The sequence below is a fragment of the Gobius niger genome, assembly GCF_951799975.1.
Source record: "Gobius niger genome assembly, chromosome: 4".
NCBI classification, from domain to species: domain Eukaryota; kingdom Metazoa; phylum Chordata; class Actinopteri; order Gobiiformes; family Gobiidae; genus Gobius; species Gobius niger.
Window position 1 is genome coordinate 12513801 of NC_136855.1, and position 51335 is coordinate 12565135.

At 42.0% G+C, this 51335-nt stretch overlaps 4 protein-coding genes and 2 long non-coding RNA genes across 6 annotated transcripts; 2 read left to right on the plus strand and 4 right to left on the minus strand.

Annotated features, from left to right (window-relative positions):
* Positions 1 to 931: 931 nt before the first annotated feature.
* On the plus strand, positions 932 to 11531 carry vegfd (vascular endothelial growth factor D; the record flags this gene model as incomplete). The annotated part of the gene is made up of 8 exons (XM_079555530.1): positions 932 to 1226; positions 5495 to 5705; positions 6556 to 6676; positions 6841 to 6910; positions 7898 to 8025; positions 8183 to 8289; positions 10026 to 10194; positions 11513 to 11531. Exons 1-8 carry the CDS (start codon positions 1116 to 1118, stop codon positions 11529 to 11531), a joined length of 936 nt encoding a protein of 311 aa, XP_079411656.1. The 5' UTR covers positions 932 to 1115.
* A 5173-nt stretch (positions 11532 to 16704) lies between these two features.
* Positions 16705 to 51059, minus strand: LOC306962027 (gastrin-releasing peptide receptor-like). Its single transcript, XM_079555047.1, has 4 exons — positions 50675 to 51059; positions 40348 to 40699; positions 24478 to 24591; positions 16705 to 16988 (listed from the first exon to the last, which is right to left on the minus strand). The coding sequence occupies exons 1-4, from the start codon at positions 50980 to 50982 to the stop codon at positions 16710 to 16712; spliced, it is 1053 nt and encodes a 350-aa protein (XP_079411173.1). The 5' UTR covers positions 50983 to 51059; the 3' UTR covers positions 16705 to 16709.
* On the plus strand, positions 25676 to 27848 carry LOC306962346 (putative ATP-dependent DNA helicase RecS; the record flags this gene model as incomplete). The annotated part of the gene is made up of 3 exons (XM_079555465.1): positions 25676 to 26252; positions 26417 to 26496; positions 26629 to 27848. Exons 1-3 carry the CDS (start codon positions 25786 to 25788, stop codon positions 27846 to 27848), a joined length of 1767 nt encoding a protein of 588 aa, XP_079411591.1. The 5' UTR covers positions 25676 to 25785.
* On the minus strand, positions 28107 to 30172 carry LOC306962347 (uncharacterized protein; the record flags this gene model as incomplete). The annotated part of the gene is made up of 6 exons (XM_079555466.1): positions 30089 to 30172; positions 29946 to 30022; positions 29758 to 29843; positions 29540 to 29664; positions 28502 to 29035; positions 28107 to 28426 (listed from the first exon to the last, which is right to left on the minus strand). Exons 3-6 carry the CDS (start codon positions 29769 to 29771, stop codon positions 28107 to 28109), a joined length of 993 nt encoding a protein of 330 aa, XP_079411592.1. The 5' UTR covers positions 29772 to 29843; positions 29946 to 30022; positions 30089 to 30172.
* Positions 30190 to 31256, minus strand: LOC306962037. Its single transcript, XR_013792807.1, has 4 exons — positions 31053 to 31256; positions 30498 to 30943; positions 30349 to 30425; positions 30190 to 30266 (listed from the first exon to the last, which is right to left on the minus strand). It is a non-coding gene; the product is annotated as an uncharacterized lncRNA (long non-coding RNA).
* On the minus strand, positions 31265 to 32704 carry LOC306962038. The gene is made up of 3 exons (XR_013792808.1): positions 32372 to 32704; positions 32091 to 32191; positions 31265 to 31689 (listed from the first exon to the last, which is right to left on the minus strand). It is a non-coding gene; the product is annotated as an uncharacterized lncRNA (long non-coding RNA).
* Positions 51060 to 51335: the final 276 nt, after the last annotated feature.

A 51335-nucleotide genomic window follows, 5' to 3' on the forward strand; every position in this document is an offset into this window, starting at 1 on the left:
TTCTTCGGAGTGTATCTGACCAACTGCGATGACGATTCCAAAACTCAAACGCAAAAATGCATCACAAAATAAGCCCTCCATGTGCAATATGTGAGGACAAAAAGTAGCCCCAGATCTTCAGCCCTGTGCACTGGAACGAGCTGTGCCAAATGCTCTCCATATACGCACGCTCTGCGTCATTACGCATCTATCCTCAACCACAGCAGCAGCGTTTACAACTCACCACTCTCATATCATATTATATGGGTTGGCTGGGTTGTCGCCATTTACTCACAACAACAGCGATACCAAGGTGTTCCTGAGAGGAGAGAGGAGAGAAGCTACTCATAAAGGAGAGTGTTTCATAAAACATGCAATATCTCAGTTTATTTGATCAAAACTAGCCTGTGTTTAGCTTAGAGTTCTAAGGAACTGAGGCCCGTAGAATGAAACTCAATTAAACCTCAACCATTAAACCTCAACCATTAAACCTCAACCATTTTTTAAAAAGTGATCGAGCTCTTCACCTGCGAAGAGCTTAGAGTCTCGTCTTTCAAACGAGCCACAGCATGTGTCCATAGCTATAACATAGAATACGCTGTGGTGCTACAAATATCATGAAAAATGGTCTGGATTGTTGGCACTGTACACCTAAATCCCCAAAACAGCGCAGCACTCAATGTGTTAAAACACACCGTATTCAAATAAATTTAGATTTCTCTTCTTTTTTTTCTTTTTTTTACAGTAAGTGCAATGACATGTGCTTTTTTTCTCAATATGAGTGTAAAAATACATGATGATGATGCACTTTCTTGAGCCAAATTGTCAGCGTGTCCCTGTAGCCTAATTGAACCCATCCGGACACATGTTGTAAAAGTCATTCCTTAAAGACCTCCTCCTCCTCCATGTGGCCCCTGGGCTGCCGGGACGTCCCACGCAGGTCGCCGTCTGACACTGCACCGCACAGCTGGACCGTCAAAAGTCTGGACATCAGAGCGGGGCATAGAGCGAGCGCATGTGTGTGTGGTCCCGACGAAACTGTCAGCTGCTCTTGGGCGACTCCAGGGGTTGGACGGTTTTGCGACTCGAGGAGAAACAGGGAAAAGAAGACTGGAAAAAGCACATAGTTGCACAAAATGATGGGTTTAAAGAAGTCTCTGTGGAGGATTTCCTGTCTGTTGTGTTTGGTGGTGGAGCTGAGCTGGATTAACAGTGGATACAGCATGCACCGGGACGCAGGAAGCAGGGTAAGGGATGACCGTTAAATGACAATATTTCAATGTAAATGATCTCACTCACTGGAGCGGATGGTGTTAGATTTGAACTGTCCCATATTAATTGTAGTGTAATGTCAGGAAATAACTGATTAGACTATCAAAATGTGCATGGGAGATTGAAACTGTTTTTCCCATTGTTTATCTATGGATTTAACAAGATATTCCATCACACTTTCTGCAATAAACAACAAAACAAACCCCCTAAACCTCTTTCCATAAGTCGGATGTTTAGGAATATAGGCCATGTCTGCGCATAGAAGGCTTATTTCTGTATGAAAGCCACACTTCTTCATTTACAGTATGTCAGTGATCTACAGCTAACGTTCAAAAAGGGAAATCTCAAAATATGTTTATTTTCCCACCATTCACCTTCAGCATCTGAGGGCCAACCAGTGCTTGTTTGTTTTGGCAGATAATGAGCAGATGTGAATATACTGAACTTTTGCAGAACAGATTTAAAATTCTGAAAAAATACCAACTCCAGTTCTTCACTTATCCAACAACTTCACCTATTACTTTCTCAAATATGGGCTCCATGCCATTTACCATTGCATCCCTTTCTGACGCATAGCACTTACACAATCTTTGCAGCACACTTGATAATATCTATGTCAGATGATACTAACATGTCATTACAAAACTGTTCAACAACTCAATCTGCTCGTTCACTATGTTAGAGAATTTACAATCCTGAATGTATTGTTCTTTCTTTTATTTTGCTGCAAAAGGCTGGAGTTAACTGCTTTTCCGTCTTTTCCCGTTTTCCCGTCATACATATTAGTTACTGAAACATAATATTTGAATGAATGATAAAATAAAGTGTTTTTTTAGTCTTTATTTATAGTTGCTGCCGTTGGTATTATTATTATTATTGATATGATTTTTCAACTTATCATAGCCCAACTTTCCGCTTTCCAGTCTATCGGCGACTTGTGCTTCTACTTATCCTTGAGGAGCGCCATGGATCGTTAGTTGTCTGGATGCGGTTTCGTTATTTTACTGCTTCTCCTCCTGTTTCCCACCCTTCCCTTTGTGCTTCTTTCTTGTTGCATAACATTGCACTTTAACAAGTTTTCCCATGACCGATTGTGGCTTGGTGGTTTGGACGTCCCTCATGTTCATTTCAGTGTCATTGTTCAATTTTTATTTTCTCAAAATTCCCTTTTTCCCCTTAACCATTCGCTCCACATGGGGACACACGGGGTTCATTTCTAGAGACTTTAGACGTGCCTGAACCGGACACTTGTTCATACATCGCAGCAGTGGTTTCATAAGAGCTATTAATCTTTTTTGTCTGTCTTTGGTGGAAATTGTACCCCGAAGAGTTTTTGAGGACTGTACTTTTTATTCTTTTCAGAGATGCAGCTACACTCATATCCCGGGCACAGACTTCAGGCGCATCTTCCAAGTCAATTGAGTCGAACATCAAACTGAGGACTTGGGACTTGACTTGGACCTTGACTGAAACCTCTGTAGCTTTTGAGGTTTTGAGTTCATATTGAAATGCTAGGAAGGTCCATAGAGCGGATGGACACTGCTGGGAAAACTCTTGGCCCAAAGTTGTGACTTGAGTTATGGGTCAGTTGTTCCCAATTTGTCTTGACTCATACGTTTATCATCCAGACACCTCCATTACCTCAACCATTTTTTACAAAGTGATCAAGTAAACTCATTATTCAGTATTGTGTTCGAAATTTAGCTAAAATACTCCAAAAGCATTAGGACTTGGACTTGCACATTCAGGACTTGGATTTGGACTTGCATTGGATTTTGACACCGTCCCAAAGTGACTCAAACTACTCAAAAAACCCAGATTTGACTCTAGGACATTGGAGTAAAAGAAAAATCATATCAACTTCATTGTGCCCGTTGCTAAATGGTTAGTGGGGTCAGCTCTTTTCCCTATAGGACCCACGCCTCAGATGCCAAAGGTGTCTGTGTTCCCTCCGGTTAAGGTTAGGGGTTAAGATTAGTTTAAAAATGACAACAACAGTGTCATTTGGAGAAAGAGTATTGTACTTTTAAACCTTTTTTCTTTGCTTAGCTCTGTTTCTCATCAGTGGATTTTTCGAAAGTAGCAAATGGGGAACTCCCTGTTCCTTCCCCTGCTGTTTCTGCGGAAGAGTTGAAAGTTGTCAGTGATCCGCCCTGCTTCTGCTCCGCCCCTGTGCTGTCGACATTACAGAGAGATCGCACTATTAACACGAAACAAAAATACATCAAACAAATGTGGTGGGGACATGTTTATGCCACTTTTCTTCCATGTACTGTTTGAGTAAAAAGCGTCAGAATTAGCTCGAACAATTATTTCTTTGTTGCAGTCTAAGTACCTAGTTTACCTTAATAAATCCTTTCCGTAGTCTCTCTGGAGGTAATACAAGTGTTAGTGGGATGATTGGGGCGTCTTTCATCTCCCCCGGTGTCTCTGGTCCGAAAACCACAATTGCAACTTCACTGCCTACGTGTATCTTTCCACATACGGGCGCGTATCAGCCGATTGGCTGTTTCACCCGCTTTGTCGAGCTTTTCCATATCAAAGGCCAGTGCCAAACCGGTCTGACCAGGTGTAGGTTTTGGGACCAACCTCTGGCTGTGGCTAAAGGGCGCTAACCCGTGACAGATGTGACGTGAATAGACTCTGGCCCCTGATTGGCAACGAGAGAGTGGACAGTCCTCACTATTGACACACAGGTCATACGGATTTAATATTTTACAACATCACCACTGTTCTAAAAGGGGATTTTGCCGATATTACCATTTAGCTTTGTTAGCGCAGCTTTAGCTTGTGCTAGCATAATATTTGCATGTAGCTTACCTTCATAGTTCGTATTTAGTGGTTTCTTTTCTATTTTAATACATGGCACCTCTGAATGATTCCATAACTCCCACCAGAAGGCAGCATTTGTCCACATTTGTACTTATCGCGGCTTACAAAACTTAGAATGACGATCTGTACAGCGTGCTCCTCTGCGGGGGCGACTCCCACAACAAATGTGTGTGTGTGTGCGGTGGAAACAGAAGGTTTGCGGGGTAGAGTCAATACGTGCACGTAGATCGTGGCGTGCGCGGTCGGGTCACGCTATGTGGAACGACGGCTAAATGGAATCACGAAGAAGAAGCTAACACTCTAACGGGCAAAGCTAACTGCGGGCTAGCGCCACTTAAGCAGTATTCACAAAAACGCAACATGCTACAACACCTGCAGTGGCGCTTATGGCCTCTAGGAGCATGAGTTACTTAGTGCTACTTTAAAAGGCTATTTGCATTAGTAGAAAATTTATGCAAAACACAGAAAATGTTTTTTGTTGCACCACCTTTAGCTTTGATTCGCGGCAACTCATTTGGCATGGCGACAATAAGTTGCATTAATGACATCTTTCTATTGATGATGGGAGAGTGTGATCACTGCTCAAGGCCTTCTCCAGCACATCCCAAAGATTCTCAATGGAGTTAAGATCTGGACTCTGTGACGGCCGATCCATGTGTGTTAATGTCTCACGCTCCCTGTTCCACTCTTTCACACTAATCCCCACAATAACATGTTTAAATATTGCACTGACTCAGGGTGCCCCCATAGATAGGAAAACTTAATTTCAAGGGCCTTTTTCTAAAAATGCATTTTTCTCTCATTGTGGCGACAATATCTCCACGTCAGTAAGCACCTAAAGACTTCAGATTTTCCAGCCTTGGACTGAACAATATTTTAAAGATTTTTTCAGAGGTATTCATCTAATTCTTAACCTGACTTATTGAGTCTTGAATGTCAAAAATTAAGGTGAAAATTAAATTTGTACAGATTTCTTCACTGAAAAACAAACCGAAACAAAATATCCAAAATCCCGTCTGAAAAAGTCTTGGCAACTCATTTATAAATAAAATAAAACCATACATTTGAATGTTGCTCAATTCTTTATTCAGACACCACTTTTGAAGACTCCATGTAGTGTATTGGCCAAGAGCACAATAGCAGAAAAAACTGTAGGAAATAGTAGATATAAAAACCTCTCCCTCGCCTTCTGAAAGTCTCCACTGCATGAAAAGAAGAAGCATGATTTATAGTGGTATAGTCCGTACAGGAGAGAGATGCAGATAGTTTGCTGCTTATCTGTCCACCTGCCTCAAGCCACCTTTGCTTTTCATTTTGATCTCGTGGTTTCCCCATCACTGAGGCGTCTCTCTGAGTATGGTTGTACTTATGTAGGTTATGGCATGCAGTACTTTCACAATCTTGTTTGCAGGTGCTGAAGCAGTGGGAGCGGAGGGTGCGCGCTGCCTCCAGCCTGGACGAGCTGCTGCATTTGGCCGATTTCCCCGACTGGAAACTGTGGAAGTGTCGATTAAAACTGCAGCAAAAAGAGTCTCAAAACGAGACGCCCTCGTCCCAAAGCACAGGGTCCCACCGCTCGACGCGATACGCCGCCGAGTCCTACAGCCTGGAGATACTCAAAGGTCCAAAAACTCACAGATTTGGCAAAAGAAATTCAAACTAAAATCTCAAAGTATTACAAGTCAAAGAACAAATCATTTTAAGTGATATCAATGCAGTTTCATACAATTGAAGATTGCACTCAGATTGACCTCAGGAGGTGCACGAGGTCTTTACATCTGCACACTGCCACCTACTGTTCAAGTGTGTTCACAGCATGGCTTTTAGGAGTAAAACAAAACAAAAAAAGTTTTTATTTTGCTTTGGCACTTTCATGGAAACAGTATATTTGTATTATTTAGAGGTCGACCGATATTTGGGTGTTTTACAATGTCGGCTGATATAATGCAGATAAAAGGCTGAAATCTCCAGAACCAAAAATGAGACTTCCCGCCATTTCCCACGCCTCGGGGGAACTGAGAAACACTGCAATGAAGATCGGTTGCAGGTTTGAACACCACAGAGGCTCTGAATGTACGTTTTATGTTCCAGACTTTTGTATTTAATTTCAGAACCATAAGAGTCACCGTTTTTTGTTGTTTTTTTTATCTGCAGATTTTTGTCTTCAAAATGAGCTCCCTCTGAAGCATCTACTGAACATGAATGTCCTGAATAAATCAGCTCTCTGCCCTGCCTGTTTAATGTGTCAACACTGACACATTATACAGTTTAGAAGCAAAGACATTTGGAAAAATATCAACCAAAAAGCCTTAGAAAAACCCATATCGGTCGTCAAAAGTATAGTGGAGTAAAAGTGGGATCTCAACAAAAACACGACTCACGTTAAATACACATAGGGTCAATTTACTTAATTCTTGGCCGTCTCTGCATTCTACATTTCTCTCTTTGACTTGTGTGTTTGTTCCTCTCCAGCGGTGGACGAGGAGTGGCAGAGGACTCAGTGCATGCCCAGGGAGACGTGTGTGGACGTGGCCAAAGAGCTCGGCACAGACCCCTCTGTGTTTTTCAAACCTCCGTGCGTCTCCATACACAGGTCTGTGTTTGAGTTATCATCCTTCAATATCCGGGGGTCAGAAGGGTCAGGAGCAGCGGGAAACCGATGTGAACTGCTTGACCTAACGGACATGCACTCTGTGTCTCATGTTGTTTTTACTGCGGATAACTGTGTATTGTTTGTTTCATGTTATTATTGTGCAGGTGCAGTGGCTGCTGTAACCAGGAGGGAGTCACCTGCAGAAACATCACCACTGTCTACGTCAATAAAACCGTGAGTACCTCGGGGTTTTGGGACAGCAGGCGATTCAAGGCGAAATCTGTGCGAATGAAAATCACTTCGGGAATAGCGAGTTTCCCAACTTTCAGGGCATTGTCCCATTTCACTATTCACCTTATTCCATCTAAACACCGCCAAACATGAGCAGACAGTTACCCCCACTCATCGAGGCTTCTTCCCTGTTATGATTGCCTCGTTTTTGTCAAAGAAAAATGTTGCAAAAAGCAATGAAAATGTGAGAGAAAAATCAATGAAAATGTGGCAAATAAATCTTAAAAAATGTGGCAAATAATCAATGAAAATGTGGCAAATAATCAATGAAAATATGGCAAATAATCAATGAAAATGTGGGGGAAAAATCAATGAAACTTTGGCAAAAAATCAATGAAAATGTGACCAAAAAATCTGTGAAAACATGAGAGAAAAATCAATGAAAATGTGGAAAAAAACAATGAAAATGTGATGAAAAACTGATTTTTAAAAAATATATAGCAAAAAATGTGACATAAATGCAACAAAAAAGTAAAGAAACTGTGACAGGTGATGAAAACGTGATGAAAATATGATGAAAAAGTGACACAAATTTGACCAAAAAAAAATGAACACAAAGATGATAACACATGATAACACAAACAAGGAAGACGCTTAGATGAGTTTTGCAAGCCTTAGCTTTCAAATGAGTCCAGTCGAGATTTGGGTCAAAGTGGAGAAAATGTGCTCAGTTAAGTTGGGGATTGGGGGTTAATGGTGAGTGATATAGTTTTGTCATTCTAAGTTTAGTTTAAATCCGTGCCTTTACAGAACAGTACAGTGAGGATCAGTGAGGCGCTTCGTCAACCCACACAGCTATAGCAACAAGAAGGAATCTACGCTCTGCACTTCAGAGTGATGAACACACTGTCGGGAATCTGGAGACTATTTTTAAAGCCTTCGCACCTTTCGCACCTTGCTTTCCTCTTCATGTGCCTTTTGCATCTCCAGGTGCTCAGTGTGATCCCATTCAAGTTTGTCCCGGAGCCAGTGCTGATCAAAGTAGCGAATCACACAGAGTGCAGGTGTCAGGAGCCTGCCATCATCCGCCGCAACGCGCAGCCCGACGGGGGCACCAGGTGAGCCATTACACCTGCTATATTTATCTTTATACCTACACTTCCCCGACACACACACACACAATATAGACTTGGATCAGGCAACAGGTACAAACACAAATCTCACAATCAGCCCAGGCAGTACATATTGTTTCAAATTTGTTCTCTCCTCTGGCAGCTGTTACCCCGTCGAGCCGCAGGACTCGAAGCGGCTGTGCGCCAGCGGCCTGATCTGGGACTGTTCGGCCGATAGGTGCATCCCCTACCCCTCCTCATCCGCTCCAGGTTCATTCACACGCACTCACGGTTCACTATGGCACTCGAGTCATGAGTCACAGTAATGACAATGTAACAGTGAGGGGATGACGGTATCGGAGCTGATATCGGGTATCGATTCCATGCTGAATCGATTTTGACGCTCCGAACCAGAAGAATTCAGTGAACTTTATGTAAGTTGTTTGCATTAACCTCTTAACCCCCACCTGAACCGAGCACATTTTTTACCCAAATCTAAATGGTCAAAATAGCAACAAAAACGAGATGAAGGTGAGGATGAAAAGTCAACAAAAGACTGACAAAAACGTGACAAAAAGACAACCTATGAATTGACAGTTGATGTTGATGTTGAAGTGATAAAAAAAAAAAGCAATGAGAAAGTGACAAATATGTGTGACGAAAAAGCAACAAAAAAGCCACAATAGAGCAACGACAGAGTAACAGAAAAGTAGCAAAAATGCAACAAAAAGCAGTCAAAATAAATGTCAAAAGAGTGACTACAACACAGCGACAATGCAAGGAGAAAGATCAGGTTAAATGATTAGATTTTAAATTAGGCATTACACTTAAATCTGAACTGGTGAATATTGGTGAAGGCAGGGGTCAAGAGGTTAATAGGCTACAGCTTATTATGCAAGGAAGGTTTGTTTTTTTCATTCTTCATTTTTTTTTGCAAGAAAGGATTAAGACTATGCTGATCTCACAATGGAGAAAAGAGGAGCCTTCACTTTTAAGGAAGTCTCTTGGTATCGGTTACGATTGCCATCTGCAGTCACTGCTGCCCACAACATAACTGTTGATATTTCACACAAAAAAGCACACACAAAAAACAAGACAAGTATCTTACTGTTTTAGCACCCAAACTGCCTTTTCTACAAATGCATTTAGTTGATAAAAGCTGATACTATTAAAATAACTAAAAAGGTATTGTAAACCCTAAGGAGTGTGTGAGGGCGTTTCATAAAAATGGTTTGTTTTAAAGGACGTCCAATGTCAGAAAAAAAGTGTCTGAATCTCAAACACAAGGAATTAGAAGCAACATTCAGAGAGACACAAGGTCGAGTTACATGTTATTATTATGTATAGTATAAAAATAGACATTTTACACTTTAGCCCACGACTATAGATGTGTGTTACTGTACATGCAAGCTCAGCATGAATCTTAAAGCGATAGTCTGGAAGTCTAAATGTTTTACACATTTTATAAAATCTGCCAAATGGGCCACCTGGTCTTGCATGTTTATGTAAACTAAGCAATTACATATATATTCTTTTTTTTGTGTGTAAAGTCCCTCCTTCCCGGATCTCAGCAACTAATCAGAGTCTAGTATCCTCCAGCGTTGACCAGTGAGACAATCTTTTCCTGTGAACCAATCTGTCAGGTCCAATCAGGAGGGAGGGGGAGGAGCTTGATCATTTACTTTTGAAAATTCTGTTACTGCTCTCCTCGTTTTGCAAACTAAGAAGGGCTCTCTGGTTAAAGAGGGGAGGAATTTGATTGTTTACTTTAGAATTTCAATGCATCTCTCCTCGCTTTGCAAACTTACAGACTATCACTTTAATTGTAATTGTATCTTCGTCCATTTTTGAACATTTATAAAGATGTTTAGGGATATTTCAGGTCATTTTCCAGGATACAGTAAGGGGCTAACCTCTATAGCTCTAAAGAGTTGTTTGTAAAATTAAAAAAATGCTTCCTGAAGTTCCCTGCAGTTAATCATGACGCTCCTGCTCTCTTCCCCCAGAGTTTGCAGTGGGCTCGTGGCTGCCGGACTGTGAGATCGATGTGGACCGTTGCGAGTGCGTCCCGGAGCGACCGGAGCCCACAGCTCAACCCAGAGTGGAGCCGCGCTGCCCCCTCAACGCCTCGTCCTGCGCTCAGAGGATCCAGCGCTTTGACCCACTGTCCTGCAGGTGAGACACGCGCTCTGGAGAACTGGACGTTATGTGTTCTCAATGTTCATGTTACTCCAGGTTGATAATTATGTTTTTTCTGCTTTTTAATCATTATGAAGATTTAAAAAAATAAATAATATGTGGTTGAATCTCAAACACAAAGAACAAGATGCATCATTCAGAAAGGTTGCAGAAAGACACAAGGTTGATGTTTGTATGAGTCCGGCAGGTAAACAGGAAAACCTTGTGTCGACATCAAATCAAACAATATCTTTGACGTGAACCCATAAAAGACCAAGGACTGACATGAAAAACATCATTCACCGTATAATTATCCTTCCTGAGCAGGTGCGTTTTCACCGCTTTTTTGTAGCTTTTTTATCATTTTTTCGTCGCTTTTTATTGTGGTATTGTTACTTTTCCGGTACATTTTTCTTAATCGTTTTTGTTGCTTTTTCGTCCTGTTTTAGTTGTGTTTTTGGCGCTCTTCCTTATGTTGATGCTTTTCTCAAAAAGCCTTTAGATTTGGGTAAAGCCAAACTGGAGAAAATGTGCTGGGTTAAAGTAGGGGTTAAGCGGTCAATGTATTTTAGCAGTCATCATGTTAATATACTGCCCCCTAGTGGCTGAAACATAAAAACATTGCAGTCCCATTGACAGAGATCAGGAGGAGCGGACATGTTGTTTGTGCCAGTTAAATGATGGTGAAAATGAGCTGCATATTTAGTTTGATGTAGCTGTGCATTTGTTTGCGATGTCAGATGAGGACAAGCTGAAGTATTTGTTCAAGAATAAGCCATTTTACTTTGCTCTGTTTTTGTGAAGTGCAGGCTTTGACCTAAGAGGACACTCTTTTATATTTAGACGTTTGCCTACTGTTCATTTCTGTGTCTAATAAGCCCATGCCGGGACTAAATAAAGTAAACTGACCCATTAAATTATGTCATGAAAGTGCTACCATTGTACCGTTGTTACCAATGTTCTTAGCTTCTTCTCAAAATGTAGGGCACAGTTATATGGCCCATGCTGCTGCACTTTCATATAATCTACCATTCATTGATGAAAAAAGTGTTTTGATTGAATTTGTTTTTAGTTAAAAACAAGATGAAAGAGGGTTAACAGCGGACACAAATAGAGCTGGACATTCTTATATCAAAATGTTCTTATATCACATTTTGGGCACATTTCTGCCGTTTTACAAAAGGACAGTTAAATTATCATTGTCAAAAAAGACAACAAAAAATGTGTTTTTGTCAATATTTCAAGGTTTTATCTTCTATGTCTGTAATAGTCTCTCTCTCTCTCTCTCTCTCTCTCTCTCTCTCTCTCTGTGCAGATGCAAATGGCCGAAGTAAAGCGACACTGCTCGTGCATCGACCGGACTGTAATTTATTCACTGGACTATTTATAAAAAAACAAAACAAATGGAGATAATATTAATCACGTGACCATGTTTAGTGATTTTTAACATGCTTTCCCTGTTTCTAAATCAAACTGTAAAACTGAGTACGCCGTTTTTGCACTAAATATGTAGGTTTTAATAAAAGGATATTTTTTATAATTTCAAATCTTCTTGTGTGCATTGTGTGGGATCAAGGGAGTTTGTTTTCCTTCGTCACCTGTCGATTCTGCTGACGAGTCCAGATCTTAACCCCATCGAGAATCTTTACACAAGGTCTTGGTGGAACATTAATGAACAACAATGCCACAGTGAATCGTGTGGGCTGAAATCAGAGTGAAAGCAATGAAGTACTACAGCTAATAACCCCCAGTATGTTCAATAAAGCCCTTCAAACAGACAGACTTTGGGTCCTCAGGATCCTTTCAATCTAAAGGTCACAGAAGGAGATGACGCGTGAAGCTTATGCTATATTGATTTGCATGCGCTACTGTCAATATGTGATAGAAGTCGCTCAAATGAAACCGGAAAGACACATTTTCTGTTGTAAAAAATGCATGGATAGGCACAAATATTATGTTGCACAGGTGTCATTTGAAGTGCGAGTTGTTTTCTACCATTTTTGTAGCATAGAAGTAGCTCAGAGTGTACTTTGTACTATTTGAAAGTCCGTTTGCTTCTGTATGCTCTCCGTCTCGCCGTGATAGTTTTTGTACTTTGGTTCTGTCCTGCTATTTATGGTCATTAGGACCCATTTGTGTCTTTTACTGACATCTGTATCTTTTCTGAACTGAGTAATAGATCTCTTGAATGGACACTAGTTGATAAAAAATGTATGTGCAAGTAATGAGCAGGTCAAAAACAAACTGTGGGCTACTGCTGTTGAATTGCTTCAGAAAGTAGTGGGAGTGAATCACACAGGGGGAAAAACGTGATATTAGCGTATTTGACCTTTTGTGACCCAGTGGCTGTGTGGGTGGTTACTTTCCGTCACAGTGGCCTCTATGACCTGTCCGGTTTGAACTGAATCTGAACAAGCATCTGACTCAATGCTTTGCTGCACCATATCAGTGAGAGGTTAGCTGATCGATGGTGGTTATCACCAGTCATTCAGCACATAACGTGAAATACTCACCCTCTCAGAGGAGTGCAAAACCAAGATTTAAAAAAGAACTGTCAAAGGAGGTCAGGACTTCTCTCTCAGAAGTCACCAGCTGGTTATACTTCTTTGTAACTATGCAATGGCAATAAATCTTTGAGGCTATCTCTGCTGTTTTCTTTGGCTATATCCAAATATCTGTCCTCGCGTGATACGAAAGAGCCCAGTCTTAACACTCCAGGATCAATTGTTTTTTTTAGGATTTCTGGCAAAAGAAATTCAACCCAGAACTCATGGCCATATGTGAGAGTAGAACATATTGATCGACTTTGCCTTTCAGCTCCTTCTTCACCACAGCTGTAAGATGCTATGACTGCATCACTGGAGATACTGCACTGATCTATCAATCTCATGCTGCATCAATCCCTCAAGACCCTGAGATGCTCTTCTCCTCCCCTTCTTAAGGCAGGGACTCGCCACTGACCTGGAGGGCAAGTCTAGGTCCTCTCAAAAAAGTCTGCCTATTCTTTACATATTTCATTAGAAAGAACTGACTCGGAAATATAAGTAAACTGATTTGCGCAAGCTTAGCTGAAATAACCTTTAACCTTTCAACTCACACTTTGTGTTGAAAAAGCAAAGGGACATGATGATGTAGAGCCACAGTTCCCACAAAATCCATAGTTTATTCCAAACTGAATTAGGCTTTTCTGGAGTTTCCCAGAATAAAAAATAAATAAAACCATACATGTTAACAGGCTTGTATGTGGTGATCACAGTAAACTATATTTGACGCTTGAGTCATCTCTTGAACACATTATAACATTCAACAACAACAAACACTTTTATACTGCAATATTATTGTACAAAACACAAGACCACCAGAGGACGTCAGAATGCAGAGAGACTGGACAAAAAGCCATTTAAAACATATTCATATTTTTGTACAAAATGGAAACTGCATTTTTAATGGAGGATAAAAAAACAATAGCTCATTTAACAGCTTTGTGAAATTCACCAGAGGGGACCATTAGCTCAGTAGTATCTCAAACTTGTTTTTATTGTGAAATATTTCCAAGTAACCCCGCCTTCTAAGTGCCTGTGTACTACCAATGGTCCCCACACCCCTGGTTTGGGAATCATTGCACTTACTGACCAAATGAGCTCTGCTTTTTTTCTTTTTCCATTTTGTTTCCTTTTATCCTGAAAGAGCTTTTTCTTGCTTTTTTCCATAAGATATAACATACTGTACAGCACTCAATGACCAAAAACTGAGATGTACACAAAACATAGAGGACATCAAAGCTCTTGAATGTACAAAGGTGACGGTGATGTAACCGACCTGTAACATTAAGACTGCTTCGATCTTTTCACTGTTGGAGTCCTTTTCTTTGCTCTTGCACATCAATATGAGCACCACGCCACAATGTGTCAACAAATAAACAAACAAACTCACTTCATTTCAACCTTTCATCGCCCCTGCATCATTTCGATTGTTTGGCTCTGACTCGGTTTGTTGCAATATATACCGATCCATTTGAATGGGTTTAATTGATATGAATAAGATCTTTACTGTTTAGTGCCTGTCAGTACCAACTCCTGAGAACAGCCTGTTTTCAACCGAACAGAACAGGCTTGAAGAGGGTCGAGTGGTGCACCCGGGCATCCCATTAATACACTTAAACTGTAAATCAGGCTGTAATCAGGCTATAAGGACTGCTGATCTGGGTCAGTGTCATTTACGGGACAATTTGGGACAAAAGCCTGGACTGTCCAGACCCGTTTTTGTCCAAGTAGTAAAGCTAAAGCAACACAAGCGTATACATAAAACTCTCAGCAGATACACTTCAAAAATCCCTGCTAAAACCGCCAACGCCTTGTCCACATGCAGCAGGGTATAAATAAAACCACCCTACGTCTAGAGAAAAACAAGTTCAAAAACAAGAGAAAGACTCCATACAGACCTAACCACATAAATGCATTATCAAGTACATGAGTTGTTCAAATCTCACTGCACTTTCAGTTTTTGCAGCTGTATGAACTGGGATCCTAAGTGCACCATTATAGCGTTACATGCCTGCATAACAACTTTTTCCTTCTATAGCCACATTCACTGAAGTCCTCGTAAAGACAGGACTTCTGCATTTAGATCCACTGCACCACTTATCACTCGCTTTATATCACTTTATGCACCATATGTAAATCCAACCTGTTGTTCTATGTCAATTGTTGTCGTCTACCATATCTTACCTCTTATTTTTATCTTATTTATTTTAATATTCTTATGCATGCCCCTAAATCCTTATAGTTTAAAGTTTATACCTTATTATTATCTAAACTCTGTGTTATATGTTTTTTTATGTTTAGTGTTGCATGTCTCACTAAGAAAAAATCCTAGTTTGTGAACCTGTTTACACGCAATGGCAATAAAAAACGATTCTGATTCTGATTCTGAAGAAAGCCCTGACTTTACCAGGACTTTAGCCTGCTGGGGGAGCATGTGTGAATGTGGCTCATGCGAGGACGTAGCTAGCTAAAAACTCCGACAACAACAGGAGCACCATGACATTTGGAAATTGTCTCGGCCATTCCTTCACGAGGACGACTTCCATCTCAAAGTTCTCCCAGCAGCTGGTAGTGTGTCCTGGTATGACCAAAACCTCTGTTGGCATCTTCAACGAGGAACACGCCATGAACATGGGATGGTTATTTGGCAAAAAAAGATGACCTTAAAGTGCTGCTTCACCTGCGATCTTCAACTTAACGCAGTACTTGAGCTTGAACAATCGCAACACAGGTTATGATGGCATCCATGCTGTTTCTGAATGTAAACACAGGTCGCACGTGTAAAGTCAAGTGACGGAAATCTGCGGAGAGGTGTGGATGGGTCAAATTGTAGGAAAATATGTTTTGAGAGATAACCTGCTACGTGTGGACAAGGCCTAATGCTGATGGCTGATCATGGAGGTTGAGGTTGGGATTGAATATTGTGCGTATTTGGGTCACACTTGTCCATCTGAAACGAGGCACAGGCTCAGTTGGGAAAAGGTCTAAAAAAAAACTTTAAAAAAACGAACAGACCAAGCCGCAGCCCGAGTTCATTATTTACATGCGCTATTAACAATTACAAGTTCAAAGGAGCATAATGCAAATCTATTTTGAGCCATGTTTGTGCGATGTGTTTCTATGTTAACTTTTGGACAGAGCAGTTGAAAACGGAGCAGCGAGGGCAAAGGATGCAAGAAACTTACGCTCACTCTTTACTATTTTCATTCATTACAAGGTTCACGTGGCTAAAGTCAGCAATTAAGCTGTGCCTTCGTACTCCATAGTAAATTCCCTGAAAACATCGGATATAAAAGATCGTGCCAAGTATGGCTAAATATAATAAAATCAATGTAGTGAACACATACGCCCCTGTAGGCAACACAAACAATATTTAAGTGCTGCTTATGAAAATAAATGAACTGCCTAAATGTAATTGGCAAAAATGTAGACTTCAGTATTAACAACTTTAGACATAGTTTAATGCTATGTGCGCTATGTGTGATTTTTTTTATTTTTTATGATGACATGTCTGTACTAGTGGATGAAACTCACTTTTCGCTTGCAGCAGTCCGATTTGTGCAGTACTTCATGATAATGGCACGAAGATGCTCCAAATTAGTTGACTCTTTAAATTTGTTAGATGGTCTGTATTGCCGGTGGATGTCTTCAAATGTTGTTGGAGTTGTTAACAAGGTTTTGTGTGGGCTGTGTTGATTGTGGAGCATTGTGGAGGCGAGCCTTTTGTCTCCAGCGTAGTGCGCATGTGTGGGATCACCGACAGAAAACAATAACATTCAACGTGCGTATAGGGGCCCTCAATCGTTATGGGAAAATAATGTGCATGTTTGTTGTGAACCGTTAGCCCATGTATTTGTACATTACTTAATAATATGTCTTGGTTTATGGAATGTGCGACTAATCTAAAATCATTTGACCACACAATCCCAAACTCTATGACCACTCTATGCTGCTGTTCCCCAGTGTAGCTCAGACACAGTCCTCCTGACGGACCCGCCTGCCGTTGATGCTCCCACTGGCCACGGAGTGATGGGTGCTGCGGAGCGAGGTGACCCCGGTGTTGTAGTGGGGCGGGCTTTGGGGCGACCTCCACGCGATGAGGCGGCAGCAACCACAGAGCTGCTGGTTGAACTGCTTCCGGAAACTGTCGCTGAGGAAGTACAGGGCGAGCGGGTTCAGGCAGGAGTTGGTGAAGGCCAGGATCCGCGCCCCCACGCTGCACACGAAATGCACCAGCGACGTGTCCACCTGAGGAGAAAGGGCGGGGAGAGAAGAGGATCTAATCATTTTCGTGTAGATCTTTCTGAGAAAGATCTACAGATCTTTCTCAGAAAGATCTGTCCGATCTGTCTAAAATGGTTGACAGTTTAAAATCCTCAGTTTGTCCCCTAGATTGTATTCCAGCTGGACTTCTAAAAGCTACTTTTGATTCTGTTGGGACTTGTATTGCACATTTGATAAATGTCTCTCTGATGTCAGGCTGTGTGCCCGCTGCCTTTAAACAAGCTGTAGTACAACCACTTTTGAAAAATCGCAACTTAGATCCTTCTGTTTTATCTAATTCTAGGCCTATCTCAAAGCTGCCATTTTTATCTAAAATCTTAGAAAAAGTGGTGTATGCTCAATTACAGTTGCACCTTCAATTGTTTGATATTGGTGAAAAATTCCAATCTGGTTTCAAATCGTTGCACAGCACTGAAACGGCTCTTTTAAAAGTTTTTAACGACCTTCTTTTAATAACAGACTCCGGCAGCTCAGCGGTTCTTGTGCTGTTAGATTTAACTGCAGCCTTCGACACTGTCGACAACAAGATTTTGATTTCCCGTCTTGAGTCTTGTGTGGGATTGCGAGGTACAGTGCTCAACTGGTTTAAATCATATTTGACAGATCGGTCTTTCATTGCAAATATTGATTCTTTTAGTTCTAAAAGGGCCCCCTTGTCTTGCGGTGTGCCTCAAGGCTCAATTCTAGGACCCATTCTTTTTGCATTGTATTTGCTGCCTTTGGGTTCCATATTTAAAAAATATGGCATTCAATTTCATTGCTTTGCAGATGACATACAAATGTATCTTCCCCTCAAGGTGAACTCACCAAACATTTTGCATCAATGTCTTCAAGAAGTGAAGGACTGGATGTCCCTTAATTTTCTAAATTTGAACGAGGACAAAACAGAGATTGTTGTTTTTGGCGACCTCAATCTCTGCAAAAATGCTCTTGGCGCACTTGAGTCTCGTTCTCAGACCTGTGGCAAAGCTCTTGGTGTTTTTATTGATAGCTCTTTTAAGCTGGAAAAGCAGCTGAGCGCAGTGGTTAGAGCTGGCTTTTTTCATCTTAGGCTTCTTGGGAAGGTGAAGCGCTACTTGCCCCCTAACCAATTCGAAACAGTAGTCCTTGCCCTTGTAACCAGTCGCCTGGACTACTGTAATTCACTTTATTTTGGCCTGAGCCAATCCTCGATTCAGCGCCTCCAGATGGTACAAAATGCAGCTGCACGACTGCTCTCAGGAGCATCACGATATGACCACATCACTCCTGTGCTTGCATCTCTTCATTGGCTACCTGTTGAATTTAGAATACATTTTAAAATCCTCTTGTTTGTTTTTAAATGTCTAATGGTTTAGCTCCACCTTATTTGTCAGAGTTGATATCTTTGCACAGTCCTGTCCGAGCTCTGAGGTCCGCTGATCAATATCTTTTAGACCATCCCAGGTCTAAGCGGAAGAGCAGAGGGGACCGAGCCTTCGCTGTAGCCGGCCCTAAATTGTGGAATTCTCTCCCTTTACACATTAGAACTGCAACATCTTTGGAGAGTTTCACGCGCTCGCTAAAGACTCACTTTTTTGCACTGGCCTTCGGCACGAGCTGAGCTGAGCATTTTTCTCATGTTGATTTTATTATTCTATTTGTATTAAATGTTGATGTTTTATTTTATGTATCTGTACAGCACTTTGGGGCAGTGGCTGCTGTTTGTAAATGTGCTCTATAAATAAATTTGACCTTGACCTTGACCTTGAAGCTTTAGTCGGTGAATGTCTTTATATATGTCTTTTTCGGGCTGTTGCATAAACCTTTCTTAAACCTACCTTTTGACCAGCTCGACACAGAAAATGCTATTTTTTACAATGGGCAATCAAAGAATTGATTTGGCTGAGGTGTGATCCAGCAAGTGACTTGGGATTTTATTTTGTGGTGTGTTTTTAGAGTGTTTTTATATTGGTTTTATCTTTGCAGTGCATTTTAACTTTATTTATAGTTTTAAGGACCCGCCCTCATCACATGCTTTTACCACCTGGTTTTATCACATGACTTTACCCAATCCCCGAGAGCCAACAATCACGGCACCTGTGTCTGGCGGGAATGGAGAACAAACAAAAGGCGCACGGTGGAACGAGAAAGAAAACAGAGAGAGAAACGAAAGAAGCGACGCCGCCGCATGGGCCGCTGCCGCCGCAATCACGGCGTGGGAAGACATGAAGAGAGAAACGAAAGCAGGACGCACAGAGCAGGAGCAGAAAGGCTGCGGCGCATCACCACCAGTTGGAGAGCAGGACGGCACACGCATCGGGGACCACGAGCACGCTGGGACCGCAAGTGTTACGAAGCGACGTACACGCAGGAGCAGAGGAGAACTCTGCCTCCAGTGTGAGTACCCTTTGGGAACGTAGTAGCACTTGTCGGATAAAGCTAGCCGGAGAATATGATTGGTTAGAACTTTTGACTGCCGCTAGTTGTTTCCGCGTAGGTGTCTCAGCGTGCGGAGAACGGGAGCCAGCCGGGAGGGATCGAGACTGAGTGAAGGAGTGTTGTGACGTTGGACACACGCAGGGGCAGAGGATAACTCTGCCTGGTGTGTAAGTATTGTAGCGACACTCCATCCGCGTAGCCTAAGGCCTTATTGTCTCGGACCCCCGTGCTGGCGTATGCTTTGCATTCACAGGTGACCCGGTGCGTGTGACCAGAGGATCCACTCCCTGGGCTGAGCGGAGCAGGAGGACCATAAGCACTTTACTGTGGACGGTGCCCTTTTAACGCAGTTTTATTTATTTTTTTAGCCCACCTTGTTTTTAATGGACTTTTAGCATAACGTTTTTACCTGTGGGCATTTTTACTGTTTTTAATCATTCTGTAATAAATTTTAGTGCACCTGGCCACTTCTCTGTCCTCCTTGGTGAACAGTGTGCTCTCACCCGGTCATTTCACCCCCCTTTTTGTTACAGTAGTTATTTTTCTGGTTTAATTTCATTTCACTGCACACACCTCCATAGCCCCCCCCCTCTTACAGAGGACCTAATCTATTTAAATCTCATATGTGGCTGCCTTCAGTCAACATCTCCATGGAGACAAGCCAGAGACATCCCACTCCCAGTAAGATTACATCAGGTCTTAACACATTTGTTCTGTTCTGCATTTTTCAACGATTAAAAAACATCTGCAATAAAATAAATGCTTGTATTTTATTCTATTTTGAACAATTATTCTATTATTTAACCCGAAATGCAAGTGTTGAAACCAAACCAAACCTCACAGAACTCATCAACAGAGCAATAACCCGCTTTCCCACATCAATAGTTGTGGACACTGAGCACCCTCTCCGTAAGCTCTTTCGGCTCCTCCCCTCTGGACGCAGGCAACGGTCACTTAGACCGTGGAACAGGCGAGTTTTGTTCCATCAGCTATCGCCATGGAAACGCTTTGATTTACAAGTACATCCGCGCTCCCATCTCCTAGAGGGGCCTGAGTCTTAATTAAAGACCTCTCTCTAGCCAAGGTTTACTTGGCAACTCAAGAGCCAAAGAGGTTCTGCGGATAAAAGCGAAGCATCCTCAATTCAATCAACACAGTCCAACTGGCGGTTTTATGCTTCGCAACAATGAATTCTTCGTGGATGGCTGAGAGCCTGCTCAAACATTACATGTGTGATATTTGTCGTGGGGTCCTGGCATTTCCTGAACATATCACTGCAGACACAAAAGTCAGCAAAGGTTTAGTGGCTATCGGCGCTAATGTAAGCCAGGATTCTTGTCTTTGTTGCTGAAGTTTGCCTTGCTCAAGTTATTTACTGGATGTTTATGTGTTTAGATGTGCTGTTTGACAGGGGGGTATGACGGTCCATAGAGTCAGACCCATAAACTAGGTATTTTCTTTGGTGCAATCGTGCAACATGAAACATAAAACATAGAACATAAAACTTGATAGATCTTTATTGTCTCTCCCAATAGGCAGAAATCTTTGACACGGTTTAAAAGGCATTCAATCATTAAGAAAAAGCAAATATAGGCATGCACCGATCTGATACTGGTATCAGATATCGGAGCCAATATATCGAAGCCGCTAATAATAATGCTAATGAAAACTAATCAAGGCTGGATCAGAAACTATGATGGAAATACCTAAATAGCCTAATAAAATAAAAGAACCACTGCTGAAGCCAAGTGTTTGTATTTTAGTTTAAGAAATAACTGATCTAACATATTTGTAATGATCAGATCACTGTATGTGAGTTGCTTCTATTAATGTAACCTAAAGCCTGTCATATACCCAATACCCAATAATTAGTGTAGAAAAGTCATAAATGTTTATCTAAGAGTTTATCATAATTGATCATTGATCTGTAATGACAATAAAATGACTTTATCGATCTACAAGAGTCTTGTTCATGATCTTTATTGCAGATGGGATGAGTGATATTTTTGTGAGTGTTTTAATTTGCTACTGGGACCTTGTATCTTCTGCCTGAGGGGAGCAGTTGGAATTGTGAATGCAGAGGATGGCCTGGGGTCAGCAGTGATCAGGGTGGCTTTCCTGGTCACGGCCTGCTGGTAGAGGTCAGAAAGAGGGGGAGAGGGGTCTGTGGCGAACCTGTGATTTTGGTGGCCTGTTTTTTGAACCGGGAGAGTTTGTACTGTAAGAAAATTGTACCAGGATATGATATTGAAGGTGAGAATGGATTCAATGAGTGACTGTTTGGCAGAGATAAATGATAAACTATAAAAACTTTACAACTATAAGGGATGTGTAAAATAGATTTGAAAAAACGGCAACAATTTGACACAGAACAACTAGCTTGAATGTGTTCACAGATGTGCAGGTGCATTAAGTGTTAGCAGCAGACTTTGGGCCAGATCTTGTGGTGGCGCACGGGGCGGCGCAGGCTCTTGGCGAATTATTTTCCGAGAGTCAGGGCTATATGTGCCATTCGCCTCCGCCACCTGTGAGGGGGCGTCACAAGAGGAGGTGACTGCACTGATGGAAACACGGCTGACATTCACTTCCTCGTTTACATTGCGCTGGCTTGCGTTCTTTCTTAAGCCTTAGGCTCTCACAGGTCAAACTAAAAACTTTATTTACCCCATCGTGAGCTAAACGATGTTCACGTCTCGAGAGAAAAAGAGCTACAGCGTCCGCTGTGGCGCGGATCGGCCCGCGCTTGGCGTGAACGCGAAGCAAAACAAAAGCACATGTTCACCCCCCACTCCCACACAACCACTCTCCTGGACGCGGAGTCGATCTGGTTGGAGGAAAATGTGTGTGTCTCAACCCACTTAAATGCGCCAAGTCTGGAGTGGCAAGATCACAAAGTGCGCCCCGACTGAGCGCAAAATGTCACGCTATCGTCTCCGTTTTGATGCACAAGATCGGGCCCCTGGACTTACCACATAGTGCAATAGAGCAGTGCAAATGTCCGGAACAGGTTATTACGTTCATGAGTCTGATACAGAGTTATTGGGTCTTTTTTGTTCATGAGTCTGATGGTGGAGGGGAAAAGAACTGTTCTTGTGGCGGGAGGTGGTCATGTCACTCGGACAGTGTGAGCAGGTGAGTCGTGTGCGTTATCGTCTCGCACAGTGTGAGCTCCTCCATTGTGGGTTCAGACCCCTTGTATATGCCATTCAATCCCACCGTGTGAGTTGATTGTTGATTCTCAATTGCTGCTTGTTTACTTTAACCATTTAAAAAGTATAAAAGAAAGAACAAACTACGATGTTACACAGACCTCGTTGGCATGGCAACATTAGACAGATTATAGAAGGTCTTAGGGATGTATTTGGTGCAAAATCCTTGAGACATGATGCAGATGTCATGTGTCGTAGCTTGCTGTAAGAAAAGGCTTTTATCGCTCAAGCATATCACATACAAACAAACCTTACCTTTAAGAAAGTACTTTGCTTGAGCGACAAAAACAACCACAACATGAGAGAACAGGCTTGTTGTCGTCATTCAGTGTAATTATTTATCCATTATTTCCAGAAGAAAGGCTGTCAAAATGAGTGAATTACTGATATTACTTATGTGGTGCGAATGCCCCAAAAAATTACATACTGGGGTCCTTTCAGTTTTACCGACGTCCCAAGGTATTTCTGTGCGAATAGAGCTTCAGTCTATGTACAACGTTTGCTAGTAGTACCCACAAATTTCCATGGTAACAGTGACATTATTTTAACATTCCTTGAGCACTTGCAACGGGCGTTGACACCCAATGACCACACGAAGTCCTTGGTGGGAAAACAAAAACAGTCTGGATAAGTCAGTGTTTCATCATCCAGGGGCAACGCTGGGACAATATTTCAGCCCGAGAGTTTTATTATTTAAACCGGCTCACACACATCCAGACTTGTAGCTCACCTCGCAGTGCGCCAGCTCTGAAAACTTAAGGTCATAGGATCAGTTCCTTCTCTTTTGCCTCATCTCGCACAGACTCTTCTGCATTATCTCCACTGGACTGCACCAACGTAAACTAACACCCCTGCTCTGGGTCAGTTTAACGTTCGATGGCGTTTCAACACCTCAGTCATTATTTGTGTATGTCTAAAACAGCGGCCCGGGCTCCTGCTGCAGCCCAGATAAAGCCTTTGGGCCTGTAATTGTACAACTGTGAAAGTCAATAGTTTTGTTTTTTCTGGCAATCCAAAAATACCGCGGCTTTTCAGGAAACGTCTCGACTCTCCCAATTACCCAGCACGCCGTTGCCATCATCCTATTTCATCCTATTAAAAAGCATTGCGATTTTGTCGTTGGTTGCTTATTCCATTCACTCGTGTTTGTGAACGCACTTTCAAGGACAGCCATGAAAAGACAATCGTGGGGGCTCTTGGTGACCCACATTAGCGCCATGGGTCACCATTAGCAACAACAAATAGATAATGTTCAAAAAATACTGCAGAAAAACAAACCCTTTGTCCCTTTTTCTCAAAGTGAACATTTGAATGAATTTAGTTTGAGGTTCATTTTGTACAGATGACGCCCTTTCACTGTTCCTTGCAGAAAGTTGGCCTCTGTTCAAGCCAACTCCGGGCATGCAGCGAGGCGCATTCTCGGAGTAATTGGCCCTCATTAAAAGAAATTGACCACAAGTGCATGTCTTTGTTCTATAAAAGAGTGTCAGCTGAGGCATTGAACATTTAAAATAGAGGCGTAATAATAGCCTTTTATCAAATGTACAAACCCAATGCTTGCTCCTTGACCTTGGACGATTCATTTGTATAGTAAGGGAGTATTTGAATGAAAAGAAATCAATTCAAACTGCTTTATGAGATGAGTGACTGCTTGTTTCCATTAATACTTCTTTTTATCAGTTGACAACTATTGTACATAGAGAGAATTTTGATGCAGGAAGTGTGCTTTGTTGATTCTTGTCTAACTGTCTAGACTTAACTCACCATCTTTTTTGGTGTGATTGCGACAACTGTGGGCAAATCATGTCCAACAGCACTGAAGCATTGAAGATTGCGTTTCTTACCTGGGAGTAGTGGTAGGAGCGGTAGAGGTAGATGACATGACTGGGCAGCCAGCACACGGCAAACAGAGCCACGAAAACCAGCACAGTTTTGGCCAAACGCTTCCTGGATTCAACCTGTTCAAGAGACAGAGGAGATATTTTGACAAACAAAAGCATCAGACCAAAAAGAAAGACAACTGATTGACAGTGGCATTTTACGTACTTGTATTCATTGCTGAAGAAGATAACAGTTAAAACATGGCCCCAGAGACGCACGATAATGTGATATAACCAGCAAATGGGGCCAGACAAAGCAGCGCTGTGTGTGGAGCTACAACAGGATTTACTAAAGATCTGCTTCACTCCTCAGACTAAATTAACACATCAAAGAGGAAACAGAAAACCTTTCTCTGGGATTTTTACAGTTTGTCACGTCAACAGAGTCGCAATCTGAGTCAGTGTTTAAGCTGCTCAAGACATTAGCATGCTGCCGGTTAGCAACTGTCATCAATCAACTGTCGATGGCGTCAACACGATAGAGACATGTGTGGCTCACATCTGTGAACACTGAGGAAATACTACAGTAATAGCTCAGCTCTGACCTCTGTCACATGTTGTAGCCAAGGTTTGGAGTGTGGTTCAGGGCTTTCTCTTGGAGAGGTCAGAGCTGAGCTGTTGAAGCTAAATTCTACCCGGTAGCATGCTAACATCTTAAACACTGACTCACTGGTTTCTTCGAATAAACGTGCACTCTCTGGGGCCGTGTTTTTTTGTCGTCTTCTTGAGCAATGATTACGAGTATATAAAAGTACCACTGATAACAAAGTTTGCTTTGTTTATACATCCTTTGGCGTACAAATCCCACTTAAAAAGCTGCTTTGTCGATCAATTTATGCGCGCTTGAACGAGTGAACCCAGGTGCTACTGAAGTTTCGCCTCTCATCCAAAAGGCTTTGCCAGCGACACTAACCCCCGGCTCACATTAACTACGGTCCGGTCCGGGTTCGGTCCTGATCCAGTCCGGGTTTGCCCCAAACTACCACTCACAGTGAGTCCGGCTGACACTGTGGCTCCGCCGGCTCCGGCGCCAGAGGCTGCGCCAGGCACACAAACGGCACTCGCGAGAACAGAAGTGCGTGCGGTTTGCTAGCCTGGGATCCAGAATGATCCCCCTCTGTATATTTCATACACGGGGTATCAGTCTGGCAAGCCCGTCCTTGTTGGCTGCTCAGCCGAGTTCGAACGGTACCGTGCAATCAGATTCGTTTATTTGCAGTGACGCTAACTGCGTCACTCTTGCGCTGCGGAAGTCCCCTCACAACAACAAGGATGGCGCTCGGGAGACCTGAAAGTATGTTCCAATCCGCAGTAAATTCTGTTTTAAATGATCAAAACCACATCGAGTCACTTAAGGACCAGCAGCTAACAGCACTGGAAGCATTTATTTTAAAAAAAGATGTTTTCGCCTTGCTTCCTACTGGCTTTGGGAAGAGCTTAATATACCAGTTGGCTCCACTCGTTGCGAAAAAGATGTCGCTATATGAAAATCCAGTTGTGGTCGTGGTGTCTCCTCTGCTTGCACTCATGGAGCAGCAAGTTACCGAGGCTTCGAAAGTTGGAGTAACCGCTATGCAGATCGGAGTGAATAGCGACGTGGAGATTTTCAGCGGTAAAGCGGAGTTGTTGTTCGGTAGCCCAGAAGCATGGCTGTTAAACGACAAATGGAGGCGCCTGTTGTCTAACATCAAGGACCTGGTCGGCATTGTGGTTGATGAAGTGCACCTCACTTACAAATGGTAAGCTTTCGCATTTTACTTGTAACTAAAACAACATCCATAATGATTTGTTATACATGCACCGGGTTGCACCCGCTTACAGCATGTAATGCTTTATATTTGACTATAACTTATTCAACCTTCGCGTCAAGTTAGTGTGCTAATGCTTTCCTTCTTTCTACTAGGGGCCTGGCTGAAAAAGGACAAAGCGCCTTCAGAGAGTGCTTCGCCAGACTTGGAGAACTGAGGTCCATTGTCAAAGCAGGTTGGTTTATTAGTCTTAGAATAAAATAAATTCGAAATATGTAATTATCAGAGTTGAAATACAACATTCATTAATGGCTTTTCAATAATTCATTATAGCTTTTAAATGTACATATGAATTTGTGTCTTACAGGGACACCTATTATGGCCCTAACAGCTTCTGCTGATGTCCAGTCAAGAGCCAGAGTGGTGAAGCAGCTTCATCTAGAAAAGGCAGTGACTGTGATTGAAAGCCCGAACCGGACCAACATCAGGCTTGGATTGGCCCATATTTCTGGACCTCACCTGGACTGCATGGACTGGATAGTACAGGAAGTCAAAGAAAAGGGAATTGCCATGTCTCCTGTTATTATTTACTGTCAGACTTTAAAAGATGTTGGACGAGTCTTCTGCTACCTAGAAGCTGAACTTGATGAAGATTGTTGGGTTGGCAGAGATCCCATGCACCAAGCAGAGAACATGATAATAGGCATGTTTCATAGCAAAACACTCCCACACAATAAGAGCAGAGTGCTGTCATCTTTGAGTGGAGAAGGCAACTGTAAAGTTGTAGTTGCAACTACTGCACTCGGAATGGGTTTAAATTTTCCAAACATTTCTCATGTGGTTATGTATGGTGTTCCAAAGGACATGGAAGCCATTGTGCAGGAGATAGGCAGGGCAGGCAGGAATGGAAAACCGTCACATGCTGTTATTTATTTTGTCAAACAGCACACTAGGATGGATCAAGCAGTGAAGGAGCTGCTAACTACCAAAAGACACTCTTGCATTAGGAAGGCTTTGTACAGCCATTTTGACAAAAAAGCCACTGCAATTACACCAGGTCATCAGTGTTGCACCTACTGTCACTCTGTATGCCAATGTAACACAGAAGGTTGCCCAGTTTCTACTCCCGTGTATGAACTGCCCCCAAGGCCACTTCCAGAACATCTTGTTAGTAGACAGGTGACTGAAGGAGATAAGGTGCTCTTAAGGGACCTCTTGTTGCAATATCAGATAACATTACTCAAGGAAAAACAACATTTGTACACAAATAGAACCGCTTGCACTGGGTTTGGCTCTGAACTCATTGATGCCGTTATAGAGCACAGTGAATATATCTTTGATATACAATACATTGGCAAGCACCTACCAGTATTCAATCAGACACACGCATATGCTATCCTACACATTATAAATGAATTATTTGAGGACATTGCAAATTGCCCGAGTCCTTCCGCTACAACAGCTGACAGTGTCATCTTTCCAGACATATATTACACAGGGTATTATGATGAGCCAAACATGGACCAAGAACACACATCCGCAAGCAGCTCAGAGTCTGGAGTTGCTGCCATTGAAGGTTCAGATTAATACTGATGACACAATTCTCACTTTAAATACTGTATGTGCCATATATTTGAAGTCATGTAAATCCCTGTACTTTTGTATTTTTCTTTGAGTCTAAAAATAAATGTTTGAAGAGAAACTTTTACAGCTTTTTATTAAACACTGCACCATAAATAAACACTGTTGGAATTTAAAAAGTAAAACTATTATTTCACACAAACACATTTATAAATAAAATAACACTACTTGTTGTATTTTGCAAGCACAGTCAGATCTGTTTGATCAGACAGCAACTTTTCTCCAGTCTTTTATTTTTGTTTGCATCCATAGGTAAAGGTTAGCATACTGTAGTCTTCCCAGCAAGTCTTTCCCAAAAGAGGGGAATGACTGGTATTCTCTCCCTGGCTGGTCGTGGAACAGTTGTCTGTCCTTGAAAATGGCCACAAGAGTTGCAATGTCTTGCTCCTCGCCTGATGTATGATGCACACCACTTGGTTTGGTGACCTCCAGCTCCCTGTCAGTGTTGTCCATCATCTCTTTGAGTATGCCAATAGATTTACTGATTCTGTCTGCTGAGGTTTCATTAAGATTTGGGCCAAGACCTTTAAGAAAAGACTTTAAGTAATTGTTCATGTGCTCTAAGTGCAAGTCAAGCGGTATGTTATTCCCCGCTCCACCTCTTCCATTCCAGAATCGGTTCCATTTTAGATTGTGGGCCATTCTCGGGGACAGTGTGGCATTAAGTTGCAGAGTCAGTAATAAAGTGCTATAAGCATACTGGCTGTGACCATATGCCTTGTAGAAAAGGAGAGCAACTTGGTAAAGCCGCATCAGCCGTTCTCCATCGCCCTCCTTTACAGCATCCATCATGTTCAGCAAGACAAAGCTGAAGCCTAACCTTGCTTCCGAGTGCTCTTTGATGGAGTCTGGCTTGAGTGCTGTTGTTGTAGAAGGTGACGGTGGAGAAGACAACACTAGATTGTGTTTCTTCTCTTCATGCCTTTGCCTTGCCTCTGGAGAAATGTATGCTTTGTCACATTCTGGCTCACGACACTGGAATTGAGCTGTAGGTTGGTCATCTGCTTTACCAAAGATTCCCAGCAACATGACATACTTGTCGATCAACTCCTCTGTTTTGTCATGAAGCCACGTTCTCTGGTCTGCTTGGCACCCAGATTCAATGTCAGCTGGAATGAAATTGGGTGGCCTGTCTGTGTACATATGAAAATATAGAAATTACTATTATGTCACATAAATAACTATCTTCATTAACATCACTAGTGTTTAGTACATTAATAGTTTTACTATTTGGTCAGTACATTTTAGAGTCTGTATGTTTACTTTCTACATCACAGCATTTTAAATTGATTAAGAGCCAAAGTATTTTAAACAGTATTTTAAACATCTGTCGTATGAATTTCAGTCAGTGAAGTATTTCTTGTTTGAAACATCAAAACAATAAAGTATGAAAACATCAGTAGTTCATTCTGACAATTAACCGGTAACAATTGGTTCAGTCCTGATGTACACTTATTTTCCATCTTTTAAAGTGTCAAAAAAGAAAATGTGAAATACTTTGAGCTATTTAATCATAGGGTACATACTAAAGTAGAATTTGTATGTGCCACTTTTGCCGAAGTACATTTACACGACTGATGTTCATGCTTTAAAGGATTTCTTGAAGACATAAAAAGACAAAATAAAAAATGTAATACCTGACAAATCCTCGAGGCCAAAGTGCTCCAGAGCTGCGGCCAGGAAAAGTGCTGCCGTGTCTTTCCTCAAAAAATGTTTGTAGGCATCGTAGGCGGCTGTGGGGCCTTGTTTAGCATTGGAACACCTGTGTACATATGGTTGCAAAATAGCATTAAGATCATTCGCCTTTCAGAAAAACTCCACTGTCATCAAATTAAAATAAATGAGAATACAAGACCGTGCCAAATTCATGGTGGCAGGACTGCTAAATCATTTCATGGGGCATCCAGACAATTCATGTTGTCTTGGAAGCACTGGAAAAGACTGTACAGACAGAAAAGTAACACAGATGTAAGTACAACGTGCCGTGACAAACATTTTCATGCTTTATAACACACCACAAAAATGCACTTGTAATCAATGTACCTCAGCACATTCATGTTTGAAAAAAGTGTTCCATGATCTTTGGACGACATCTTGTTGAAAAATATTTTGTAATGGATCTAGGGAATTCAAATGAATATTAAAGTACTACTGCAGAATATAAAGTATTTAGCAACATCACATACCTCAAGCAGATTCCTGATGGCATGCCAATCTTCAAACTTAAATGCTAAACCTTCGAGTCGTTCTTCCTCTGTAGCTCCACCTCTAAAAGTCCATTGAAGGTTTCTACAGTTTCCCTCAGTGAGGCGGTCACCACCTACAAAAACCTTTTCCAAGCCATGTGGTCCCCTTGGAACATATCTGAACAGAAATTATATAAAAGTGTGTAAAACATTAAAACATTTTGTTCAACAAGTATTAGAGTAAATAAATATTGTGTTACTCTTTCTGGAGATGGGTGAGTACATCTATCAAATCCCCTGTTTTGTTTTCATTCTTGAAGAGCAGTCCAAGGGGGTACTGTAAACAGTAAGTAAAATGGTCAATGCAATACATGCTTCTGCTTTAAAACAATATTAAAATTATACATACGTCTGTGGAGCGTAATTTCATTTCTTCAGAATATTTATGTGGGATGTGATTTAACACAGCCTTGGAAAGTGGCTTTAAAACTTCAAGATGTTGAGTGAGAATTCTGCTGCCCAACACTATAAACTCTCTCCTTATGTGAGCTTGGGTTTCTGATCCTGGAAGCGAGTGAGAAAGATTGTAAGTGGTAATGTCAATATCTGGCCTTACATCACTGAGGTGGCTTGTTTGAATACGGTCTTCAACAGCAATGTGATGTATCCAGTGGAGGGATTTATTGCTGGTGAGTGACGATTGCTGGTGAGCCTTCATGAAAAAGTCTAAATTGTCCATTGTTATTGAGAATGTGGGTGGTGGCTCTGGTTGTGTGGCAGCAGGTGGAGTGTTCATTTCTGCAGTCTCAGAGAATGGTAGCTGGCTGAAGAAGTTTCGGCTTTCAGTATTGTCATCTGTGGAAAATGTCAAATGAAGAACTTCATTAAAAAATAAACAAGTGCAAAATAAATACAAATGTTTTTTTGTTAGTTTTAAACTTATTCAAGTGGGGTAGAGTCGCACCCGACAGTGAGAGGTCCTCCATGTTGACGCTTGCCATGTCCACAGGGTGCCCATCTGCTTCTGAGGTCAAGTACAGTTCTGTGGAAACTTTTAGCTCCTGCACTCTTTCACCGCAGGTGGCAGCCAACTCCTTTTGTTTGCCAATGGCACACGTGTATGATGTTGTGATCGCCATTTTGCTTAACCTTTTGAAGGCAGCTTTTTTCGCACCTCCATGATGTAGTATGCTGTTTACATAGTATGCAAAGGCTGACATCCGAGGCTCTCTCCCCCGTAGTGCTATACAAAGTGCAGCACATGCAGCTGGCAGACATTTGCTGCTGACTGACTGGAAAATTGACAACAAAAAAGGAGACATGTTCTCCAGGTCAACAAGGACCTTATCAAATGAAAACGACTTGAGGTCTTCTGGCAAAGTTTTCCACAGCACAAAATTGTTGTTTGGGTTTGAGAGGCACTGACATTCTTCACTGATGGTAGTGAGAATCTTTGATTTTAACTCCCCATACAGTTCTTTGTGGGTTGAAATTAAGTTGGCTGCAGTTTTCCAGTTTTTATTTGTGATGTGTTGAATAATCCCAGCTTCAGATGGAGAAGAAACCTTAACAACAGTTTTGCTTGCATACTCAGTAATAACCTGTAAAACAGAAGAAAATTTGATTGCATATGTTAATAACAAAAGTTGTGAAACTTACTATTAATGACCATTTGGTAAGAGACCCCTCTCTGATGCACAAAAGGGAAGGGGTAAGACAAGACAGGACTGTATTGACACAGTGAATTACTGTGTGTGTTACACTATAAAACGCACAAAACAAAGTGTGATAAATAACTTGATGTGAAGTAAACTGGTTGTTAATAGGGATAAACAGAGCCACATTTTGTTTTACCTTGTAGACAATGTGGCTTTACTTGCTGTAAACATGAAGATTTTTATCTATTTATCAGTAAAGATAAATATCCTTCAGTAGCCGTTTTTAAGAAAATTCTACACACTAGAGCATAACACAAGAGCATATTAAGATTAGCCATGTTCACCTGTGTGATGCTTCGCCTTGCTGCAGTGGTGGGAGGACTACGGCGTATTTTCTTCACTGCTCTTGGAGTTTTAGATGGAGTCGAGCGCTCTCGTTTGTCACCTGATTCACATCAAAATAAAACATACTTTTATTGCCGTTTTCAGATAAAAATGAATAAATAACTAACCATTTTCACATGTGCAACAACGAATAATGATAAATAACGATAATGCCAACACTGACATGCTTATCAAACAAAAGGAAGAAAAGATAAAGAATACTTAGAAAGTTGATGAGTACCGGCAGAAGAAGATGAAACTTCTCTTGGTTGAGATTCGGATGTGACACTGTCCTCCTCTTGTTGCCATCTGCGCAAAATTGGTAGGTCCCGTTCCAAACGACCGATTAGATTTAAACAAGTCTTACAGAGTCTTGTCGATCTTTTTACGTCTGGTGTTAACGCAACACCCAAATCCACAACTCGTTGCAAAATAGGCGAGCTCCGTGACTTGTAACCCTGTTCGAAAATCAACACGGAGTTGCTAATAACACCATGTATCCTCAAGTTTTTACCGCAACACCGACAAAAGTCATTGACAACTGTCTCTCTTTCACTAGCCATGTTGAATAAACTACAACGATCATCGCCACTCGGTTTATTTACTTCCTCACTGCAGCGTTTCTTGTCGCTTTTCTGACGTCATGTCCGCCCTTCGCTGATTGGTTCACGCCGCTGTCTGTTTGCTGTGGCTGGCTCCGCCTTGGAAATGTGGCTGAATGGATCTCAAACCAGACTCACACGCTGGTACAGCGGTGAGTCTGGATTATTCCAGGCTAGCGGTTTGCCCGCTTAGTGCGAGTTTACGTGATGGTTTTTGTAAACAAAAGCCGCATTTTCCAGTACAACGACTCTCCCCAGTGAAGTGGATGCTTTGCAACACACTACTGCCCCCGTGTCACTGGTAATGGAGAAAAGTTTACATTTACGACGTTACGCGCGTGTACAGGTGGTAAACGAGACCAAATAAGTAGCGAGCAGACCGATTTTATTTTGAAATACACTGGATCTTCTTTCCTCACGAGACCTGACTTCCTGCTTGGCTCGTGTTTTTCTGTCAGCTTGATCCACTGGGGCTCCGGCGTTCTTGCAGGCTCTTTCCGTTGACGCCGGAAGACCGCCGGATGGCCTCGGTAGCCGGAACCAGACTTCGCGGAGCAGTGTGAGTGTGCAACATTGGTTTTAATGAGTTTCTAAGTTCGCGGATGCCGTACCGGACCTTAACCGGATTTAATGTGAGCCGGGGCTAAAGGTGCGTACACACCAAACGTGCGTCCACGCCCCATCTGCCTCTCGTTGGACGCCAAACAACGCCGCTTCACATACTTCACACTCGCGACAAACGCCTGTTTGCTGGCGCGTGAAGTTTTGCAAGCGTCATACATAGGAGGCGTGTCTGGCCACCAATTGTTGACTCAGGGCGCACTTACACTTGACATCCGAATCTGCCACTCTCTAGCTCGTTTGGATGCCCCGAACGGCCCGCGCTCACACTTACAAAAACGAACCGAGCCGTGGCCGAACACGAGGAGTTGTTTACAAGTGCACGTGAGCAGCAGCAGCGCAACATAATGCGGAAGAAGAAAAAACCTAAGCAGTTTCGTGAAATAATGTCTACTATGAGCCCTGTCAAATCTCTTTACTCCACTTTTCTTTGCATTTTACTACAGTTTAACAAAAAGGGCTATGGTGAATATAATAGTCGATTTTAATAAAGCAGAGAAATAGAGAAGTGCGCGTCCCTCTGTCCCGCTCAGCTGAGGCGGGGGGTGGAGCAGCACCTGCCGCTCTGAGCCTTTCTTTGGAGTCATATACAGCCTTCAAAAAGGCTACGAGAAATGAAGATATGAGCTCAGTTTATGTCATTCATTGCTGCTTCGGCCACTGGTTAAACAGCTTTATGTTGGTGAACTCCTGAAGTCTACGCTTTACGTTACGACAAAGCACTTAACACGAACGCGCACCAAAATCACAAGCGATAAAAGCACCCGCAGGTTTTATCTGTCCCACTAAAGCCTGCGGCCAAACCGGGAACAGTAGCAGAGAGGGCGGAAGAAGCGCAGCCGCTCCCGTAAAGTCAGCCCGAGACGTGCGTGAAGCGGCCAGGGCGTCGGGGTGAGCGGTCGGGGAGACGAACGGTGGCCGGGGGTCCGGGGAGCCGCCCGGGAGAGAAGCGGTCGGGGGCCGGGGAGACGAGAGTGAGGCAGCCGCTGCTCTGTTTGATAAATACAGCCTTTTCTCACTGTTTTACGTGACAAATGCACCCGCCCATACAACCGCCGCTTGTATCCGTGCGTGTGCGCAAACACGAGCAACCGAGCCGCGCTCTGGCCCCCCTCCTCTAAGCGGGACAAAGTCCGGAACCGAGTCCGACTCGGGCATGGTTTGTTGCAGGTAACAGGTGACGCCTAAGCCCAGTCAGCATCCCTGATTGCCCAGACAGCAATTAGGTCCGGGCCAGCTCCGTTTTCAAGTCGCCAAATCCTCCTAGGAATCAGATCCGTATTGCGGATCTGAACCAGTTCCCCATCAGACTCGTTTTACTGAACTTACTCCCACTATAAGAATCATAGCTCCGGAACAGCTCTGGAGCAGCAGCGTAAACCGGATCTCTGGCCACCTGGCGCACCCTCAACATCACCGACTCGGAACAGCTCCGGAGCAGCACCGTAAACCGGAGGAGCCCAAATTCAAATTGTTTGACAGTTACTCCTTTTTTTTAAACGTTTAATCAGTTGGGATCACTCTCACAGTCCTTCAGCAGCACCGAGGGACACTCGCCACATTCCTGGGTAAGTCTTCATCCTATACTGTTTTAGACGTAAAACATTTATGGCTTTTAGACCATGTAGCTAAATCATACAATTTGTTTGTTAGAAAACTTGAATGGAAATCATACAAAACGTCGAACTATATTGTGTGTCTACAGTTGATCCGTTGAAGAGCCAGTTTTTAACTACTACCGGAGGCGCGCGCTAACTCCCCCTTTTCATATTTACAATATGAACCAGAACACAAGTAACACAATGGTTTCACAAAACAACTGTTAGACAGTAAAGTCAAAAGTTTAGCATTGAATGAACACAAAACGTAAAGTGCACCGCGGTCCCGGTCCTGTCCGGGATTCGCATTTGTCTCAGGGCATGATAGCTGTTCTGGCCGCTAACGTTTGTGCAAATGTGTGATCCACATCCTAATCCTTCATCAGAAACTACTCCGTTAAATGCTCATTTTTGTAGGTCTGCGGGTCCCTGTGCGCCGTGTATCCTGTTAAAGAGGCTCTTTTCCTGGCGTTTTCGTGAGACCAATGGGTCTCATATACTTTTTTTTTTTAAATCATGTTTTATATCTCTACAGGTTTTGTACATAATTTGAGGTTTTCACGGACGTTGGGTGGACTTCATTTACATGTAAGTGGAACATATCAGAGAACAATTACTGCAGTTATTTACTGTTATAACACTCTCTCTGTAACATTGTGGTTTTGCAGGACCAAATATAAAGATGGAGCAGGCTCACTGCATGAAAAGCTGAAACACTGTTTGGATTCCACTCATCCACAATCGTCCCTTTAGGAACCCGGAGCTACCACAATGAAAAATCACTCAAGACAGGTCAGTCACCAAACTTGTGTTTTGAATTGCTTACACTGTATGTTGTACATTATATATCAAAAATACTATGAGAAAATCTATTCTTTTTTTTTTGTCCTTTTTTTGATGAACTTTTTCTTATTGGTGTGATGCCATTATTGCATTTATAGTTTTATCAGTATACAGGCATAGCACACTTTTCACCCCCATTTTCTTTTCCCCAATCCCCTTTGAGATGGGCATCAAATCAGTTGATTCATCAAATGATACACAAAACAAAATCAATTATTTTAAAGATAGACACTCATACAACATCCAATATATGTGTAGTTTTATTTTTTATTTTTTTATGACCAACATGTTCAGGACTGAGGCTGAATTCAGAAGGACTACATCTGGAGTAAGATGTTCTGTGATTGTCCACGAGGCAACACACTGGACTTAACATGTAAGTGATATTTATTGGACATTGTTTTTCCTTTGACCAGTACATGTCTTGTGTCTGACGCGTGTTGTTGTTTTTGTGTTGGCAGCCCTGAACCAAATGCTGTTCCTGATGAAAACATGAGAAAGAGAATTTTCCTCTGGAGCAACAGAACTGTAAAGACTGGGTTATGAAATCACTGAGAGACTGAGGGCTGACTTTTGGACACTGGTGAGGAAGGATTTTGAGGTTTGCTTTGTGAGATACAACATAGTCCACTGCAGTGTTCTTTATAATTTGCTTTAGGCTTATCAATCTTATTTCTGGGGGGCATTAAAAGGATTAAGTCATTAAAGGAATTGTATGACAATCATAAGAAGGAAAAAGTTCAGATGAGTTTGTAGGTCTTAGCTTACAAATGAGGCACTACACTGCCTATTAGGCTGTAAGCTCCAGTTGGGAAGGTTTTAGATTTAGGTAAAGCCAAACAAATTTTAGAGAGCAAGATCACTAAAAAAAAAACACTAAAATGATGATCCAAATGCACAGTTTCTTCTCAAAACTTGCCGTACATGTGTATGTAACAGCATGTAGAAACATGTAGCAATTTGAAAAGCATATTACACGTTTTCTGTTCCGAACAAAGAGTTTTGGCGATTTTGTTACAGCCTGCGTTACAGCCTGCAGTTATTTATTTATCTATTTTAATATTTTTGTAAAACAAAATAAATAATTATTAATTATGTGCATAACAGTTAAAAGAAAGCAATATATTTTAATGAAAGTAATTCTTTTATACTTGTATACAGACAATTTTGTGTAAGATTCCTTGTTGCTAACTTATGTGATTCAACATAATTATGCTATTTGTAAATGTTATACATTTCTGCATGACTTGTTTAGAAATAAACTATTTTATACATGAATGTATGTGTGTGTGTGCTAATTTTACCATAGGCTGTAATCCGTTTTACACCTTTGAACCGGATTTAAAACAGATTCTGTGACACATGGCCAGATCCGGATAGGATCCGTCCCAAATATGCTAAAATCAACACTCATTTCACGTATCTGCACCAGACCCGTCCCGGATCTATATAAAAATAGCCTCCGTTTTGAACATCTGCACCGGAACTGTACCGGATGTAGCAAGTTTTTGAAAGATCCGGGGCAGTTCTGGCCCGGCTTCTCTCCGGATCCGTAAAACGGATCCATGCCGGTATTGGGCCATTGGAAAAAAAGACAAAGGCCCAGGTTGGGATAACGGAGTTGGGCCAGATCTACTGCTAGGTCTGGCCCGGATCCGGTCTGAATGTATTTTGCTGTCTGGGTGGTTAACAAGGCATAAATGAACGCACGTGTGGATTTGATTACTTGAGTGCATGAAGCAGTGGGCGTGGCCTCCCTGTTCGCTCACCGCGCTGTTCCCCGTGGCTTTCACGCGCGTCCTTCCTCATCTGCTCGCGTTTGCTACGCTTAATACGCGCGGACAGCTTTGCTTGCATTTCGGAGCGCGTTGAAGCGCCTCTACATAGGGTTAACATGGAAGTTGGAGGCGTGGACGCTTTTGGTGTGTACGCACCTTTAGGCTTTCTGCTCTCAGGCAGACTAGATCTAGACCACTGGAGGGGTCAGCTTGTTCTCGTCCAACAGCTCTTTAATAAAAGGCTGTACTCTTAACCTGTTGGTAAGCAACCTTTGTGGTTAAGTGTCAACGGCCCTACTTTCGGCTGCTGTAACCTGTCTATTGATCTGCCCTGGGCTATATCTCAGCCTCATTAGCATGACAGTGCCCTCCAGGCTCGGTCCACAGGAGACAAAGATTAAATATAAGTCCTTCATTTCTGTTCATGGAAGGATTTTGTTTCTTAACAAAAAAAAAATGCTTAAACCATCTTTTTTCTTTAGCTAAAATTTGAATCTCACTGCCATCAAAGGAGTGGCTGGTGGCTTTAAAGGGATATTTCAGGATTTTTGACATAGGGCCTAATTTCCTAGTTATCCAGTGTGTTGCTGGTACCTGGAGATATTTTTTTTGTAATTCATGCAGTTCTTATGTTTGAAGAGTTTCGTGGCGCTAGGCTAATGCAAGGCTAGCGCATTTCTACGATATCAGCTAGCCTGCATTAAAAACAGTCTGACCCGCTCCACAGAGCACCTGAGGCAAATCACTTATAACTCCAGACTAACCATATAAATGTCTGTGTCCATAGAATAATTTTAACCATTTTGCATTTAAAATACCTTATATTTGTTCAGCATCAGCTTCGTGGTTGTATAAGCTACGCAGCGGTGGAGTGATCTGCTAGAAAATTGTCCTTCAAAATGCGATCATTCATGTGATGCAAGGTCAGTTATATTCCAAAAATTATAATCAACCAGTGTTAATTTTGACAACATATTTTAACTTAGTTTTAGTCTTAGTCTTTTGATTAAAATGTAATGTAATTTTAGTCGAGATTTAGTTAAAAAAAAAAAATTCAATTCTAGCCTAGTTTTAGTCTATGTCAATTTAGTCGACTAAATTTAAGACTAATTTAGTCGATTTTGCATTTATAATATTCATTATAATCATATTTAATCTTGTTCCTCTGCTTCATGGAGCTGCTCCACATGAACAAAGCACAGAGCTGATCCTTTGGCAGTGAATGTAAATAATCTTTCAGACTGTCAATAGAAGTTTGGATGATTTTAGTCTCTCCTTTTCATTTTTGTTTAGTCTTATTTTAGTCGACTAAAATATCTGGACGTTTTAGTCATAGTTTTAGTCTCATGAAAAACTTTTCATTTAGTTTTAGTCCAATTTTAATATCACTTTGACTAAAATTAAGACTAAATATTTTAGTCGACGAAATTAACACTGCTATCGACACAGACATTTATATGGTTAGTCTGGCGTTATAAGTGATTTGCCTCAGGTGCACTGGAGCGGGTCAGACTGTTTTTAATGCAGGCTAGCTGACATTGTAGAAATGCGCTAGCCTTGCATTAACCTAGCGCCACGAAACTCTTCAAACATGCATGAATGCATGAATTACAAAAAAAAATATCTCCAGGTACCAGCAACACGCTGGATAACTAGGAAATGAGGCCCTATGTCAAAAATCCTGAAATATCCCTTTAAGATGGAAGTGGCCTGAAGACTCAGGGCCACTAGAGCTTTCTCTCCGGTGCCGGTGTGTCTTTTCTAGCTGTTGTTTCATTTCTCAACTGTAATGCTTTTTTTCCATTATAGTTTGCAAAGAATAAACCACATTGCTCGTTTTGTGGCTGGGAGTTTTGTCTTTGGGAGGCACTCATTTTTGCCGTTTCTGTAAAACTTCAGAGGGTCTTCCGGCAAAATTGAATCCCTGAAAGGTTCTTTTAATGTCACACTGCACCTCCTGAATTGACTATAACTGACCTAATGAATCACGCTGAGCTATAGAAATCTCCTAATAGACTATGTAGTCCGGGTGAACCAAAAGAAACTAAGAGAGAGTTGGTCCACTTTTGTCTGTTGAGATTTTGAGGTCAAGAGGGTTTCATGGTTAGAGAGGGATCTATGAGATTGCGTGGCAAACACAGCTGGGATGAATGAAGATTATATAACAGGATCTCACATGAGGATAGAAAGACAAAGCTGTATTTGCACCTTAGCATTTTATGAGTTCTCTTTTTAGTGCTCCTGCCTTTCTACTAATGCTTTGCGACAATGAATACATTAAATTTACTAAAAATTAGGACATTTCTGGATAAGAACATTCAATGTGTACCCAACTAAGCGCCCGCCTCAAAGTCTGTACTCAGATTCTATGGCTCGCTACGACTCTACGACTAGCTACCCAGTTCACCCATCTTTTTCCACTTTTCCATTGCCGGGTTGTGGGGACATCAGTCTGAGCTGTCCGGTCACGAAGCACCAGCCGCTTATGGCTTCTCCTGCAGATGATGGGTCTAGGGGGAAATGGCCCCACGCTGTTCCTTCAGGCTCAGTACCAGGCGCTGCCAATCAGGGCAATGCAAGCCTTTGTTTCGTGCAGGGTTGTAATGTAAACGGATGAGATGTATTGACTCAAGATTAGCTTTGCTTTAAAGGCAATACACTCATGTAATGGCTATACCTGATTATTTTTTTTATTAGCATTATTGTTACAGGGGGAAAAAAATTGTTCAAACTCACTCATTGAACATTTATAACTGATTCAAAAGTGGGACTTGCCTGTCTTTTTGTGTGAACGTTGATCTCCACGGGCAAATTCGAGGCACTCTCCATCAGGCTGCGGGCGATGTAGGAGTAGTACACGGAAATGACCACCAGGGGGATGACGTAGAAGATGAGGAAGGAGGCCATGGAGTGAATCTTCGGGTGCAGTTCCCCAGCGTGAGGGTAGGGGGCGCATGTGACGAAGCTCTCGTTGGTGGCAGGGATGTGGAACGTGTGGAGGTCGGAGAAGACCGCCTCGGGAATGGCCAGCAGAAGGGAGAGGAGCCAGATGAGCGCCGCCCGCAGGACAATGCTGGAAGTGCTGCTCGGCGTCTGGACGTCTAATGGCTTCACAATGGCTCTGTACCTGCAAGAATAAGGTCAACGGAAGAGAGTCTTTTACAGTAGCTGAAACAAGCGCTCATTTTGCATGGGAGTCACTTCGGTGGTCAGTCTTCTTTGTATATGAGTGATACGCTGCTAAAGTATAAGACTACATATAGGCAGTGACAATTTGCACAGCCTATGGTCAGGTCTAGGTTCAGCCACACTATGTGCTCAAAGAATGAGATCAGTTGACTACCTGAACATCTCGAATGATACATTTATTCCATCAATGGGTTTCTTCTTCCCTGATGGCACAGACATATTCTAAGATGACAAAGCCAGGACTCATTCAATCTAATATTCTACACTAACGTTTACTTACTTTTATGGCATGTTCTACATTTAAAACATTTGCACATTTAACTAAAAAATGGCTTCTAGAAAATCAAACTTGCACTCATGATCAGAAATTACATCATGAGCGGGCGGCCGTTCACCTAGAAAATGGATTGGTGGAAAATGTAATGTTTCAAACTACTAAATGTATGTTAATGATGATGTTAAAATGCATATACGGTGGATAAAAATGCTATGCTATTGCAGCTGTTTAAGGCTATTGATTTGAAATGTTCGATGAAAGATCGATAGACGGATCGGTGCGGCGTCAGCAGTGATGCGGTCGCTGTATCGGTCTGTCGTGGTGAAGAGGGAGCTGAGTCGGGAGGCAAAGCTCTCGATTTACCGATTGATCTACGTTCCCACTCTCACCTATGGTCATGAGATTTGGGTCATGACCGAAAGGACAAGATCGCGAATACAAGCGGCCGAAATGAGTTTCCTTCGCAGGGTGGCTGGGCGCACCCTCCGAGATCGGGTGAGGAGCTCAGTTACCCGGGAGGAGCTCGGAGTAGAGTCGCTGCTCCTTCACGTCAAAAGGAGCCAGCTGAGGTGGCTCGGGCATCTGTTCCGGATGCCTCCTGGTCGCCTCCCGCGGGAGGTGTTCCAGGCATGTCCTAGTGGGACAAGGCCTCGTGGAAGACCCAGGACACGGTGGTGGGACTATGTCTCCGAGCTGGCCTGGTGTCGCCTCGGGGTCCCCCCAGAACAGCTGGAGGAGGTGTGTGTGGACCGGGAAGTCTGGGCATCTCTGCTGAGACTGCTGCCCCCGCGACCCGGCCCCGGATAAAGCGGAAGAAAATGGATGGATGGATGGATTTGAAATGTGACAAAGTGGCTCTCTAAAACAGAAATAGACCTTACAAATAAAGCATATCTTCAAGCATCAATTAGCAATTAAAGTCTTCCACAAAAGAGGAAGTGAATTTAAACATTGTTTCGGGTCCAAATTCTTTCCTAATTTGTTTTAAAGCAATTCTTTTTATAAGCACTTATCTGTCACGATGAGGTAAAGTAAGGTAAGCAAGAATGGGCTGCCAATTCACGATCCATAAAGGCTTTTTAAAAATAGATGTACACCACACAAATGTTCTGTTTTTTTCCCCACCAAGGCCAGCATTTACACTACACTAAAGGACAGCATTTAGTCACCTTTACTTTGCTGTTAGCTTGCAATGGTAAACATGAGCATTGATTTGAGAGCGTGGTGCGTGGGTTTTCAACACACGCTGCCGTTTATCCTGCTCACAGACTGAATATTTCACATAAGCAGCAAACCAGAGACAATCCTTTAGTGGTTCTGTATGACTGGCTGGGCTTCCTCAGGTGTCAGGGTTACTCATTTTCTTTAAAGATAATTTAGTGATGCATTCAAATTAGGTTGAGTTAGACTTCTCTGGTTTAGATATGGTTTATTTGCGACCCTTTAGACCCAGTTTAGTCCCAATTTGATCTTGGTCAAGGCACTCGGTGGTACTTGAAGTAGGCCTGCCGCGATATTTACTACATCGACTCATCGCTCGATAAGTAAAATGAAGGACGATAACATTTTTAGTCCCCATAAATGCATGTGCGGAGTGTGCTTATAATAAATACAGAAGAATGAAGCTATCACAGCCTGAGTGAGCGCAGTATCCATCCAACCCGTCCCCTTGTGCGTAAAGACAGCATTGAGCACATCAGCCGTATCCGCACATGTATCCAGATCATTTATAGATCAGCGCTGCTTTTGGAGAGAGGCGTAAACAAAGTGCCGTCGCTGATTCTGACACTTTCTGTGAACTTTCTCTTGTGTGAATAACAACATGAATGCAGCTGCAGGTATGTCCAACGTGAGAACGAAGCGAAACCACCGGAGCTAGTCAGAGCTACTGTTAGCGAGAGGAACCCGACCGCTTTAGCCTCTATCCAAATACAAGCGCGATAGGTCTACATGTTACTGTTCCGCCAGAGAAATGCTGTTTGACAAAGAGTCAACAGTGTACAGGAGGATATATTTGAAAAGAAAAGGAAAAAAACAAAGCATATGGCTACTCTAGTAATACATCCGAATCCATACATTTAATATTCTAACCAGGTTTAATTTAACTCAGAAGTGAGTTGTAAGGAAATATTTAACTAGAATAATGTAGATGATTTAGCAATATTAGTGTTGTTGACTATTTAAAAACCCGTGACAGGCCTAGTTCAAACACAGAACCTGGCGAGGTGTTATACTGAATGCCAAAAGTTCAATACATTTCAATTAAAATAGTTGCTTACAGTTTTCTTTGTATTACTATAGTATTATTTGTAGTATTATTACTCAATATTATCATTTATCGCGATTCTTTCTGAGACGATACGTCGTCCTCAAAAAATTAACTTGAAGGGTCAAAATATTCGAAGCACGTGACCAACAATACACACATGCAGCCTCAAGTATCATGTCTATTTGGGCAGAGGACTCTCTTCTTTGAGGCTCACTTAAACACTTTTCTCATGTGAATTGCAGGTCACCACCTTGCAAATTCATTCATGTTTGTCTCTTGAAACGAAAGGGAAAACAACTACTCAGGGCTAAATAGTTCTATCAAATGGCACTCATGGATAACAAGTTTGCAAACAAAACACTGAGACGAAAACAAATCTTTAAGTGATTTCGTAAGCTTTCAGTTGTGTTTTCCTGAGGAAACAGTTCACAAAAATACACATTTATCTCTCATCACAGAGGCCGGTTAAAGTTGCTCATTGTCCCGAACTCTATATTGTTGGGTGTCCTTTTCTGACTGGCACAGAGCACTTGACGCAGCTCAACAAACTCCATGGTAAGGTTGTTTGGTTTGAATAAAATCTGGATATTTGAGCTTGAGTCTTTTTGAATGAGGCACTGCGGTGACTGGTTCAGCCTCTAACTACCATTGCGTCCTTCTCCACCAGTGTCCTTGGTTTGTTTGAAAGATTTGAAAAGTGCTTGTAATAAATAACAAGTACAATTCACTTTAATGAATGGAGCAGGATTTCTTTCAATAGCTGGGTTGACTTGACCTACGATCTGTCTTTTGTTACCTCATATAGCAGTGGCATATTTGGGCGGGGGGTGAGGGAGGAAAAATGACTCACTTCTGAGAGCAGTGGTCCACAAACTGCGGTACAAACTGCAGTACATACAGTATCACTGGTGGAACTTGGGCTGAAACGTGGACTTTGTTCATTTTAAATGAAGCCTGGGCCTAAATTCAACCGGGGAGACTAATTTCAGCATCTCCTACCTCCAGCCAATGATCGCGTCTGTGAGCCACACTTTGACACAATCTTCGCCCTCGGTTCTGCTTTTAAACCTCCAGCATCCACGGCTCGTTCGCTTCCCAGCTGTGCAGCGCCCCACCTCCACCCCATCACCGCCTCTACTATCCACGGCTTCTCCCTGCTGCATCTGTCATCAGTCTCCCATACCACCATTAGTGTCCAGGCTCCGGGAGAAAGACATCCCTAACGTTAGTCAATACCCATCCATATATGGGTCTACTCCAGGGGTCTGATCGCCCAAAATACATAGATCTTTCTAATCGCTGCTTTTGTCTGTTTGAGTTTATTCAGGTTGAATTAGAGATCATTTACTTTATACTTTAGTAAGGCTTTTCAGTAACATGTTTTCTGGTTTAAACAGGTTTAATATCATCTGATTTGGGTCTGTTTCATTTCATTTTAGTTTGAGACATCATTTCCACATGGATTGGCCGCCACAGAGTTCCGATATCAACCCCACTGACCCCGCAGTGGTCACGCTCTCCCATCATCAATACAAGCTCTTGGTGAAAGCAGAATGGGACACTGGATCTTTTGAAATTGCAGAAGCTTTTTTGTTTGTTTCACAGTTGGTTTCACAGTCTGTGTCATTTGGTTTATGTTTTAGTGATGCATTTAAGTAAGGTGTTATTCTGACATGTGTACAATTTGTCTGGTCAAGAGAAAACCGCATAAGTGCCAGCACGAAATCACACCTGCAATAATTGACTTTCAATTCAAAAAAGCCACCCGTACGTGTATAATTGGAGTCTTTTTGCGCTCATTACTTCAGTGTGGAGCAGCCTCCACTCCGCGCACCAGTAGCTGGAGGCGTTTCAGTCGATACACAGCAGGTAAGTGCCGTGAACAATCCACTCAATGGGCTTTTAATTGTGAAGCACTTGATTCAGAGTGGACGGCTGTGATTGAGGGTAATACATGTTTCACATCACATCTTAAGAATGGTGCTATTTTACAAACTAAGTGACAAACTTGATGCAGATGTCTCTGTTTCCCTCAATGCAGCACGTTTATTATGCCAGCCTTTATCTGATATTAAGAATATGGTTAAAACCTTTTGTTGAGTAGAAAATGACATGGCTGCTCCCGTCATCTTCGAATTTCCGCCTAAGATTTCGTGGGATATAATTTTGATTCCTGGCAGTTGGAGAAAATGTGACTCCATTGATAGAGTTCATGTAGTCTCCTATAATATTAACAGTACGGGAGCATCAGCAGATAGACAACAGGTATATTTAAGTCTTATATCTGGCTGTCTTTAGTCAACATCTCCATGGAGACGAGCTGCAAACATTTCTTTTGTTCTGTTCATTTTTAGCTATTTGTCAGCGATAAAAATGTGACAAAATAAACGCATGCATTTTCTTCTTTATTGGGTGAAATGTGGCGTGGCCTTAAGGAAAAGAAAGCCAGAAAGTTTCAAATGTGACTCATTGAGAAATGAAAAGAGGCTCTGGGGAGCAGCTCGGAAAGGTTTGGAGAGCAACTAATTGGAGATGATCTCTGACTTTTAGCACACAGAAGCGATACATTGTTTCTGAATGTTTTTGTAGTCTCATAGTGGCCCTTTGTGTCTTGCAGACCCCCTACCTCAATGGTGTTGCAGATTATTTCGAAGGAATCAACACAAACTGCTCATTATTGGTAAAAAGACAATGTTGTTTGTTCAGAATAAAGCTAAATAAGTAGCCTTTCCTTTCAAAATAATGTTCTAATAGGACAGTTTCACCTTCCTTTTTTTCATTATCTCATGCTTTGTCTTTCCTATTACATCAAAGCTGCACACCTCTGTCTACAGAAGTGAGAAAACGTGAATTTACTTGTTTACCGCGCATTGCCGGTGTAATTTCCCTTTGATACAACCACAACACGCAGACGATCTTTCAGCCTGAAATCAATGAGCCATCTCGCCGTTCACTCCCTTACAGTGGATCAATGCATTACGTCCTGTTGTGGCTTTATCTAGAGATTAGTGGAAAAAATGAGTCGTCGGATGAAGAGGCACAGCTTTCACTCGAGAACACTTGTGGCTCAAATCCACAGACCCCACAGAGAAAAGACAAAGGAAGACGCTCCTATAGGTTCTTAAGACCAGCCGATTACTCAGGCTTTAAAACCAGCGGTTCTCAAACACTATGGTTTTGGGACTCGCCATCAGCCCAGGATGACAAATCGCAAACCAAATATTAATTTCCTTTGTGATAATAAAAAAATATATCAAATACATTTTCTCGCAAATTATTATTGAATAAGCTTGGAATATGAACAAAACAACTCAATCATTTTAACAGATTCAAGTAGTGTTTCTATCTTTTCAGAAGGAAAATATTGAAAGAAATGCTCCCTGGAAAAGGCTCATGGCCCGTCGCGTCATCTGATTCTGATTCTGTCTCGTCGGGTCTTTGTTTGGGGTCTGCTCTGCATGTTTTGGTTATTCCTGGATTTCTTTCAGAGGAGTTGCACAGGAGTACAGCGGAGCACAGAGGCCCATGTGTGGACTGCAGCATGCCTCTGAGCTCCCCCCCCCCCGGCGCCGAGTGCCCCACCTCCCGTTGTCAGAAGCCATGTCAAGGCTTGTGTACAGGTACAGCAGATTCTGTGTTATTCGCTCACGTTAAAAAGTCTAAATGGCGAGCAACTAGAGGTGGTACAACAATTTAAATAACTTTGATTCAAACTTAACTTTCAAAGACCATGTCAAGAAAATATGCAATATTGTTCAATTTAACTTGGCAAACTTTTAAGGTCTTACTTGACGGTAGAGTCAGCGAAGGTTTATATGCACACTATGATATTTAGCCACATTAATTATTGCCACACGACTTGGTCCCATTCGACTGAGAGCACTTTGAAGCCACTCAAGTAAGAAGATAAGAAGCCCTTGCATTATCATTACTGTAACATTGTAAGCAAATATAACATTTCACATTTTGAGAGCTATCAGAAGTTTCTGGATGCTTGCCCTATTTTTTAAGTACTAAATGGACTGGCTCCTCCACCTTTAATGGATTTTAAATGTAGAAAAAACAATACTGAAGTAAGAACCAGAGCACTAACCAGGGGGGACTGCAGTGTGCCTAAAGGCGCTGGACTGTATTCAGTCAAACGGTGCCGTCCATCAGAGGCGCATCACTAACATTTAACCCCTTAACGCCTATTGGCGTAAATCGGCAACATACCTCTTCTTGCCAGACTGTGGCTAAAATAACGCACGTTTTCCCTTGATACCTGTTTGCGCACATCCATGCCGTACCTAGGAACGTTTTGCAAGCACTAGTTTCTCGTAGGACCGGTCAGAGAAGGAACCACAAGCGGGTCATGGTAGCTATTTAGCGGAAATAGCATTTCTGCAAATCGAGGCAGCAACTTTGATGAAATCTTCAAATGTAAATTGAGTTGTGCTAAAATAAAATTATGTAGCAGCTCCTTGTTTCCATCTTTAGATAATTGATTGGAATGAACTTCGTGTGATGGATTTTTTTTTTGTTATTTGAAGATTTAGGTACGTTGTAAATCGGCAACATCAGGCCATAAAGGAAAACTGCAGTAGCTCCATCTGGTGGCCACAGTGACCGCATTTTAGTAGGATTTAGATGTATTACAGTGCTAAAACGTTTTTTAGAACATGCCATTTTAGTGAAATTCTATAATCATTGTAACAATAACATACAAGGATATAAAAAAAAAAGTTATCCCTCTTTTTACACAGAACAAAATGAAACCGTTGGTGTTGTATGCAAAGCAACCACAAGGTGGACCTATTGGACCACAAACAAGAGTTCCACGTCCAAAAATAATGTGCAATTATAATATAATTTGCAAATAAGTAATGGTAAATAGAGGTATCTGATGTACAATGTATTATAAAACCTCAGGAAAGGGAGCAAAATCTAATAATTAGTCATAAAAATTGTAGATATTTTGTAGATAAATTGTCTGCACCTTTATAAAGTGTTTTTTTTCACCTCCCTACATCAGGTGATGAAGCAGCAGCAGCAGGGAAAGCACTGATGACAGGAACAGCAGTAATGAAGATGTTACTGAACATCCTGATGCCCTTCCTATTACCAGTGCTGCTGCTGCAGGACGGCATCAGCTGCTCAAAATCAACACTTTGCAAGAATTTAGTGAAAAGCGTTAGCTCTGTTTACTGTTCTAATATCCTAACCTGAATACACAAGTGTTCAGTGTATCTTGCAGTGCATTTACATTTGTAATAATTGTGAATAAACACATTTTATCATTTTAATACATTTACAACTTTTGCCTGTTGTTGCCGAATTACAACATACCCAAAATTGCATTTATGCCTGTTGTTGCCGATTGGCAACATACCTAAAACTATATCTATACTATGTGCGACATAAAAATTTACAATCTCCACTTAATTTAGCATCAGCTTGAAAGCAAAAACACTGATAATAAAATTTTTTATATAATGGGAAATTAGTTCAGGCGTTAAGGGGTTAAAAGGGTCCTCAAATTTGGTTGAAATCCAAATACTCATGCTCCCATTAATGAACTTATGCTTTTCCTTTGAGTTTCTCATTGTTCCTGTTTATTGCTTAAAGGGACTATACAGAGTTTAAAAATGTTAAAACTAAGTATTTTCATCCCTGAGACCAGTTCACCACAGCTGCCTCTAAAATCCTGTACTGTCACTCAAAAAGTTCTTACTTCGGGTCCGAAGTGCTGTCATGCACGAGCTTAATATAGAGGTTGCAGTTACGCATAAGACCTGAGGTGGCAGTAGTGAGCATAGAATAACCAACTTGCATCTGGTCTCTTTAACTGATGCTGTCTTATATAAAATGAAATGATGAGAATTCTTGTCATGGCAGGCTATACTGTTGGCATTCCAATGACGGTAATTCTTGTTGATGGCAGGTAAAGAGTTAAGATGACATAGAGCAGGGGTGTCCAAACTACGGCCCGCGGGTCAACTGCGGCCCATGGCCCACTTTTAATTGGCCCGCTGCAAATTCAAAAAATGTAATTGACTTTTGTTTTCTTTTTATTGAATATATATAAAATAAATGAAAAGTCCATTAGGCTGTGTTTTGTTTTTACTTCAAGCATGTTCAATTAAAAAGCATAGTTAACATTTTTATTGAATTTGCTAACTTGCTTACAATAGAGGTGAAATTATCGGACCTCTACTGAGTGCGGCCCAGTTGTTTGTATATTTTTCTGCGTGTGGCCCTCAGGGGAAAAAAAGTTTGGACACCCCTGACTTAGAGCAATGGTTTTCAAAGTGATGGTCCTTTTTCAGGTCAGGGACATCTGAAATGTTAGACTTTATTTGTTTGTTTTTCCAGAAGTGTATTAATTCATGCTTTAGTAATGCATTTAGGTTCTTTTAGTTTTAGACATGGTTTACGCCCTGTTTGGGTATCATTTAGTCCTATTTAAGGTTGCTGTTACTTTGAAGGTTAATTAAAGTCAGTCAGTTATGCCCTGAGGATGCCAAAGATTATTCACCATCAATTTGACTTGAACGTTTTATTCATACACAGTATAAATAATGTGCATAATAATATAAATCCATGGAAAAATCTAATGGAAGTGATTCAGCCAAACAGACCTAATTCACACGCAACTTCAAGAACACTAAGTATAAGCAGGATTACTCAAACCTGCACTAACCATGTTTTTATGATTGGAAAAACATGCTCAAGCAAATCCATAACACCGTAATAAAGGCAATTTGAGTGCTGAACGACTCCGGGTGTTGCAGTTATGAGCTTTGAAAATGCAGAGGACACATTCGGGTTCTGTCCATGATACAACATACCCCAAATTAAAACAAAAAAAATAAATAAATAAATACAAATGGAATAGATGACTTAAAACTGTGTGGATGAAGCCAACCTCTTACCACCCGCCTTAACTCGGCTTTACCCAAATCTAAACGTTTCTTGTAGGGCTTACAGCCTATAGGCCAGAGGAATGCCTCATTTGAAAGCTAAGACCTACAAAACTGATTTAAACTGATCTTTTTCCTTGCGTTGATGTCGTGTTGTCGTCACTGTTTTCAAATTCTTTTTCAAGGCTTTTTTTTGTCACTCTTTTCTGTGTCTTTGTCACATTGTTTCTGCTTTTCTGTTGCTCTTTTGTGGGTGTTTTTTTTCTAAAAAGCTTTTTAGATTTGGGTAAAGCCAAATTGGAGACGATGTGCTCGGTTCAAGTGGGGGTGAAGAGGTTGAACTTACAAAACAAAAAATAGCTATACCTCAGAAAGTTACGCCCCTCACATAACTAGAGTAATTGCATGGACAGAACCAATAAACAAGCCATAAATAAAACAAGGAGCCCCGCAGCGGGACGTTACCTGTCCGCGGAGAGAGCGGTGAGCGTGAACACGGACACCCCGACGGACGTGAGCTGGATGAAGGGGATGACTTTGCAGCCCGCGCGGCCGAACAGCCACTCGTCGGACAGGTACCGGCTCGCGTCCACGGGAGCGCACGTGGTGAGGAGCAGCACGTCCCCGAGCGCGAGGCTGGACATGAACAGGTTGGGCACGTTGCGGATGGATTTGGCGGAGCAGAAGGTCCTGATGAGGGTGACGTTCCCGATCAGGCCCAGGACGCTGATCACGGCGTACACCGAGGCGATGGTCACTCCGGTGAGCCACATGGCGCGCGCGCACGGACAGGTGGCTATACTACTAACTGGACATCTGCGCGCGATGCGTTTTGGCACGAGCTCTCCATCTCCCGTCTCTCCACTATACGCGCGCCATGCACTGTACAAAATGTCACGGTTGATCAAATGAATATGTGTGATCGTCTAGTGAGATTTAATCAGGATCTAGATTTATTTTCCAACCTCACTTTTGGTGCGCGCTTTCTTTTTGCAGTGCTCTCCCTCGCTTATAAAAAAAAACACACACACAAAAACAACCTCCTACAACGCGATCATTTCTTTGCATCTGTATCTACGTCACCCTGAAGCTGAACTTGAAGAGACCGAGGGGAGGGGGATCCGCG

Coding starts and splice junctions, on each gene's coding strand:
- LOC306962027 (XM_079555047.1), bottom strand. CDS start 50,982: ATGTGGCTCACCGGAGTGACCATCGCCTCGGTGTACGCCGTGATCAGC. Junction 40,700..50,674: donor ACCGCTCTCTCCGCGGACAG/GTAACGTCCCGC, acceptor TTATTCTTGCAG/GTACAGAGCCATTGTGAAGC. Junction 16,989..24,477: donor GCTCCTACCACTACTCCCAG/GTAAGAAACGCA, acceptor CTTTCTCCTCAG/GTGGACACGTCGCTGGTGCA.